The sequence below is a fragment of the Haliotis asinina genome, chromosome 16 (assembly GCF_037392515.1).
Source record: "Haliotis asinina isolate JCU_RB_2024 chromosome 16, JCU_Hal_asi_v2, whole genome shotgun sequence".
NCBI lineage: Eukaryota > Metazoa > Mollusca > Gastropoda > Lepetellida > Haliotidae > Haliotis > Haliotis asinina.
This window is the reverse complement of record NC_090295.1, coordinates 46,667,232-46,739,320: the sequence shown is the minus strand read 5'-3', so window position 1 is coordinate 46,739,320 and position 72,089 is coordinate 46,667,232. Positions and strand designations below refer to the sequence as shown.

Below are 72,089 nucleotides of genomic sequence, written 5' to 3'. Positions count from 1 at the left end.
ACTGATGACCCTGATGACATAAACCGGCAGGTTTCATAATGGAAGAAAGAAATCAAACGCAAAGTAAACAACAAAACGTATATATTTAATTTTGTATGCATAATCACTTTGTTATAAGACGAGCATAATCGATAATATGTTTGTTACAATACTTATCACACTTTTTTTCACTCCCAAGAAGAAGATTGTATTCATCCTTAAAATGCTCAAACGTAAAGGCAACTAACGCATTAAAGCGCATATCCAAATGACAACTTGTATGAAGAAACAAAACTGGCATGAATATATTCATTCAGTTATTTAATAATTTCCAATGGATATTCAACCATCAGGTATTGATGGAGGAAAACAAACACAGTTGTACACCAGCGACAATCTGGACCAGGACGGGCTGTCTATATAACAAGCGATCAAAGAACGTGCTGGGATGGATGGGACTCACGTGTCATCATCAACCATTCTTTGAATATGTTTTGTAATGACACCACGTGGAGGATGTGATCATGTGTAGAGCACGCGGCTATTGAGGCCAGATAAATGGCACCTTGAGTATAGCAGGTAAATTTGATGTTGAGAACGGGTGAGGTTATTCTGGCAAGTAGGTTATTATCATATTATCTTATATATATTTATATCTTAGTGGCATAGATCGTCTATGTTGACACACTAATGGAGCGGTGGGGTAGCCTTGTGGTACATGCATTCGCTCGTCTTTCTGTGCCAAGCCCTTTTCTAGTTGGTTTCCCCTGTGGTGATATTGCTGGAACATTGCTGAAAGCGGCGTAAAACCATACTCACTCACTGCTGCGGGGGCGAAGTAATCCGATTTGTACGTCATCTTGGTTTGACGCAATACAGCCTGACGTCTACAACCGAGATTCCCTGCGACTATCTTAACGCATTGTCCCAAACTGAGTCTACAAATGGCATGCTCACTGTGCTGATCCATGCTCTCATATTTATTAAACATTTAGATGCATAGTAGTGTCCTATTCCAATACAGGTGCGAACGCAAAGGAGATCACGAGATTGTTGATTCACGGTGCTCACGTCGGTCACCAGGACCATGTTTAAACTGCCTACATGCCACTGAGGTATGTATAAAGCAAAGTTAGAAACTTAGGATAATTACAACCCTCCACCCCCTTGAAATCTTACATTTCATTGGCGTTTAGTATATATTATAACATATGTGAGAGGAACGTATGCTGGGCAGGAGAACGTACATATTATGAATTGCATAGAATTTCAAATTACATATTTCTTACTTATTTCGTTTCTTAAGACCACTAAAAGAACATTTACCTAGGTTACATAATTATGTAGTATTTTGAACAGTAAGTACTTGTGCCGGTTTATAGACAGAAAGATGTTTTGCATATAGGATCATTCCGGCTGTGTCCGTAATCATGTTTCAAGATACTTGAGTGAATGGTAATATGCCTGTAACGAGATAATTAGATGAAGGTGTCTGTTTCTCTACGCATATTGATCGGAGATTCTCCGTTTGCCACGTTAAAACAAAATATTTTCGTCACAAAATTTAACTTAAGCTTCGTGTGCTCTATCAAATAACAAACTTCCTTGTACTGATTTATTACCTGCACAACCAGTGAGACCGCCTACCTTTCATGTTTAGATCTATGCATACACAGTGAGAGAGATAAATTACTTGACGGCGTTATGTTTCCTACTTCTTCAAATCGAGCGACATTTCTGCCATTTCAGCTGTTGGTGCACATTTCACAACTGTGATGTACCAATTTACAGATGTAGGTCTATGAAATTGAAGTCACTGAATCTTCTTGAAAGCTGCTTTGATTTGGGGATATTTGAACCAGACAAAACCTATCGCAGGAGCAACACAACCAAAGATGATTTGATAGATTCAAGAAATTTGCAAGAAACATGACATATGCGAGGAAAATGGCCAGCATTGTTCACTTTTGAAATCCAGACGCATATCATTTCCACTCAATGCGGTGAAAGTGAAAAAGTCAGAAAATGACCACTTTTCAGTTGTTTAGCAAAAACTTGCCACACCAAACTGCGTTATGTGGAGAGTTAAGGGTGTGCTTCGTTCTGGGACCTTGCAGCGCGCCGTTGATCGTCGATTCAACGTCCACTGAAACCCCGTTTGGCAAATTGTGGTTTTCAAAACAGAGACGCCAACAACGATGCCTCATCTGACGACGTTTACGCGTCTACGGTCAGTGGAACACAAAATACATTACTCGAGTTTTACAGCCGTATCTGAATCAAAACAATGATAAACCTTCCCCTGCCCTGCAAGATCCCCTGATTTGCCAATATTAGGCACGTCCGGGAAGACATGGGGAGACGTTTACGTCTTCATCCGAATCCTCCAACAATGTGGCATGATATGGAATGATCCTCATCAGGCCTTTCATATGTGAGATCCCCGGCCTGTATGTAAGTGCAAGGAGAACTGTCGCCACTGACAATGTGGACTTGGTTATGAACCATTGTGCAGGGACGTGTGTATTTCTGTGGGAATTACATGTTAATTGTTGGAATCAATAAAAAGAAATAAACACGGCTCCATTTTTTCCTCTTTGGTATAAGTGTCATTGTGGGGTAATTGAGTATGAGGTTCCCAAATTGTCTTCGACACCATTTCCAGGAAAAATATTTTCATAAACTTATCACAACATAGTCATATAGCATATCAAAAGTTAGTTTATGATGCATGATATAGAACTAACCATATATCCTTCTAATTTCAATTTGGTGACATGAAATATGATATAATCATAACAAATAATCAAATACTGTCATTCTTCACTGGACGCCAACATTGTAAGTATTGGCCTATATTAATGGAAACCATTCATTCAATAAATGTACCAGTTCTTTTGTTGTGGTTAATATCCATTTGTCATTCGTGCTGTTCTCAAGGACAGTGGCTGTTTACCATACTTGACCATTTATCATTCCATGTAACAATATTTCATTCGCGGTTGTAATGATATAACACTGATCCTGCTTTTTGTTTGTATGTCACATGATATAACTGAAAAGAGTTGATCTTGCTGCTTTGCCTGTCGTAAGTGTATGTTAAAGTAGGGTAATTACGATTATCTTAACCAAAGAAGGTCGTTTTGTGAACGCCAAGCAAAGTGTCAAGCATCCTCTGTTAACATAAAGAGGGGTGGGTAGCCTTGTGGTTACAGCGTTCGCTCGTCACGCCGGGTTCGACTGCTCACATGGGTACAATGTGTGCTGCCTATTTTTGGCCCCCACGCCGTGATATTGCTAGGAGAGGCGTAAAACTAAACTCACTCACTCACTCTTCTTGGTTTATAACTAGATTGAAGTCACATGTTTGGCAATTCCTGAAAAAAGGAACGAACATTAAACAAAGACCTTTCCGATGAAAAATGGTTAACTCTACAATTACTTGTAACAACAAATTAAATTATCTAAATTAAATTCTCTTTGGTGTCACCATCCAAAATGTCATTTCAAAGAAAGAGGAAAGTCTCATTTTTGTAATTGATTAACGCATTTATACATAAAAGAATGCAGCTACATTTGTCTGATATTTGATAGGGAGACATCAATACCTTGGATGATGTTCATGCGTCACCCGACTCTGTCTCCATAAATACAAAAATTAGGAACGAAGCTAGTATATAACGGAAACGAAATTATACACCCGTGTTAAATGGAGGGTAAAAGTTGAACGAACAATAAATTTGATAAGTCAGTGTATAAACGTTTTGATTGAGTTTTCAACTTTCTTTAGTCCAGATGTCAAGTGTATAGTTTCTTTTGCTAGGTAGTTCAGATTTAAACGACCATATTTGTAATGGTTTCCGCCCAGTTTTGACAGCTTACACCCACTGTTAAAAAGCAGGAATACTGCTGACGCTGGCCAATATTCCGTCAACATGAAGGAAGCATGTGACATTATCTCATAGTCAGTTGCATGATAAGTTTGAGGGCATACTAATGATATAGCGTAATGGCGTTTAATGCTACTTTGAATATTATTTCAGGCACGACGAGTCAAGCAGGTTGTATGGAGAAGCCATGGTGCAGTGGTGGTGTCGACGAGTTTGGTGGAACCAACCTGAGCGTATGTGGTATTGACATACAAATGTCATAATTAAGAATTGATTCCCGAAATCCTGGGTCTACTAAGAGACGCAACTCTGCAAAGGAAACTATCGCAATTTCGACAACTTTGTCACTCTTGCATCCCGAACAATGTTATTTTTGTAACATTAAAGGCAGATTGTTATCTTACACTTTTTAGAACAAACTATTTCTTTTAAAAATTATTGCCCCATGCTCCAGAAAATGAAATGGTTGGTCCCTTTAGGTTCATGAGTAAATGCTAATGTCTCGATTGAATATATTAGTAATTAACCAGTTAATATTAAATAATTAATTCTAACAGTGCATATACGCTTTGGAGAGGATTAAATAATCTCTTAAGATCACATGGAGTGGGTTCATGGAAGCAACTCATCGGATACCTTAAACTCTGAGTCCTACCACGTACATGCCGACCCATGATACAGTACCCAAACAACCAAAATAGGGTTTTACCTTTCTGTTTAAATATCTTCCAACAGGAATGGGTCCCATTTGTTCCCAGTCTCTATTCCAGTTGCTAAATCTCTTGGACTTCGTCAGTACACGGCAACCGCATGTCTGTTGTTGTTGTCTTCCAAAATCTTCCTGTAGTCTGTTAAGTAAGAGCAGACGACACCTTTACCAGACCCTTATTTGATTAGCATAGTTAATCGATGTATAGGGAAAGCTACTCTTGTCCTCGTTTCAAAAGCCGACAGCCCCCTCCAATATATTTACCCTTCATTGATTTGTATGGAATTTATTGCCGTTCTCTGGGCGACCAATCTTGGAAGAAGAACAGCTGGTTCTTTCGAGGAACTGTCCATGCCTAAATCATTGCACAGGTGTATGGCTACCTTGGGTGACACTGGCCTGTGCTGTTATTCATCGTCTATGTAAAGAAAGGAGACAGATATCACGGTCAATAAAAGCTGTATTAAAAGGAAATTGATTGTTAAATATAACAGAGGCTAGGAAATGTGATGTGCAAACCAATTATTGGTATTTGTAGTTTGTCGTTGAATTTGTGTGATTTCATTTACAGGAGGATCTCTTATCTCACAAATAACTGATTTCGAAATGAATTTTCTGAAAGATGATAATAAAGGTTCAGGGTTCCTTTCTTGAAATGAAATAAATCAGGACTATTAAGAAAATAGCTTTGTCACTCCCTGTGTTCATTACAACTCAACTGGACAATACTAAACTTGGATAAGTCAACACCATTGTTGGTAGGGGTGACTAGTGGGGGGAAAACGATAGTGCTGGTTTATTGCAACCAACTACTGCAATTTTTTTATTTCTCTCATGTGAAATCCCATTTCCCAAAATGAACGTGTAGTTTATATAAAATAAAAACAAGTTGAAGTAGTTTCAGTCTATTTTAACAACTTACATGAACCTTGAAACCCAGACTAAATAAACAACTAATGCATACACTCGGTGAAGCTGCAAGTCTGCACTCAGACAATAAAACATGTAAAACAACATTTAATAAAAATAAATTGCCGCCCAAATACCCATTTGGACTGAAAATTTAACAACGAAAGCCAATAACTATACTGTCGATAGTCACATATTTATCGATGCATAGATAGTTTTTCGTTTCTAACATCGACTGATTGCTAACAAAGACTCAACAGTTGGAATCCATCGAGGGAACGATACGTCGTTACATCCGTAGTGGCTATTTCTGTTAAAACGTACTGTAACAAGCAACAAGTACCTTATACTGACATCTACACAATAACAACACGATCAGTAACGCGCTAAGGCAAACTAGAGAGGCGCATTGATCAAAGATGGGTCAGAGATACTGAACAGAACATCGCTGGACTCCATGAATTACGGTAAACCTGGTCACAGGTACTACCCAACCGAGCCCCTTCATTATCCAGTCATTACCTGGATGGTCACAGGGTGTTCCTTCTCCGAAAAATCAAAACGTCGTAACATTCCGCGAAGGCGAAGCCGTTGTGCGTTGATCATGCACCTACAATTTAAAGAACTTGGAAAAGAAATCATTCTTTGATTCTTGAGGCAGTGTCCGAAATCTGTTCTGTCTGCAAGGCGCCCGTATTTGCCATTGATTTGTGATCTCCAACTTTAACCTCTAAATGTAAAACCATTAACAAAGTTTCACTTGTAGATCATTTGACCATAACCTGTTTGAGCGACATTTGTAAGCTAGTGTGATGCAGAACGGGGAATGTTCTATGGATTTACGACGTCTTTATCAATAATGTAAGCAAAGTTTCGGTGTAGATGCTCACTGATATATACACATGAAATAATTTTAGGCGTTTATTTCTTTAATACTTCATTAAAATAGGTAATTGTAACAGGTAGTAAAATAAATATGCTTATTCCAGCTAAACCTTTTAATTTGGTCCTGTAATCATCATCCAAAACATTCTATGGGTAACTAAAACAAACCTTTGCGTATCAACAAATTTAGAACATTACACCTTACGTCACAATCAACAATGGATGGTAACAGTGCAGCTCTGTTTAGCATTCAGCTCTGTATGTGCAGCACTGTTTAGACGGGAAGATGCATTTTCACGTGCGTTGCCATAGCGACTGTGCAAATGACAATCAAAACTATCGTGAAAATGGTAAACTTTCAACAAGTATACAGGCATAACGAGGCACTGAGAAAATTCCTAAATCAGTTATTTTGTACACGTGTATCTACACTCTTCAATAAAGGAAACGCAAAACCCAAATATAATGAAAATTTGGTGTTATTCAAGGACATGTAGATCAGCGGGAAAAAAAGATACATGAATGAAATTTTGTGGAGCAATGGATTGCTATCTTGTCCATATTTCCTGAGAATAACAGTCACCACAGTCACTACTGCTGTCCACCAGGTGGTGTTGAAGTCAGTACCTCCTATGACCACCTTGAGCTGCTACCCCTACCCGACACCTCCTGGGTACAGGTCGAATCAGTCATTGGATGTTTTGTCGTGGAATCCTTCTCCATTCCTCAATCTGGCTGATGAATCGATCGGTGGGCTACCCGGATGTACCGATCTTGAGCAGGTGTGGTGACTCTGGGTCCTCCTGATCTTTGACAGTCATTTGTCGAATTTGTTTGACGAAATCGATCCCACAATCGAGTTACTGTGCTGGGATGAACGTTGAAGATCCTTGCCACCTCACTCTTTGATTCGCCAGCTTCCAGTCGTTCAATCGTCTGATTTCGAGTGGCAACGTTGAGACGTCCCATTTTCGTGTACAGTACTTGTAAAGATCATGGATGGTTCTTCATAGTCACAAGCTGTACTCATGTTTTGCAGATGAGAAACAATCATTGTGCCTGACATTCGTGCTGCATGGCATCAACGCACATCCTGACAATCGTGACTGATAAAACCGTTCACAAATCATTTTTGGTCAAGCATGATCTTCTAAAACATTCCAGAAACAATGTGCAACCCTAAAAAGTGTCTGAGTTTACATATGTGTACAGAATTGTAAGTATCATTTTTGAATTTCATTTTGCGTTTCCTTGTTTGAAGAGTATAGTTATGTAGCGTATCAATAGGTATCTATACAACTAACCATATACCATACGACTCATTTGGTGACATAAATATGTGATGTATGCAAGCCAAAGGAGAGTACATCTCATTTGCATACTATACCTTGCATCAGAAACTAAGATTTTGACCTTGAGGCAAATGACACGATTTGCTCTCCCGTGAGCTCATCTTCTTCAGATACATTTACAAACAGTGTTGAAAAAATAAAAGTTGGGAAAATCGATAGTCATAGCATATTTAACAATCACACTTTAGTTGTGTTCAAAACTAGGAGTCCCTAGTATGGAAACCTACCTTCTGTTGTTGGCGATCTGTAGCCTGTTTTTATATTGCATTGTCTAAACAGTGACATCAGTTTTAACTTTCCATGCTAGTTTTAATTTCTAATTGTGATATTCTAGTTTATACTGTCCTTCGTTGACAGATTTTAACACACGCATATATTCCATTTGAATGTTACATGTTATCGTCACTCACTCACTCAAAACTAGAAAATGAGCGCCAATCTCTATTACCGTGAGTACTTTAACACAGTCATCAGTCCAGCACTTACTTCATAGCGGTGTTAGCATGTACGTGGGGATGTCAAAAAGTAGTGAGCTTCGCCATGACAATGATACAAAAGCAACTGTTTTTTTTTATTCTTCTGCATAATATATATCAACCTCAAGCAAATTGATTTGGTATGTACCAGCCTCACGATCCTCAATTTGTTTGACTTCATATCTTGACCGATATCTCGTGAACCACATCACCCACATATGTGAAACTTTGGATATGACTTTGTTAATGATCTCTTCACAATAAAATGGTAAGTTTGCAAATATTGACGAATATAGTTAGTCTTACTACTTTTTGACGTCCCTACGTACACAGAGACCTGACCCGTCGTTCACTTGGTTACACTCATTAACTCAAATCATGTTCAAACTCGATCGGAATCACGTTTCTTATTACATTAGTGTTAAATTTCCAAAGATGGAGTTGACTACATCGTCGTCGTCGTCATCATCATCATCATCATCATCATCGTCGACAGAATTCCCGCCTCCGCCCTCGGAAAGGATGCGTTGTTTTCTTTTTACCACAGATTTACTGAAATCACTTATCGGAAAAATATTACTTCTCTACCTTGTTCTCCTAGCAGTCTGGTCAAAACAATCCAGTGATCAACAGCATGAGCATCGATCTACGCAATTGAGGTACGATGACATGTCTCAAACATGACCCCTTTAGTCGCGTCTATTGATCACAAAGAAAGAAGAACACAGAAATGGGGACCGGATATTTATACATTGAGATCGGGTCGCTTTTGTGTCATTGTGACCACGTTAAATGTGTAGGGCTATTTGCCTTAACAGGGATGCTGGATGGTCCACTATGGTATGCCAAGCTATCACTTAAAGGACCACTAAACTCAATTTTTTGGTACTCTTTTTATCACTGCATGTGAAAGACTTCTGGTTAGTCATAAACGGAACACCATTTCTTTCTCTTTTTTTTTAAAAAAACAAACAAAAAACAAACAAACTTGTGGTTAATTAATAACAAGCGCTTAAAAGTTGCTAAAAAGCCGTCTGCTTCTCTCTCGCCCGCAAACGAAACCACAGACACGGTTACGTAACACTGTCGCCAGAGTAACGGACGTGACGTAATAGAAGGGACGATTTCCAATTAATTGTAGAGAAAAAGTGTAGGAAGCTCGTCATTTTGCTGATTTCACGACGTCACAAAAGACACTCCGAATTGTTATGTTGCCGTCAATGGCCCCTTGGGGTCGGGTGATGGTGTCACTATGCACAGATTTCCACCGGACCCCGTAGTTTGTGCTTAAATTGGTTGTTTGTGTGTGCGAAGCGAGCGTGTGGAAGCCTGTGATATATAATAAATCGGATGGTTCGCCCCCAACCACGTGCCAGGATAGAAAATGGAGTTCAAGTTTCATCGAGTTTACAAAATAAAGACTGCTTACTACACATTGCTGGCCAAAAGGATTTTGCATGAATATAACGCTTTCTTCCTCGGAAGCGAGGTTGTGGTCAAAGTGCCAATATTATCGTAAATAATATTATATTGGCCCCCGCCTCGATTCACTCGAAGAGTAAAATTGTTATGTTATAAGCAATGTCATGTTAAATCCTAATGTCCATCAATAAAATACATATTTTACTACCAGTGAAAAGTAATTTTGATTTCGTAAGTCTGTGAAAAGAAACTTCAATAGCATTTATCTTCAGATGGGGCGCCGCCATTTTTGAAAATGGCACTGGCTAAAAGTCGGTTAGAATTATTGAGATTATGGTTTGTTTTCATCAAGTTAGAAAATCCAAACTACTTTAGTAGTTAAATGTGTATTTGAATCATGGCCAAAAGGATTTTGCATGACACAACTTGTAACATAACGATTTCTTCCACGGAAGCAAGGTGGGGGTCGAAGTGACAGTATTGCTAATTATCTTGCCCTCCACCTCGCTTCCAAGAGTGAAATTGTTATGTTATAAGCAATGTCATGCAAACTCCTATTGTCAAACAATAAAATACATATTTTACTACCAGTAGAAAGTAATTTTGACTTTGTAAGTCTATGAAAACAAACTTAAATAGCATTCATTCTCAGACTGGGCGCCGCCATTTTTGAAAATCGTGAAGTCACGGACTAAAGTCCATTTGATATTATGGTTTGTTTTCATCAAGTGAGAAAATCGAAAATACTTTCTACGAATAGTTAAATATGTATTTGAATCATGGCCAAAAGGAGTTTGCATGACATAGCTTGTAACGTAACATAAGCGAGGTCGGGGTCGAAGTGAAAATACTGCGCGATTTCTACACTTGCTAAATTTACTTGGTTTGTAAACGTTCACTCACCAGTATGTAGACACTTGTCAATAAACGTCTTTGTATTTAGTCTCATGATCCTAATTACTTTACAATCATACTTTTATGGATTTTGAAACTTAACAGAAAGAAGCGATCTGCGAATGAATGTATAACAGGAATGTAATATGTAGACATTTTATAGTTTGCCTGTATGAATCATAATTCGGACGCATGCCCTAATGTATGTCGTCTGTATCATTACAACTTCACGACGAAAACAATGATTCTGTTGAAAGTTACGACAACTTAATAAAAAGAAAATGCAAATATTAAAATTAAAACAAATTAAAGTTATAGGAGCAATGTCAGGCTCTTAACTTGTTCGAGGAATAACGAGTGATATGTAAATCATCTGCAGATTTCCCAAGTTATGCGTCTTTCAACAATCGAATATACAAAAGGTATCGTTTCAAGTTTTTCATGTTGCTGTATAGTATCATTGGTCACCCGAGATAGCACACCTGGGCCCGCTTGCACAGAGCAATCTTAGTTACAATCAATCTTAGGCCCCTACAATCAACTTTACAATCACCATACAATTGCCCTAATCCACATGCACAAAGACGATCTTAAGACAGCACGGATTTAAGATCGCGATCTTAACTAAGATCGAACCCTTCAACGTTGGAGGTAGAAATTTCTTAAACTCGACTCCTGTCTACAGTTGACTTCAAGTGCGCATAGCATGCAGCGCAAATAAAACGTGGAACTGGTTACTGCACGCAAATGACACCCCTTCCTTAATCGCACCTTGTAGATTTTTCATGAAAACAAAACAAAACCCCCCCAAAACCCCAACCCACAAATCTTTGAAGGAAATGATAACGTTGAAGAAGGAAGCGACAACATGGAACGTAACCTGTATAATCACTCGTACCTCAGGGTTTAATCTCTAATTTTTCTACATTCTAATTTTTTATGAACTAGACATGATACTGCAACCACAGAAATATCATGTTTTATGCAAGTATTGAAATACAAACAAATGCGTTAACAAATTGGGTCTCGAGTTATTGACCTAATAATCATGAAATAAAAGATAGCACATAAATAAAATTTCCTTATGACATAACGCCTAAATGTACCATGATTTGTCAGTGGCTGTCAGTTGAACATAGTTTGGCATCTTGTAGGTGTTATTTGGAGTAAAATCCCAAATATATCCCACAAGCATTAGATTTGTAAAGATATGAAAGTGTGACATGACTTTGGGAGTGATGTGGAAAATTCATAGCAGGGAAATATGAAAACGTAACTTATTTCGTGTGTGTTGTATGTGTTGTTGAATGCTCATCCACAGTATATTAATTACTTTATGATATTTTGTTGATAATTATTTTTTCGTTTTGTTAAAAAAACGTTTTATGCAAATTTCACATACCCCAGCAAGTGTATTTTTCCCGTTTGAAGAATACTTATTTAAAGTGCATAGTTTACAACTCTTGTCTCGTCAGATTCAATTTTTACAACTAGAAAAAACATAATTCTGCACGTTATCCAACTGTAGATTATTTCAATGATAAACTAAGACAAAATCATTAACCGAAAAGAAACACGTGGAGATCTGTTCTGTCACAACAGATCATGCATTGTATTTAGGCATGGCAGATTTTACGGCAACGGCATAATCTGCAAAGGGAAACCACTCCCATCTTGCGTAAAAACTAAAATTAGCTGCCCTTGACTCATTGAAAAGGTCATGGCCACTGCTAATCGCATGCAGACACCTTTCGTTACTATCCTTTCCTTGTTTATCAAAAAGGTATGGTGTTCATACTTTTTCCAACACTGAATCGGGTGAGAATTGTACTCAATGATATCAACTCGATAACGATATTGTTCACTACCGCAAATAACGATATTTCAAACGTTAAATCGATGTTGCATTCTCCGTGTTGTTGAAGTGTCGAGGCGAATCATACAGTTTTATGCAATATAAAAGCAATCCCCAAACGCAAAGCTAATTATTTGCGTGAAAATGACAACAACTTGAACGCCATTTTGTTACTGACTACAATGATCTTAGCTCCTTACAATTGGTTCCGACCAATTGTAAGTTTTGATTGTAACTTACAATGATCTTAGCCTGCAGTCGCTTTGTGCAAGTGGATGGCGATTGTAGCCGAAGCCTAAGATCGCGATCTTAAGGATTTACAATAATTGTAGCTCTAAGATCGTTTTGTGCAAGTGGGCCCTGGCAACTAACTGCATAATGTGTGTCATTCTTATAAAAAAAACTAATTAGTTAGCCAATAGTCAATCAATGTATTGGCGGTTAATCCTTTGAAAGAAGGGTGTTGTTTTTACACAGACACAGATACGACAGAGCGTATTCAGTATAGATTAGTAAATGTACATACATAAACACTACCTTTTGACAAATCCCCCATTTAAATCTGCATAAAACTAATTAATCAGTCAGCGTGTTATCGGTTAATCCTTTGATCGATCCAGACACAAGAAATGCCAAATGGGGGCCTTTGTCGGGTAATCTAAGTGGCGTTACCACTAATTGTGCCTGTTATAAATTCATTACCTGAGCATCAAGTGAATGATGACAAATAACGTGTAGGTTTATACCACCTAACACGGATTACAACCTAGCGACACCAAGTGATTTTGACAGAATCGTCTATGAAAACAAGGGTTGTAACTCGAAAACTAGGCCAAGCAGGAGACAAAACTAAGTCATAGTAGATTGTGAGAACATATAGCTTTCATTTTTCACAACGGCTTTCGCGATTTCAGGTTTGTACCAACCTGTAAACGAAGTAATTTACCCCCTGAAATGTAGATGAATTCTGCACAGACCCTCATTTCTATACTTACTTTTACGTCACGGAGACGCGCCGCTCTGATTGGTTGCAATTTCGTTTGCGGCTGAGAATTGTGCACTGTTGACAAAAAGGTCGATTTATGGTAATTAAAGATCGAAATGAGCAGTTTTAATGACGGGGTTTCATTTATAACGATGTCAGCAAGTGATTTTGCATTTGTACCCTATTAGAGTGACCTTTAAATATTCGCCGAAGCGTTATAGACTACCGCATAAAACAGCATTAGCTCACTCACTCAATCACCTTGTAACGATAGTCCGTTGTCACTCACAGTATATCGCTTGGCAGCTAAGATATATATTATGGGGGCATACGAACGTTGCTATATTTCCAGCATGCATTGTGATTTTCACTGGTAACATTTTTACCGAAACATAAGGCTCATTAACCTATTAAGACAATGACCTACGTCTCAGTCCATCAGAATTTTCTCGCGTGAGAGTGAAAATAGACACAACAAATAACTCTGGTTAAACTTAATTCCAATCCCCTGTTTCATAAGAAAATGGTCTTTACAAATGAATTTTAATTTTAAACTTTAATAGCACCGTATTTCTATATTTTATGTAGAGGTTCAGGCAGCATACCTTAACTTGGAAATCACAGACTGCCCCTGTTTGATGAGGTCGTAAAATGATTCACAATGCACCTGGCTCTCTGGTAGTTGCAACGCACAATAAGGTTGAAGCAATACCAGTTCCGTACCAGGGCCCCCTTTCACGAAACTCCCGTAAGCCTAAGGTCTCGTAAGTTTTCTCGTATCATTCCTGCTTCCTATGTTACAGTATAGGAGGTACGAATGCTACGATTTCCATGTTACCGTTTGTCAGATGCTTGCTGTACGATAGAGCACGCTCTACGACGCGTTTGCAAGGATTAGTAGGAGCGTAGTGTTGCAATCATACCTATTAATATTTATGTATACAGTTATCTAAAACGTCTGGACTGGTTATCGCATTAAGTTGCGCAATGGGACGGAATCCAGTAAACAGGAAACGAGACTGTTCTGTAATTAATATTTTGACATGATGGAACGTAGTATTTACGATTCAAACTACCAGCCCCTTGATTCTTACAGTGGGCACATCCATAAACATCAATGAAGAATAAACTAAGACACACATAAATGCATTGATTGATACAGCGGCGTTCCTGGCTCTATACAAGATTTCGAGGAAACCTAATTTTTAAAGTTTGTATGATTTAGGACGGGTCGTGAAACAATATCTTTGTTTGCGAAAGAAATAGGCAAACCGTGCAGGAACAAAAAATGACGACAGGCCTGTGATGACAGTATATATTTTGTGCTTTGACGAGGCATTCAGTCATCTCATCAACAGCCTGGTTTAGTTTATCAACAACATATGCATCAACAAGCGCAGACACTAAAGCACGGGGAATTAAAGCTAAAATTTGTCCCCAAAACCCGATGGTTGGGGTTTGGGTGGTGGTGGTCGAGCTGGCTAAATCGCCTGGCTAGTGATCCACTGAGGTTGATGTGTTGGGATCGAGCTCACCTGTGATCGGGTGTAAAAACCCTTGGCGTCAACATTGTGTGCAGACTGTTTCCGTGTTGTCACAACCCCTAGTGTACAGTACACAAACCTGAGCACCTAATACGTAACCACGAGTACGTTCACCTTCGCAAATGACCATACGGTGGCCACACGAATACGTACAGCAACGTGACTACCTGTCCCAGTCCATCCATCTGTGAATGGGTCTTCGTTAGGATAAGAAAGCCACAATAAAGATTTGTATACTTCCAAAAGAGTTGAGATTGATATTACGATATACGATATGAGATTAATCTCAGATGATCGAGGGATAAAATATCCAGCGCCTTGAGCAAGTTCTAGTTGCGTGTATATACAAATATCCTATGACTAAGTGACTTAGTGAATGCTTAAAGACCATTCCCCACTCACACACAAAAAAACCCAACAACAAACAAACAAACAAACAAAATAAATAAATAAATAAACAAAAAAACCCAACAAAACGACCAAAACAAAAACAAACAAACAAACAAAAATAAAATAAAGAATAAAAACAACCAAACAAACATTAATGGTTAAATAGCTGAGAAAATTATGGACCACTGATACCTAGTGATCACACAATGTGTTAATGCAAAAGGGAAAGCAGCAAAAAGTGGTGTAAAATCCTCAAGTTTAATACCAGTTTAGATCTAGTGCCAGGTCTAAATAGCAGATAATTGTCAGCTCGGCAAGATAACCACCTATAGGAGCAATGTGACGTATGTACCTAATTTGGGTGCTTTGAGACTCAGACATCATCAAAGAGCACGGCGACAATTGCAAATGTAGAAAACCCGAGCAAACCATGAGGAAATTTAAAATACGTCTGTAATCGTGTCATCATCATCATCATCATCATCATCATCATCATCATCATCATCATCATCATCATCATCATCATTATTTCCTGCTTGGATAGGAGATTAGATGTTGATTACATCAGGTGACAGTGGGAGTATGTACAAGGGAGGTAAGAAGTGTTAATTTACTGAAAGTTTGATAGTGGTAAGCCAGCATGTATGCTGACTCGGAGTGGCTTGAGTGTCAGATGCTGGTTACTCTTTGTATGGTGATAAGTCGCTGGTACGCGGACATTGCAGACATGAGGAAACTAGCTGACAGTTTGTGGAAGTGGAGGAGCACCTCTGCATCAGTGCACGCACTTTGTGGACGACCCATGAGCAACTGCAGGAATGTCTCGTCGGCACAGTTGTGGAGATGTACATGTAGCTTGAAGGGGAGAACATCCAGCGTGTTGTTCCAGAATTGGTCATAGATGGCATATAGTGCTTGAAATTCGCTAGAGACATGAGGGACGAGGTCCGTGTACAGGAGCTTGCACACTATACAGATCGTTTTACTGGACTGAGGGATTGCAATCCACATCTGAGCTAGAAAGTGGAAGACCTTGACGTGCTGTCTCTTCCCGTGTTGTCTCTTCCCGTGTTGTCTCTTCCCTGGCTGTGTCGTCCTCTTGCCGTGCTGTCTCTTCCCGTGCTGTCTCTTCCCGTGCCGTCTCTTTGCCAGTCTTTGTCGTCAGTAGATATATTCCTGACGTTCCATTAAACAGACTAACCTATTACAAGAGCAATACATATCTGATGTCTGATGTCCTCTGATGAACAGAACATCTTTCTCTGTTTATTCTCAGATCAATTTAATAATTTATTAATCACACTTTCACAATACATAAATGTGAACGCAAAGTTAATTTACTATTACACACGTATGTATATTTATACATGTACACATTTACTTACATGAATAAGTTTTGTGCATGTGAATGGTACTACATGTTTGCAACAAGTGAAAACAGCGCCAGCGTCAAAGAAGTCATTTGATGATCATAGAAATAGGCACACTATTAGATTTTCTTTAAATTATGTTAACTCACAACATCATTGGTTATCAGCGGGAGGCTATGGACGCGATGCCCGACGTTAGAATCAACTAGCCAGGAAAATGCAGGTGGTCGAAAGCGTTCGGCGACGTGTTCTTCTGACACAACGATTGTGCCAGACTGTGACCGTATCACATAAATCATATACGCGATACTGAGATTTCGTTGTCGTTGTTTATTGGAATTCTGTTGCACATGGCAAAGGACGTTTGTTCATTATATATTAATAGTGCCTTTTCAGCTATTTGTGACACGGCAAGAATTGCCCTTTAAGTGGTAATCCTTAGCAAACTTTGGGTAGTATATGATAAACAGTCACGTTTTTTATGTTTCTTTTCCACATTACATGTGTATGTGTCTGCCTGTGTATGTGACACGTCTTATATTGTCACTAAAATTATGTGTATAAAAGCCCAAATCTTAAGAGCTCCCGCGGTTTCCTCGGGTGATAAGACGATGGTGTGGCCCAGTGGTTAAGACGTTCGCTCGTGACGTCAAAGACTCGCGGTCAGTTCCCCACACGGATTCCCTGTGCTGGAACATTGCAAGAAGCACCGTCAAACCATACTCACTCACTCGCTCTAGATGCGATAACCAGCCTTTACGGTACCACTGTTAAGTCAGTAATGAGTTGGATGTCACCAAAAGTACAGTACGAATGATGATAAGAGAGGATGTGTAATCTGAGAACCTGATAGTTCTCAAAATACGGTCGGTAGCAGATGCTAAGACGCATCAGTGTACATTTACCCCTTTGATATTTAAAACCATAGTGTTTGATGAGGAAATGCCATATTTCCTACAACACAATAGGTACACAGATGAACGAATCATTTCCTTGCCTTGTATTTCTATCAGATGATCCCACGTGTTTTCAGGTGAACCAAGGACATGCAGGTACAGATATCAGTGACAGGTGCCACACGTGGTCGGGATGCTGTCACGTTTTAAACATTAACGCTTACTTTAATGAGATCTCAGTTTTTCGAACTTGCGTTTCTTTTGCTGTTCAGTATAAACGATGTTGTAAGTATAGTACAGCTGACGTCGTCCTTAGCAGACACTTCATTTCATTCTGAAAAGGTTTTGTCGTTTTTGACTGAATACATGTACCGGTTATATGTTCGGAAATAACGCAATTTCATGTATGGGTTAACCCTCTGCTCGACGGTCAAGCCAGTTGTTGAACATTCTGGTAACAGCTGATTGTGAGGTGACACTTTACTCATCTTAGACGCTTACTTCTTGAAACTAACCAGTATGGGTATGTTCTTAACTCAGCCAGACATAAACCAATTAACCAGGAGTCGAACTCACAACCACACAGCGCTGCACATCCACGCCTTTTACGGCTGGACCACCCGTGTTCTTCTTAAGAAGATCCGTGTTTTAACAGCCATAAACTGAGCTGGATTACAAACCAATTGTGGCCTGCGGATCTGGAGTGTTTTGTCATGAGATATGCAGGGATGAGATTACCAAAAGTTCGAATCCCAGTTTCGGGACCGTTAAGGTCCTAGGGCTGCCACCACCACACCATACATGCATATTTCGGACATTGTGAAATGCTGGGATATTTGGGGCTTACTTTCAGCAAACTTGGATTCTTGCTCTGTTGAAGGACGCAATTTTACCGCGCACATTGACCACCCAGCAACACCGAGGGGTTTTGAAGATAGTGCTCCTGCGGAGATCAGGCTGTGGGGTATCCCAATGGTTAAAGCGTTCGCTCGTCACACCGAAGACTCCCACCTGGGCCACGTTCCTCAAAGAGATCGTAGCGCTACGACAGTCGTATGTATATGTTAGAGTACGTAGAGTAGAGTAAGTGGGGCCCGGGTTCGATTCCCTAAATGGGTGCAATATGTGAAGCCCATTTCTGATGTCCCCAACCATGATATTGCTGGAATTGGTCTAAAAGCAGCGTAAGACTAAACTCGCGCAATCATTCCTATGGGGATTAGCCATTTCGTTTGATCAACCAACACCGATTAATCATACAAAACGAACCAGATCGATACTCACATAGTGAAAGTGATAGTGATCATAGTGTATGTTAATCTGAGCCCCCACTGTTGGCAACAAGCAACAATGCCCTGATCAAAAACTTCAGGGACACCGATGTGAACGTGTACAGGTGGTTTCAATGATGATTCCAGTCATTGATGGATGTCACCAGCATCGATAGTAGCTATTGTTTCCAATACGTTCGAGGGAATATCGATATGTGATGTAGTTTCCATTCTTTCATAATGGAATGCAAGTCGATATGCTGGATCCAATTACAGGTCAAGGAACAGTGACAAGCAGAATGCGGATTGATGTCTCATCCGTACCACCAGCTGCTAAACGTTACTCGAATGACACATGGATAGATCAACGCTGGTAACTGATATCATCTGAGACCAGCAGCTCACTACTATGCGTGTGTATGTGTGTGTGTGTGTGTGTGTGTGTGTGTGTGAGAGAGAGAGAGAGAGAGAGAGAAAGAGAGAGAGCGAGAGATGGTAGTGTGCGGTGTGTATTTGTGTGACGGTGGTAGTGGTATATGTGTGTGTGATTGTGTACGAGATGGTGGGAGTGTGCGGTGTGTATTTGTGTGACGGTGGTAGCGATATGTGTGTGTATTTGTGTGACGGTGGTAGTGATATGTATGTGTGTGATGGTGGTAGTGGTATACGTGCGTGTGCCTATGTATGTGATGGTGGTAGAATGTGGTTTGTATGTGTGTGACGGTGGCAAGTATACTACGTTACGAGTTTGTTAAGTATTCCCAAGTAAACGATTCTGAACCAGACAATCCACATTTTGACATTATGAACATCGATCTAGGCATCGGGATTACGATCATATGAATCAACCAGATCAGCGAGCCTGACGACCTCGTCTGGTTTGTCGTAACAAGCCTGATATGCAACCTTTACTTCGGTTAACCTTCACGCCCATTCTTTAACTTTACAGTACCTTAGTGACTTGACCATCACCTTACTGACTTTACCATCACCTTAGTGACTTTACCATTACCTTAGTGACTTTACCATCACCTTAGTGACTTTACCATCACCTTAGTGACTTTACCATCACCCTAGTGACATTAAATTTACCACCACCTTAGTGACTTTACCATTACCTTAGTGACTTTACCATCACCTTAGTGACTTTACCATCACCCTAGTGCTTTGTGAAATGAGACCCTGGAAGAGTCCGCGTATGTCGTTTGTGTGATTACTTACGGAGGCCAGACTGTAAAGTCTGTGTGCATTGAAAACGTACCGATGGATTTCACTTTAGACAAAAAGATAAATCGCATAAAATGACATTAAGATTGCGAATCTCCAGAATTCTATGTTTGTATTACAAGCGAATATGCACATAAAATGAAACACGGAGAACAGGTATGGTTGGACTGAGTTAACGTTGGTCAGGTACTGCACGTGCTTTTGTTTTACTGTTCCAACTTCGGCGCTTACCCCTTGTAATACATATCAATAATATCAATTTGAATCTATGTTTTCTCTGCAAACAATGCATTGCTAATAATGAAGAATTAAAAGACTCCCATTAATCATCTGTTTCTATGTGGGATAATCTGTCCCGAATGAACCTTGGCGAGTTGTTAGTATGCTATTCTTTATATCACCAAACTCTGTATTGTGCAAACAAGTATATAACACGTGGAGAATGCCCAAGCAGACTATTGCTGCGATGACGTCACAAGTAATCACTGGGACGTTATCTCCAATTATTTGCAGCAATGACTTCAGCTGAAATCACACTGATATGGCATGCCTCGCAACCAGTGAAAACAATAGAACCGTCGGAAAGAACCAACCAATCAAAATGCTCCTATGGGTGCCCGTTACGTGCGGCCTGGTGCGAACATAATGGCTTTAAGTGTGTTGCAGAATACAGGAATACCTGCCATGCGGGGACACACGTTCTGCGCGTTACCAGAAGCGCAACTAAACAAGAGTCATCAATTAGGCGTATCAAGATGCATTTAAACCAGGGCTGCACTTTGTTTTCCACAACTGATAAGGGAACGATACAACACATTGACAGTTAATATGTTATGCAATTTGTCTAACATTCGTTTAACAGAATTTGTTGAAAAGACCTGGTTCAGACACTGTTATCAAAGGTGTATTTGTTCCAGTTGCCTGTCCATGAATTACCCTACACCGAGGAATCCATTCATGTCACCTGCTAAGGTGAAAGAGTCGCTTGTAGTGAGCAGGAAAACTTAATTTGAAATGATATTAATAATATATATGATATAACCATTTTCATATCAGTGGTTGAAATAGGAGTTCATCGAAATAAAAGTAACATATATATAACAACAACCAATTTTACCCCATTCGTACCCTGTGCCGAGTTGTCTCCCTTAGGTGTGTCAGAAGCCGACGATCCTGGGTTCGCTCATGAGTTTCAGCAACATGGAAACGGACAGAGCTGACTGCGTCCATGTGACATGTGGTCATACACGTGTATACTGCCCATAATGACTTTAACTGCAGGGTACTCGCCACTCACAACAGGAATTCCACACGTGATGCGCCTATTATTTTTTCGAAGGAATTCATTGGGCGTGTGGCCGTCAGATATTTGAGTGGGGACGTTATTCCACTCAACAGGAATTTTCACTGACGCAGCTCGTCCCCAGTGACTTACCTCCGTAGCTTTCTGTTAGTATTAGAAGGCCACTTTCGTGTAACGTCGATATGAATACGTGAGGATGTTATATATGTGTGTAGATGATGTTGTGCCGGAAGCTGGCTGTGGTAGTGGAGGCCAAGAACGATTTGATACGCCTCGAGTGGCGCTTAAAATGTTGAATTATATTATATTGTATTAAATATGGGGTTGGAAATCTGAGAGAACAACCCTGTAAGAAAATTGATGTTTACCTTTAATGGATGAGATATTTTATTTTTATATCAAAAACGTTTTGGAACCGAAATCAGGCAAGTACGGTGCCAACATTTGCTCGGGTATCGTAAGACAGGTGATTTTCCTACTTCAACAATAATTGGACAACACTTCCTACTGATCTCTTCGCGTGTTGTTAAGAATTTCTTGTGCACCCTCATATGGTGGGTTATGTCATAGTTTGCTGTTTAAACGCCACGCGGACAGCACTCCAACAGGTCGAGGGGAGATAACTCTTGGTCTAGTTTCTTTTTGCTTTGTTAAATCGTTCAGGTCGAATGTCACCATTACAATCCAGGGTATTCGTGTTTGTGTTGGCACTGGCACAGATTGGAAGGCATTACATATGCACGTCGCTCGATAATACATTTAACATATTTGGTAAGGCAAAGACGACACCAGATAACTTAGAGAATTAATACTTAGCTATGTGTCAGCTTCGCGTTTTTTCTGTAACTGCTCAATACATGTTGTCTTCGATCTTGTAATCAAAACGCTACCAATCCCTTGTACGAGGGATTATAAACGCCTATATACACACCGTGATACCGGGTCACGGGTTGTGTCAGGTGTTCTAGCCCTTGGGCTTAACTCGATGAATCGACATGTTTTTGTCAGATCTGTTGTATCGTGAATCTACAGATGGAGAGGAAAGCATTCACGCAGCGTAATGTGGCGCATCAACGCCATTCGGCGTCACTCGGCGCCTCCTGGTGTCTACAAGATACTACAAGATTGTTTGCCCTGAGAGAGGAAGATCGGTGTAATTATCCCTGTCTGTAGCCAACCCTAGCCTGCATATAGTCTCTGAAATGAACATACTTAACAAAGAGAGACAGTTCCTAAATTGTTCTCATTAAGTATAATGAAATGGACCGCAGAGATTTTCTTCTGAAAGGACGCCTCTCAGTGCGGACCAAGACGACCTTCAGTCGCGACCCGTGGAGATCCGGGTATAAATGTCTTCAGTAACCCACGCTTGTCGTAAGAAGAGACGAACAGGATCAGGCGGACGGGCTCGCTTCCTTTTGGTTGACACATGTCATTGTATCTTAGTTACGTAGGTCGATGCTCATGCTTTTGGTCACTTGACAGGCTGGTCAAGACTTTATTATGTACTGACCGCCACCATATAGCTGGAATATTGCTGCGTAAAGCCAAATTCACTTACTTCAGTGGCGCGCTGCTGCAGTGCAAATACCCTGTGGCCGATAACATGAAGCGTACGTAAAAGGAACGTAGCAACACACAACACAGCCCACTTACAATCAGCAAAAGCAGTCAGAGTCACAAGATCTTGACATTTGTAACTGTCGAGCAAATATATAACTGGAATATTGCTCATTGCGGTGTCAATCAATCAATCAATCAATCAATCAATCAATCAATCGCGTTGAGTATCTATAGCTGCGGCCTGGAAATTATGCATCAACAACTGATGTCGTAAGACAGGTTTAGGCTAATATAGACCTATTCTAACCCAGTATACCCTCAATGCACGCCACATGCAGCCTGATGACAAGAATCAGATAAACGCAACTCACACATAACAAGTGCATCATACGATGACCTTTTATTCAGACTCATAACGTATTCTCATTTAACATTGTTTTGAGCATAGCGAATTTGGTAGGTGTAAGAATGAAAATAATTCTAGACAGTTAGTTGCAAACAACTCAGAACAAGGCCATGTGTTCGGCCTGAGTGAGTGAGTGAGTTTAGTTTTACGCCGCATTAATCCAGCTATATCTCTACATAATCGAGTCTGGATCAGACAATCCAGTGATCAACAGCATGGGCATCGATCTCAGCAGTTGCTAACCGATGACATGTCGTCATCCAAGTCTGACAACCCAATCCCTTTACTCGCCTCTTACGATAAGCGTAGTAATAAGACATATTTTACCCCGGATCTTGTTCGTCCCGAGAATTACTGAATAATCTTCCCCAAGCGATTACATACAACACGAGTTCAGAGGCGACTGCCCTTGAAAGGATGGATATGCACAGTCTCCGTTGTTTCGTGAACCGCACTGACCTTGTGAGCTGGTCCGAGTACCGAGTACATATGTATTTACTCTGCTTTTAGCGATATTCCAGCAATATCACAGCGGGTCACACCAGAAATGGGCTTCACACTTTATACCTGTATGGGAAATCGAACCCTGGTCTTCCTTCCAACGAGCAACCGTCTACTATAAACACATCAAGCAACAGTCTTTTCCTCAGCTAACTACCTCATCGTGAGCCCCCTGACACAGGGAATGAACTTCACACATTGCACCTATGTGGTGAATCGAACCCGGGTCTTCGGCGTGACGAGCGAACGCTTTAACCATCCAATCAGTAATGAGTGACATTTTAACAGATGGTGAACTGTGATGGCTGTTACCTACCGCTGGCTACGACCAAGCTGGTGATAACTACAAACCTCTTCACTTTAAAACATATTATTATACATTTAATTTCAAAATCGACAACCAACACTGATTAATAGAGAAATCATTTATTTACATGTTAGCATTTGCCTCCAAGGTCGTCAAATCACATACTTTGGAGTTAGAAGTTTGAAACCTCTGGTCAGCCAATCAGAATCGAGCGTTGTTTTCAAACGAATAATACATATCCAACACAGATCTCAGGGAATTAAACAGATGTGTATCTGACCAACGTCTGCCATTGTTATTGGCTGAAGCGTATATCCAGTGTTAGTTGACGTATTAACTGCACCTACAAGAGTTGGATCAATTCCAGCATAGTAGATGATTCCTCTGTAAAGCAACATGTTGATGGGCCTGGCGTCCATTGTGGTCACCTCAGTGCGTATTTCATCGCTAACGGACATCTTCATCAATGTCGTGTCGCTGTTATAATACAACACACCAGCTGACTGATCCAGAAATACAGCATGCAGGAAACCTCCAGTATCTAATGTTCTCAAACCATGTCCATCATACGTAACCGTGACCACTGCATAATAAACACATGCATATATCTGCCTTCGCCTTGTGTCCAGAGTTATCTGCCTTGGAGATTTTCTGTACATGTCTAACTCAGTGATAACGCTGAGGTCTTTGCCCTGTGTAGACATACGGCTGATTGAGTGTGTGGGAGTTAGTCTCGATATGAAAACAGTGTCCCGATCTTCGTCTACTGCCATACCTAATGTCCGTATATTTCTTCTCAGTACTGTCACCTGACTTGTATCCACGGTAGAGGCAAATATAGCGTAAGGGTTATTTGACCCAATTAGAAGTGTGTTCCTCTTTGCTATGTAGGCGAGACAATTAACAGATCTCATAGCAAAATAATGATAAGTATGAAGATTGTTACTCTGGATATCGAGTTGACGGAAATAGTTTGTGTAACCTGTCCAGATTGGAGCAATCAAGATCCTACTCCTCTCCTCCTCTGACCTGAGTGTCGTCAAAGACGTCGACGGGGCGGCAGAAGTGGAGGGGGAGGTAGCATTTACAACGGCTGGGACACACGAAGGCACACTGAGAGTTTTTTTCAATTCTGATATTTGGGACTGATACGTTTCATTCAATGCCATGAACTGCTTGAGGTTTGTCTGGAGATCGGCAGTTTGAGCAGTGCACTTCTTTAGATCCGTTTCCAGTTTGTGTTTTTCTCTAAGGCACGTGTCACTCGAGTTGTCTGAACTCTTCCCCTGTGTTGCCCCCTGAACCGATTCGTGGAATCCATTCGTCTGGTTTGCGATGTCTTTTTGGAGTGATTTGGAAACCTGATGTAACTGCCTCTTCATGTGATGGTATTCATGTTTCAGGTGGTGCACTTCAGAAACAACCTCACTCTTTACCATGTCTGGCAGAGACTCACCTTTTAAGATCTCGGTCATGGCATTTTTCACTAGGTCCAGTAAGCTCGCCTTTAATTCAGCTCTCAACGACGACTTTGCAACATCTATCATATTGATCACCTTTTGTTCCACACGGAGAATATCTACCTTGTTATCAAGCAGCACCTCCTCAAACTTGTCAAGTCTGTCCATTACCGTGACGACCTTGTCCTGACAGGTACAGAAACAAAAGAGGGAGATGCATACCGGCAGCAAAGAGAGATATTTAAACTCTGTCATTTTTAGATGTGAACAATTCCCATCGAGGAACCTTGTATTGTGAGTGATGGTGGCGTGAACGGCGTTCTTGTACTGATTGGATAGCGTATTGCACAAGTATACAGTTACCGGTGTTTTGGCTGGACCGAGGTCGTTATCTCCTGGGTGTAAAGGACACTGTGGTATCACTTGATGTAGTTACTTGATGTAGTTTGGAACGTTGTCGCTGGTAATGATATTGCCACATACAAATTGAGAGCAATCGAAGTTCTTTCTGTACATACAGCTCAGGGAACAACTCAGTTGAAGTTAGGCAGCTTTGAGTGCGTACAGTGACTGGATGGGTGACAGTGTTTAGCAGTTTAACTCACGAGGGTTGCTGGGACTTTGGTCCTGCCCCACAGCAAAGCATATGTGACACATGTGACATCACCTTAGGCAAGTGAATTCAGATTGCCTCTGTTCAGCTAGGAGAATATGAAACAGATCGCGAGATTAATTAATAATTTGGTTAAACCATCTAGCACCTCACAGGCAGCTTGGGTCATCCTAAGTAATAATGTGTTCGCGCCATGATCATGCACGAGTATGTGGAAAAGGCCATTAGTATACATAGTCATTATTATTATTAGTTTTTACAGATTAAAATGAAAATGCAGCAGAGAGGGTTCGGGTGATCCTGGCACAGTCAGGCTGGTCAAGCTCATCATCAGCTCAGGGCCCTCGCCCCCTCTACACGCAGCCCAGACAGCGAATGGGACTTCTCCCAGGAAACACTGCCGAGTCGTACCCACCAAGAACTTTTCGGAGAATATGAAGGCTCCCCAACACTGCAGCCTTCTGCATTACCCAGATTGTCAGAAGGGCTGTGCTCCCGGTGGAGAACCCGGGCACTCTCCTCATCTGCGCCAAGAGATCAGGAGGTACCAAACCAAGGGCACCGAGAACAATGGGGAGCCTGACGACAGTGTACTTGGGATGCAAGCGAGACATTTCAAAGGCGAGGTCCGCATATTTATCATGCTTTTCCTGAATCTTGCCAATCACATTGCTGTCAAAAGGGACAGAAAATTCTATGATATAAATAATTTCATTGGCTTTATCAAAAAGGACAAGATCAGGTTTGTTGGCTGGAATTCGTCTCAGGCTGTATATTGGCCTATTCCAGAGAAGTTTGAAAGCATCATTTTCCAGGACGCCCTGGACATGTTCAGGGTCGTACCATGGATGGACCTCAGAGTCAAAGCCACAGGCATGGCGGAGACGATAATAAAAGCAGTGAGCCATGCCATCATGTCTTTTAAGATATGCTGTTTGTGCCAAGGAATGGCATCCACTAACAAGGTGTTGGACAGTCTCTGTAAATTGATTGCAAAGACGACATTTCATATTGATATTTTCTTTAAGAATCACATTCTGGCGATTGCGAGTGGGAAGTGACTGGTCCTGAGCAGCAAAAAGGAAGCCCTCAGTTTCACATTTAAGACCAGCCGACTTCATCCAGGCGAAGGAGTCGGTTGGATTGCTGTTCTGTTCCACACACTGCATATACACACGATGCAATGGCTTCTCAGACAGCTTCTCCAGAAAGGGCCGACTCTGGGCAGACTTGGTGAAGGACTTCACCTGGTTTACTCCCATCACTGTACCGTCCAGCAGTACATCACCATCAACAAAATCAACTTCGAATTTCAGATTCTGTCCAACAACCTTGGCACGCTTAAAATAGCTGTGGAATTCCTTGCTTTCATCATTAGTCTTGACGTGCATCACCAGAGGATCATCCGATAAATAAATATGTGCAAAAGTGCACAACAGAATTCTATCATGAAGAGCTTCCACATTAATCAAACCCCGTCCTCCCGAATAGATTGGCATGTATAAACGATTAAGAGAGGAACGAGGCTGGTGTGCTCTGTTATCAGACATGATCCTTCTGGTCAGGAGGTCAAGACCCTGGATGTCTTGTTTTGTCCAATCAACTACTCCAAAGGAATAGGAGAGGACTGGCACAGCAAAAGTATTGGTGGCTTTGACCTTGTTTCGAGCATTTAGCTCTGAACTCCAGATTTTCTTTAAACGAGATTTATACTCGGCCCGAAGTTTATCTTGAATCTGGGCATTCTGGAGCTTGTCTCGAACTTGCATTCCAAGATAGGTATAGGCCTGATCTTCCACAAGATGCTCAATAACTCCTCCCCCTTGTAACTTGACCGATCCATCATTAGTTACCTTGCCACGTTTCAAATGAAGAGTATTACATTTGTCGAGTCCAAATGTCGTGCCTATATCATTAGAGACGGACTCGACAAGGAGAACCTGTTCTTTCAAATTGGCCTCTCCCTTGGCAAGGAGCTCGATGTCATCCATGTAGAGGAGATGAGTAAGAGGTGTTGGGGATCTGTGCTGAGGAGGTCCGGGATGATAACCCTCCTCCCTATTGAGCAGAAAACTCAAAGGATTCAGAGACAGACAAAAAAGCAAAGGACTAAAGGAGTCCCCCTGGAAAATTCCCCTTCTAATTGGAATAGATTCCGAAGTCTGCTCCTGCCCTTGTGAGTACATCTCAAGTTGAGTCGACCAGCAACTCATTAAAGACTTGAGTAAATCAAGTAATCGCTCAGGGAGGTCAATACACTGAAGAGACTTCAGAATCCATTCGTGAGGGACAGAGTCGTATGCCTTTTTGTAGTCTATCCAGCACATGGAGAGGTTGCGGTGATAGGTTTTAGCCTCTTCCAAAATCATTTTCTGTACAAGAAGTTGATCCTTGCACCCCCAACACCCCTTTCTCGCCCCCTTCTGCTCCCTGTAAATTATCTCATTGGAAGAGCAGTAAGATGACACGAGGTTTGTTAAACACCCTGTGAATAATTTATATTGAGTATTTAGACATGTGATAGGGCGGAAGTTTTTGGGATCAGTCAAGTCTCCTTTTTTGGGAAGGAATATTGTGCGACCTTTGCAGAACCATGGAGGAACATCACCTGTATCCACAAGAGAATTGAAACAGTGAAGGAGTGGTGCTTGGACACAGGGAAATAGTTTCCAGTACCGGTTTTGAATGCCATCAGGCCCTGGAGCTGTATCAGATTTGGACTTTTTAATGACACTTGTAAGGCAATCTGGTGTGATGTAACACACAAACGACCTAGTTACTTTCTCATGCATTGCATGGTCATAATCACTGACCCATGGTGCCTCCAGGTTACAGTTGCCGGGTACAGACCACAACTGTTTCCAGAACCTTTCATTGGCAGCCATGGGAGGCCGTTTATCATGCTCATTATTTTGTAACCTACATTTGCACACATTGTACCAGAACGCCTACCAACAATATTGGGATTGATGTATTGTCACACAGAACTTGAAAGTACTACCAATCTCCATTGTGTAACCTACATTTGCACACATTGTACCAGAACGCCTACCAACATTATTGGGATTGAGCTATTGTCACACATAACTTGAAAGTTCTAGCAATCTCCATTTTGTAACCTACATTTGGACTCAAGCTGCCCATGTCATCAAACATTGTTTGTTTTTAGCATAGAAGTCGTGTTCCATTGATTCAGTTGTCCCGACGGAGGAATAATTCATGGCCACATAATTATTGCAGTAATCCTGCAGTCTGTGAGTACTTTCTCACTCTCACTTAGTGTGAACACCGTTAATATTGGTCCGCGGAAGAAACACCGTTCACGGTAATAATAGATTGAATTTTTGTGTTTCCGGATTGACTGCATGTCGTCGGGAATTAAACACTTTGGTCGATACCCAAAATATCGATCACATGTTAAATAAGACTCGAATGAATGGATGGATGAATGTATGAATGAATGAGTGAAAGAATGAATGAATGAAACAGAACTCTGACCATCCTCAAGACACACCCAAGTCAACAAATATACAATGACACAAATTCATAAATGATATGACAGTGTGCGTCAGACTCAAGTACGTACGGACACAAGAGTACGTCAGTGATGTACTATGAAAGCTTGATCACTAGTCTCACGTTATCTCCTCTACGACAACCACCTGAAGAAAACACCGTGCAGGCAATTCGTGGACAGACGGGGAGAGGTCGTGTATTTCCGGCAACTTCCGTCACGAGAGTGGTCGGATGTTAGGCGAAATGTCCTGTAAATGGTCAAGTAGTCACAGATAAGATTAGCTTCTCCAAATGAAAAATAGCATGATAGTGAACACGTTTTTATTTCTATTTAAGTGTTTAGAATCATGCGGTGTACTTTGATTTAAACATGATAAGTTAAATTATAATCATGACATAATTTCCTGAGAATCAGCTGATACCGGCTGGGTTCTTCTCATGGCAGAATGGCATTTATATGACACCGTACGCGTTACAAATATATGTACGTGCATGTCTGTAACAATATAAATATATACTCAGCACAAAAACTCAAGGACCACCCCAATATTTAATCTAATTGTTCATGTAATGATCCATGCTATACTTACATACTGAATATTGAGGTTTAGTATGTGTTACGCGAAATACGACACTATATATATAGATTATTGTAACATTTATATCCCCACTACCTTAACACCATGCATGTTGTAACTACATCTATATACAATTGTAACATTTATATCCCCATTACATTAACACCATGCATGTTATAACTACATGTATATACAATTGTAACATTTATATTCCCATTACCTTAACACCATTCATGTTATAACTATATGTATATACAATTGTAATATTTATATTCCCATTACCTTAACACCATGTATGTTATAACTATATGTATATGTAATTGCAACATTTATATCCCCATTACCTTAACACCATGCATGTTATAATTACATGTATAAGCAATTGTAACATTTACATCCCCATTACATTAACATCATGCATGTTATAACTATATGTATATACAATTGTAACATTTATATTTCCACTACCTTAACACCATGCATGTTATAACTATATGTATATACAATTGTAACATTTATATTCCCATTACATTAACACCATGCATGTTATAACTACATGTATATGCAATTGTAACATCTATATTCCCATTACCTTAACACCATGCATGTTATAACTATATGTATATACAATTGTAATATTTATATTCCCATTACCGTAACACCATGCATGTTATAACTATATGTATATGTAATTGTAACATTTATATCCCCATTACCTTAACACCATGCATGTTGTAATTACATGTATATGCAATTGCAACATTTATATCCCCATTACATTAACACCATGCATGTTATAACTATATGTATATACAATTGTAACATTTATATTCCCATTACCTTAACACCACGCATGTTATAACTACATGTATATGCAATTGTAACATTTATATTCCCATTACCTTAACACCATGCATGTTATAACTATATGTATATACAATTGTAACATTTATATTCCCATTACCTTAACACCATGCATGTTATAACTATATGTATAAACAATTGTAACATTTATATTGCCATTACCTTAACACCATGCATGTTATAACTATATGTATATATAATTGTAACATTTATATTCCCATTACCTTAACACCATTCATGTTATAACTATATGTATATACAATTGTAATATTTATATTCCCATTACCGTAACACCATGCATGTTATAACTATATGTATATACAATTGTAATATTTATATTCCCATTACATTAACACCATGCATGTTATAACTATATGTATATACAATTGTAACATTTATATTCCCATTACCTTAACACCATGCATGTTATAACTATATGTATATACAATTGTAATATTTATATTCCCATTACCTTAACACCATGCATGTTATAACTATATGTATATACAATTGTAGTATTTATATCCCCATTACATTAACACCATGCATGTTATAACTATATGTATATACAATTGTAGTATTTATATCCCCATTACATTAACACCATGCATGTTATAACTATATGTATATGTAATTGTAACATTTATATCCCCATTACCTTAACACCATGCATGTTGTAATTACATGTATATGCAATTGCAACATTTATATTCCCATTACATTAACACCATGCATGTTATAACTATATGTATATACAATTGTAGTATTTATATTCCCATTACCTTAACACCATGCATGTTATAACTATATGTATATGTAATTGTAACATTTATATCCCCATTACCTTAACACCATGCATGTTGTAATTACATGTATATGCAATTGCAACATTTATATTCCCATTACATTAACACCATGCATGTTATAACTATATGTATATACAATTGTAGTATTTATATCCCCATTACATTAACACCATGCATGTTATAACTATATGTATATGTAATTGTAACATTTATATCCCCATTACCGTAACACCATGCATGTTGTAATTACATGTATATGCAATTGCAACATTTATATTCCCATTACATTAACACCATGCATGTTATAACTATATGTATATACAATTGTAACATCTATATTCCCATTACCTTAACACCATGCATGTTATAAGTATATGTATATACAATTGTGACATATAGATACGGGAACACTATGAACACACCTTACTGTAACATTATAAGCGCTATACATTACCGGAACATACATGCAATACAATATACATGTGCAATATCTGTTATATCGTGATACATTATGCATAATAACTATATATTCTATATCGTTATAGAATATTTTGGAGCATTACTGGAATATATACAACACGCATTACCGTACCGTTACTTGCTATGTTCATTACCGTAACATGTCACGGGACGGTATGTCAATGCTATGCGGTGCAGGAGTGTGATTGTGGAGGTTTGATAAATATGGTACATGCCGTTCCATTAAGATCTTTACAAGAAGCAATACGATACTGGGTACATTATAGCATATGGTTGCTGCTAGCCTTCAAGCGATATCTCGGGTTGTACGCTCCTTGGGGAATACGGAAAATGTACACGATGATCCAGTAATGAGTTAGTGAGTGAATTCAGTAAGGTCGTGTCAGCAAATTTTGCAACAATTCGCATCGAACAAGCTCATGCATTTCGCGGGATAATAAGAATGTTCAGGGGTGACAATGTGCGTGTGGTTTGCTTGTTTTGTTTTTGTTCAACGCCGCACCCATCAGTATTACGGCTATATAGCAGCGGTCTGAAGATAACCGAACCTGGGCCACTCGATTCAGTGATCAAGAGCATGAGCATCGGCCTACACAGTTGCGATACAATGGCAGTTTTAGACGGATCTTCACAGGTACAGTGCCTGTAATGTTATGTGCTTATGAAGCAGAATACAACCGCTGCTGCTGCTGATATTACTGGTAACAGAACTAAAATCACTTCACCTGGTGTCACCGGAAAACTGGTGACACCACCCCCGCACAACTCGGTAAGTATAATCACTAACAACGTTGTATAATAATAACCTGACCTATTTCGAACACCTAATCTGATAAGGATGTATGTCTGATAACATCATAAATAGGTTGGGTACAAAGGATGAGCACAAAGCAATCACCAAATCGACACAAAAAGTGTATAACTGACAACAATATTTTTCGAACGTGAACGCCCGTGTGCATTCGTCAACTCTGTGTATGAACTTACGGTTGTGAGTTCCCAAACCTTCATGCCTAGGTGGAGGAAAAAGGGGTTTCACGTCGTGTTCAAGGTCATTCGGGGGCATGCGTGTTTGAGGGTGATACTGGTCTCATTATTTGGGACCTGATTTGACTTCGATGAGATTCCATACTGCAGTTTGGCACGAATGCCAGAAACAATATACCGCATTTATGACGACTAACGGGACCAGGCGGTCAGGCTCACTTACATGGTTGACACATGTCATTGTATTCTAGACAGATGCTCAGATGTCAACCACTGGATGGTCTGGCCCAGGATCGATTATTTACAGACACTGCTGTCATTGGTCCATATTATTGCTGAGTACACCCTTAAGCAGCATAGAAAGAGACAAACAAAAAAAAACCAAAGAAAAAAGAAAGAAAAACCCATAAACTTTTCAACAACAACATACAACCCCCAAAAACAAACAAACAAAAAGAAACCCCCCCCCAAAAAACAAAACAAAAACAAAAACAAAAAAACCCAACAACAAACAAACAAAAAAACCCCCCAAACAAACAAACAAAAAAACTGCTCGTACGGCCGGGATCGAACAACGACGTCCGCTCTCTGTGAGAATAATGCAGACATGTCAGACGGTGTATGGCAATAATTTGTTTATTTTTCACGTTCTGTCCCTGATCACTCAGCAGTAAATGGGTATCTGGTAGGATAAGCAGACTGTACGTCTTTCAGCGAATCACAAGAAGGCAGTGGTGTATAGCTGAGGTTGATCGCTACTTTATTAACACTTTACACGTTCTGTAAGATACACAAACTCCGTGGCCTGGACTACCGACATGCATTTTGTGGAATTCGAGGTGGCTGAGCGGGTAAGGCGGATGGCAATTAGATGCCGAGCTCTGAGGGTGTGGTTCGAATTACTGATGGGACTCAACCCAACACAAGTGCTAGAGTCTGTACTTTACTGAGAGAGCGTAATCCCAAATATATGGTAATTCCATTGTGAAGCGTCTTACCACGTGATGGGGAATGGAGCCCACGCACTATACATACTCACGGTTGTCTTGCTGGTGGTTGACAGACGTGTCTTGCTGATGGTTGACAGACGTGTCTTGCTGGTGGTTGACAGACGTGTCTTGCTGGTGGTTGACAGACTTGTCTTGCTGGTGGTTGACAGACTTGTCTTGCTGGTGGTTGACAGACTTGTCTTGCTGGTGGTTGACAGGCTTGTCTTGCTGGTGGTTGACAGACTTGTCTTGCTGGTGGTTGACAGGCTTGTTTTGCTGCTGGTTGACAGGCTTGTCTTGCTGGTGGTTGACAGACGTGTCTTGCTGGTGGTTGACAGACTTGTCTTGCTGCTGGTTGACAGGCTTGTCTTGCTGGTGATTGACAGACTTGTCTTGCTGGTGGTTGACAGGCTTGTTTGCTGCTGGTTGACAGGCTTGTCTTGCTGGTGGTTGACAGACGTTTCTTGCTGGTGGTTGACAGACTTGTCTTGCTGCTGGTTGACAGACTTGTCTTGCTGCTGGTTGACAGACTTGGCTAGTTGCTGGTTAATATGCGTTTCTTTCGCTGTTTAGTATTTATAGTTTTAAGAATTTGTAGAAGTTTATTATCGCGTTTCACAGATTTCAGTTTCATAACTGTAATCTTGACATTTTGAATATTTCGGGATATCCGCTTTCTTACTGCCTCTGCCTCTTATGAAGCACATGCATTCTGACTTTCTTTTCAAAAGTATCTTGGAGATGATACTCTTCGTGTTTTATTTACTGATGTTATGTCAACTGCATGTAAATAATATAAAATCATAAAATCAACTACATCGTCAGTAAGCTTTGCACGATACGATACTCCATTCATGTGATTTTCATATCGATCCGGTTTGTTCACAAATATCGATCGCTATTTTGAGCCTTAACACATTTGTCTCTTGTATTTTTACACAAAACAGCAAACGTGGCTTGTTGAAACTGAATGATGGGTACTTGCACGATACGATACACAATTCATATGATTCTATATCGATCCGGTGTTTTTACTCATAGTGATCGCTATTTTGAGCTTTTACACATTCGTCTCTTGTATTTGTACACAAACAGCAAACATGGCTTGTTTAGGGTGATGGGTACTTGGTTGGTGGGTAGTTTTCCTTTATCTAGTAATCTCTACTCATAACAGAAATGACCTCGTTTAGTTGTTCAGAGTTCTTCAGTGAACTATGATTTCAACATCAGACATTAAGGCAATGGTAACTTGCTGTGTACAAAATGTTATAAAATGGCGTATATGATGACATCAGTGTCGAGATACTTTGTGGTTGGTCAGCCACCTGTATCGTGACCTCCCTCGCAAATATCTACATGTTCTCATGGCAGCAGAATATTGTTAATTCTAATATGATATAGGCAGTGAGAGTGACATCTACTGTCATGTTTGCGCCACAAGGGCCACATTTGTATTTCCTTGATTCTCGTGTATCACTCCCGCACTCACTCACTTGATCACTCACCCACTCACTCAAAATGTGCATGTTATCTAAGGACTAACATCATGTTACATTCTGTCCATGAAAAACAAATACCTTGAAATGAAGGTGTCAGTCATAGAAAGTAACCATTCTGAAACAAATCAATACACTTAAGCCTAATGCATCAGGGCAATTGATTTGGTATTATTTTAGTTTGTTTAACAATCATATTAAGCCCTAATGTTCCACTTGTTATGATGTTGGACAAGTGCCTTCCCACAGAGGCCCATTGCTGTTATCTGTACGTTGTGGCTAGCACTGCAAACGTCGCGAGAGTGTTGCCACCTGTCACTTTCCGAGTCTGATAAGTTTGTTCTGACACGGACAAAACTGTTGAAAGCAATGGCCGTCGGTCATGATATTCACCTGTCAGCTCGTCTATAAGTTTGGGACATATTGTTATGACATCATGTTTCTGTTAGTCTTCTTGCTGTTTGTTACAGCAGCGGTTCCAGTTGACAGACCGGAAATTCTCGAAAGTTATGGGGATCATCGTTTTATAGAATCTAACAAGGATGGAGAAACGATGGATGAAATTTCCTTCGTTGATCAAAGAACCTTTAGAAAGGACCTTACACGATCTTGGGATGGATCTGTCATGATTGCACCCGGACTTGACAAATTACACAAAAGGCTTTACGGAAATGGGAAAGAAGAGTTCAGTGATGTGAATATAAATATTGATGTGAGGTCTTCAAGAATAGATCCAGCAGAGGCTCCATCCACGTTCATCGCATCTGACTATAAGCAGCGGATGAAAAGGAAAGCCCATTTAGCGCTTGGAAGGAATGTCAACACCCCCACTGTGGAAGAGATGGATGTGACTACTCTGGAGAAATCTCATAAAAAAGGTAATACACCCTTACCCTCAGAACCCTTTCATGAAGTGAATGTTGCCCCCACAGACACACAGGCTACGTTATATGACTATGAACATACAAAGCTGAAGGAAGTTCAAAACCTTGAATTTGATCCTTGGGTTTTTGAAGAGGAAATTGGAATGGATCCTTATAACTGTTTCACACGTCTGTCCTTTTCTAAAACGGCTATTCAGGAATATACTGTCCAAATAAGCGACGACACACGTCTCTCGAACATAGATATAAACATCATGAACTACTCTATACCAACTGGCAGTGCAGATTCTGTAGCTGAGCTTTATGTAGAGAGACAGTTTATGGAGGATGATGACGAGGATGACGTCTCTGAGGATTCCAGTTTCCTTGCCAGAGAAGTCGAGTATGCTCCTGCAATGTTAGCTCCTCCTTCAGTTGACTGCCACTTGCTAATGCCTTACAACAGACAGTGGATAAAACTTGTATCGGCATGTCCTTATTCCTGGCATAATAAAACTATAGAACGTCTTTGTGTGCCTCAGTATGAAACTGCGAATGATAATACCATAGACATGTTAAACCTTCCAGTTCAAGACCAGTATGGTGTAGTGTACAGAAACATATTCTGTGCCAAGTGCAATCAGGCACTGAACACACAGGCTTGGGATGTGGTTGTTCTATGTGATGGAGTGTCATCGTTTTTCTTCATCGATGGTAATGTTCTGATGACTCTTATGCCCACCTTGGCAGCTGCAAGACACTGTAGACAAACACTGTGGCCACAACAACCAGAGAAAGTGGAAACATGTTTAACGACAAGGCATCAAACTCGAAAGAGGAGGGCAAACCACGGGAATAGAAACAGTGATGAAACGGTTACCTACCCAGTGTCATTTTCGGTTCTTATGAATTTCGGGTTTGATGGTAAGACTCATATTTTGTTTAGCACAACTCATGAAGAAGTGAGCAATGGCAATATGAATAGATGTCCTGAACCAAATCAAGTTTACGATTCTAGGTACAATCAGTGTCGAGAAGTGGTATGTCCGGCTTACTACAAGCTGGTGGATGACAAATGTCTCAGGGATGTGAATGCAGGACCTGCGTTAGTGGATAAGAGTTTGCCCAATGTCCAGACTCTCACTCATCTCCCTGATATTGCTGTGATTACCCTGATGGTAAACGTCACTTACAGCAACCTTCTGGCATTGATTTCTCCTGACTTCAAATCCATAATGGTAGAAGGTATGGCCGCCTTGCTGAATATTAGTTCAGAAAGAATTCAGAATATAACGATAGACATGGCAAACGCGTCCATCTCCGAGCCCGATGTTGCTGTTCAGACTCTTGATGATAAACCTGTCCTCGAGCCTAAGGAGCCAGAAACAAGCAAAAAGCTGGTTTTTGATAACACGTCTTTCGAGGAAGCGAATGAAACATCCCAGACAAAGCTGGGTGCTTCTGAACCAAGTCCTGGTTCACCAGAAGTTGCTAATGCTAAGACTGAGCCAGATCTACCTGAACCGATTGCTGCTAGTGCTGATGATAATGGTGATGGCAGTGTCAGAAACTTTAAAAAAGAAAAAACTAAAGAGGAAACTGGAGAAGAAGCAAAGACGGAACCATCACTTCACGCCAAGAGACACACAACTCCTACTACACAACCAAAAGGTGGCTTTGACATTGAGAAGACTATAACTCTGAAAATTGAATTCCTGCTTCTTCCACCAAGATCCTCAAGACTACAAGAAGGGACAGTGTCAAGTGTAAAAGAGAAAATGAACAGTCTTTTTAATCAGAAGAAGTTTACGCTTTCCCTGAATGGAACTGAAGTGACTGTTGTAAACATGGTTCATTCGGATCATCCTAACCTTAAGAGTACATTCTGCAGCAGGGGGCGAATGCAGTTTTTCTTCGCAGATCAGATTGATATCATCAATGCTGTGGACCGATCAGGCAATAACACAATCACTCACGTCTTTGTCAAATCTACCAACAGTATATATGGTCCAGGAAAGTTTGATCTGACTTTGTGGGTGGCAGGCAACGTTGGATCTGATGCTAATCTCACAGACGCTATGGGTTATGCATTTGTATGCGTCATGCCAAGGATATCAAACAGAGGGTGTGGCAGGTTTAAAATTTCTGAGGACAAGTACATTTTATTGCGTAACAAGTCAATTATACTCGGAGAAAGATTGTACAATATGACCGAATATGAATATCTTGATGAGTCAAGTGGAATCATTGAGACGTGTGTGCCAAAGTCAATACTACAATCACAGTCAAATAACGACTCCTATCTTTTTGTCCAAGGCTGTGACATGGGTTTTGAAAGATTCATCGAAGCAGAAGCTTACATGACAGCAGTGTTGGGAAGGATTTCTATCGTAGCTTTGGCTATAGTCCTATTGACTTATGGTCTGTTTCCGAAACTCCGGAATCTCCCAGGCGTCAATACTATGAACCTTACTCTTGCACTGCTGATAGCCGAGAGTATATTCATTACCGGGGAAGGAAGAGCAGCGTTGCCTCTGGTGTGCAGTGTTGTTGCGATTCTTCTTCATTATTTCTTCCTCGCCTCATTCTTCTGGATGAACGTGATGTCCTATGATGTATTCCGCACATTTGCTAACAAAATCTACGTTCTTCCCCAGATACGAGAAAAGAGGAAATATCTTGGTAAATATATGCTGTATTCGTGGGGTTCTCCGGCGATTATTGTCACCATCTGTGTGATTTTACACTTCTCTAAAATCATACCAGGTGTGGAAATTGGATATGGAAGTCATGTCTATGAACCCGAACCTGAAGATTTTAGCGTAAACATTACTTCAGAAGATTCGAACTCAACAGAGGATGATGTAGATAACGTTGAGTCCCTTGGCTGCTGGATACAGAATCCAATTGCCTCCCTGACAGCATTTGGGGCCCCTATTGTAATCATATTTCTGTTAAATAGTTGCCTCTTCGTGAAGACTATTCTTTGTATCAGGAAAACTGCTAAATTCACAAATGATCACACAAGAAGATCCTCGGTGAACCGACGTAATGGCCGCAATGACGTCATGTTGTATGTACGCATGTCTACAGTCATGGGATTCACATGGATCTTTGGACTGGCTTCCTCTATTGTCAGCGCCTTCTTCACTCCACCCACAGTCGTTGTTTGTTACACAGAACACATTCTTGGTCTCCTCTTCGTAACTTTCAACTGTTCCCAAGGTCTCTTCATTTTCTTTGCCTTTGTCACCAAGAGACGTGTATTCCACCTGTATAAGGGACTCTGGGTCCGCCTTAAGCATAGGATCAAGTTATGGAAGAATATTAGACGGAAAGGAAGCACTTCAGGGTCTCAATCTTCATCATCGACCACATCATCAACAACTACTGTTTCAGCTATCAGCTAGATGTGTGTACAACTTCATGACATGACTTAGTTAGTGACTTCATCACACCTTGTCTTGGAAGGAGAATGCGAGATGTGACTTTTGAGACGATATGTTCATGGTTAATGAATAGGATACATCTGAGGACATGATGCATGATATGTGACTTCGACATCAGGGAACCTTCAAGAATGAGTCTTCAGAGGATTCAAATTCGCGGAAGACGTCAGCTCGAAAACGATGCTTCATACAAGAAGAAGAAGAAGAAGAAAAAGAAGAAGACATAATGAATGTCAACCAGTGAATGTGAAACATTTTTATCCATACTTGCCAGAACTGCTACTACCAAATATGCGGCAAGAAAACTCTTGTGCTCTGTGCATACAATACAATACTGAAGAATGGCATGCTCCGCTTATATGGCCAATACAAGACTATTGGACAGCAGAGGCCGATTAACAAGCGAATTTGTACATTTCCTGTGTAATGACAATACATCTGGTTCAAGATGGCGACCTTGCTCGTCTGAATATACACTTATATTACCAAGCAGTTAATACTAACGTGTGTAATACATCCCTTCAGAAATATTGCTGGGCTCATGTTAGCCGACCGTTACTTACGCAGATCAAAGGGATTTGTTCTGAATGGCATGGTTTTAAGTATAGTTGTGATAACTAGTAATGTCTTATGTTATTACGAAGTCTTTTGATTTGGTTTGGAAACTATAAAAAAATGTTCAAAATCACCCCAAAGATAACCAGCACATTACATGATTTCTTTGATGAAATGTGTGACTTTCATTTCTGTGTTTGATGTTGAAATGGTATTAGATTAGATATCAAATATATTAAATCCAGTTAGTGTTGTGGTGTAAAACGCGTGCGTCTTCAGAACATAGTTTGACTAACACTGTTCTTACATGAGGGACATAGTTTAACAATCATTACAAAACACAGTCTAAGACCAAGATGTAATCTTAAATCCAACATGTTACTTAACAGTTTTACCAAAATGCAAAATGTATTTTTGATTTTCAAGTTTAAAAGTAGCAGTGATGTACATTTTTGTCTTAGAGGCCGATGTGTAAAAGTTGTGGTAATTGTAATTTTTAGCGTATATTATTTTTTTCTAATACTCAGGAAAGCGTACGGGACATATTACCTTATTGCACTTGCAAACGCATTTATAGTTATCATAGGGTTATCATCTTTGAGCAGTTTTAAAAAACAAATCCAACACGATATGCAGTTCTGTTGTTATGTCCATGAACACGTTATATTTAAGAAAGCTGAGTCAATTCCAGGCATCCGACAGTATTGTCAACAAGTGAAAGCATGCGAGTCACTTTCAGACATCAGCTGTTCTTGAAAAGATGATCGTATCTCGCCCGGTTGGTCACCTGACTTTTATAGGAGATAAGAATTTACTTTGTAAGGTCACAGATAAACGTGAAACTATCTTAGAAAAATATTCTGAAATGTTAGATTCTAAATGAGATGCTTCCTCCATTTGTGAGCTGAATTGCGAAAGGCATTCATTCGTGTGTCCATTGATTGACTGTGATTCAAACGATTTTCGGGGATCCTGAACTGTAGTGTGAGTCAGGATCTATTTTGTAGAATTATTTTTATTTCCTGCTGCAGGATCAGAACGTGATGCCCTTGTCCCGCCCTCACACAAATATGTTTGGAGCTGAAGTGTATTTAATCTTTTCTAATGTACTTAAATATGCGATGTGTCGTTTGGAATAATAATGACTGATAGTGATAAACTTTTCATTCATATGACAGAAATATATTATATATGAAAAGCTTTATGGATAACAACTAATTTATTTCATCGCACTAACAAAGTAAATACGTTTTCATCCATAAAGTAATATAGAAAATACTCCATGGAGCTGTTACAAAATTTGTAAGTATATCAATAGTGATAAACGTCTGTAAGAACTGTATTTCATGGGCATCTTATGCAGGATACACTGAACAGGGCAAAGATGACTTTGTTCCAGGTGTATGCACTGAGTTTCACCGAGTTTTCGGGCTGATTTTATTTCGTATCGGTGAACCAGGATGTGTGGGAGACATCGAGGCACATGTTCGTTTCTCAAGTAAATAATTATTTGCATATGATAGGTATTTCGTTCCTCTGAAGGATCTGGAAGATGTTATTTTTATATCTCAGGATGCAGAGTCAAGCTATATAATCCTTGGTTTGAGAGTTTGACAACTCTTTGCGTCTTTTTTAAAACAATTATATGAAGTAGGACAGGTTGCGGGTATGCATAACGTTATTCTGAAAACATGGAAGGTAGTTTTTTGAATAATGAAAAACAGTTTGGGGGTCTTACAGTGACTCACATTGAAACTGCATGTGACATTATTGGATTTATGAAACAGTCATTTTGATAATTTGCTATCTAGGTCATGATGTGGGGGATATACAGATGTCAGGATGACCTAGTTCCGTGACCTGTATATTGAGTTTAGTATACTTTCTTGTCTTGATATGACCTGATTACATTTATCTATGTCAAGGAGTCAGTTATTTTGGTGCCTTGTTTTTATTGCTTAAAGTGGCTGACATATATTTTTGTGTTGATATAAAGGACGTCTTTTTTCATTTGTGTAAATCCGTTCACAAGTCAGGATGCTTTGAATGACATTGTACAGTGCAAAAGAATGTTTCATAGATCGGAGTTACGATTTAAATAGATATTCTGAGATTCTAACAAATTTATGGACAACTAGTTCTTGCAATTTGTAAAGGTAACGATAAAGCAATCTATTCCGAAACGTTAATTTCGAAATATAAGTTATTATTCATACATTTGTCAATATTGTTCTATCCAACTTTTATAACGCCACGCACACAATATATTCTGAAAACATTTTTATGTCCTACAGATTCTGAAACATTATTACTATTATTATTATTATGCTTTGTTCTTCCTAATCCTAAAGGTGATTGTGTTATGTATTATTGTATGAGATGAAGCTGCCTTGTGTCTGATCATTGTGTTGACGTGTTTTCAGTGCTTTGTGTTATTTTATATATCGCACAAATATTTTGTTACAATTTTTTACATGGGTAGTTTATGTGCTGAATGTTTTATTAAACGTTTGACACGAATGACGTATTTGTTCCTTCTTCACAATATGTACTAGTATACTTCTTTTATTTGTCACTTATCCATCCAAGTCAAACAGTAGGTAACAATAACGTCTAATATTTAAAGTGGCACATTTGGGGCGGTTGAGTAACCTCGTGGTTAAAGCGTTCGCTCGTCACGCCTAAGGCCCGGGTTCGATTCCCAACACTGGTTCAATTTGTGAAACAATTTCTGGTGTCTCTCTGCCATGATATTGCAGCACTGTTGCTAAAAGCGACTAAGACCATGCTCACTCACCCTACTGCGCATTTAGGACACAACATCGGTTTACCGTTGAGTGAGTGAATGGGTCTAGTTTTACGCCGCTTTTAGCAACTTTTCCAACAATGTCACGACAAGGAACACCAGACATTTAATGTACACACTGCCCTAATGTGCTTATCTCTTCTAGAAATGATATGTTTTCGCCAAATCGAAATATATCCACTCCAAAAAGTATCGCTTGAGGCACACGATCTGGAGGGTGTGTAAGGATAGCAAATGGGTGAGTAGGTTGGGCTCAGCGTCTGAAACAAGATAGGTATCTGGGAAAATCTGGGATTCGAACCCCGAAATATTTAATCGAGGATTTCAGGGAATGTTATTTTATTATTTTTGTGCTTTTCCGTGATGGATAACACCCTAAACCCTTAGGAGCCAACCTGACGAACACAGCCACTCACCCACCCGCCCACGCTCCGCGTCGCAACATTTGTGACCTATATGTGTACTGCACATCCTGTACCATGGAATCAAAGTGTTAGGTACAATACGGTCGCCTGGTCACTGACACATGTCACAGTCTATGCTTATCTCATGACCTGTGTGTTGGTATGTTCTGTGGAAAGTTTTCTGGCTCAAACAAAGACGCACATACGTTCTGTACAGAACGATAATCACCGCATTGCATGATGAGTACTGCAGTGTCACCTTCTCGATATGCGTAGGTGTGCCGTGGACAGTGTTATTATTGAAAGTGAGTGAGTGAGTGAGTGAGTGAGTGAGGTTGGTTTTACGACGCTGTTAGCAATATTCCATCAACATCACGGCGGGGACACCAGAAATGGGCTTCACACATTGTACCACGTGAGGAATCTATAACATCGAATCGTTGTACAGAAGTAACCAGTACAAGAACTTAGGCTCACTGTTTATAATAGTTATAATAATAATGGTATGCTTGTTATAAGTATGCTTGTGGACAATATGTGGACTTATAAGCAGGAACAAACAATTGCTGAACATACAGATGCAATGTTTCCAAAAGGATGATGAGAAACTCACCACTTTACCATCTATATAGGTAGTGTCTAACTGCGAGTGTCGCGAAACAGTAGGTCTTATATGAGTGATGATGTTTTACTTTTAAACAAGAGTGAGTGAGTCAGTGTGTTTAGTTTGACGCCGCACAGCAATATTCCAGCTACATGGCGGACGTCTGTATATAATCAAGACCGGACCTGACAATCAAGTGACCACCAGTATCACCATCGATCTCCGCAGCTGGGATGCGTTGACATGTGGCAACCGAGTCAGCCAGTCTGACCACCCGTATACGATAAGCATAGGTTACCGAAGATCAATTCTAACCCGGATCTTCACGGGTCCTGTCAAACAAAAAATATCAATGTTGTCGAGGGATTATATACTGACAAGCATGAACCATGTGTTAATGTTTTCAATGTTGTGTTAATTTAAAGTTGAACATTTTATAACATTTAGAACCTGGTGTCATAACAGATTTTAGATGAGATCCATTTACATGATATGCAGGTCTCATCTGTCTGTTTCCTGTTTTATCTGACACTCTCATCGCGCCTGGCCATTCAGTGGCGTTGTTGTATTGTGATGTCAGTGAATAGTATTACAATTAACATGCTTTGGAGGTCAGTGTAAATAATCAGTGCGAAGTAATATTTTATAGACAGAGTTCAGTTGTATTGTTTGATGTGTTGGAGTTTAAAGTAATTTATTTTAGCGTTTTTCAATACTTAGTATAACCTACATCTGGCAAACCAGCTCGGTAGTGTAATCAGAAAAGCTTAAAAATCAAACGGCAAGAAATTTTAAATCAAACGTAGTGCGTGCGTGCGTGAGTGAGTGAGTGAGTTCTGATAGACAAAAGATAATTGCTAACGGCATTCGAACTGGAATGGCGTTTTGTCCTTTTATGGGACGACTCTCAGCACTTATCGTATTGAATAATTGTGGAGCAGTTTCAGCTCCACACATGTAAATGAATTGCGCAACCACGGAATGTGCAATATTCTACATTGATGAAGGCTACATAGTTATTATGGAATGCTGTTAATCATTTTATTTTTAGAGGCTTCAGAGCTTTCGCTGGTTGGAGAACAGACAAAAATTCTGGCGTAACCACGATGTGTTTTGCCATCACAGGAAGGAGCGAGTAGAGTATGATAACAGTCACATTACGCCGATCACTCACCTGGACGCCGAGCTCGGAAACTCAGGACGTCCTCTCCTTCCTCGGTTTTCGTGATCATTTAATTACATCACTTGCTGTATGTGGTATTGTTTCAGTTTTTAGGTTTTAAAATCACCCCGTGCATTTGTGTTAAAAATAAGAAAATAAATAAATCAATACTGCTATGTAACCCTGGTTGTAACAGCCGTTGTTTCCGTTCATTATTATCAAGTCACCTTGTGCTACATTCTCATATATTATCAAATCACTGGTTGTTATATTGCTATCAAGTCAACTCGTTTAAAGTACCATATGCCATAAAAAACAACCAATCTACAGACAGTGCCATATGCTACTAAGACAACCCGCCATGATATTGCTGGGATATTGCTGGGATATTGCTGGAATATTGCTAAAAGCGACGTGAAACTAAACTCACTCACTCCAATGCCATGTGGTATTATGACAACCCGTTTCCTGTGCCATGCGCAATCAAGTCAACCAGTGTAGAGTGCCATATGTATCAGACAGGCATATTTAGAAAGCCACGCGCTATCATGTCAACCAGTGTAGAGTGCCATATGTATCAGGCAGGCATATTTAGAGAGCCAGGTGCTATCAAGTCAACCAGTGTAGAGTGCCATATGTATCAGACAGGCATATTTAGAGAGCCACGCGCTATCATGTCATCCCTTGTTATACTTAAATATGATCAAGTTATGGTTAAGTGCCATCTTTTGTAAAGCCTGTCCCACGTCGTACTGCTCACGTAGTCAGGGACAAGATGGAACTCTGGCTGTAGACCTGTAAGTACATTATAGAGAAATCAGCTTGTGGTATTGTAACGAGGAAGTGACTCTGTGATTTATTAAAGGCTATTTCGTAGCTGGAATTGAGACCATAACTTATGCCACATGAATGTCACATAATGAATACTGACATTATTAACGATTGTATTACAACGAAATGAGGATTCGAGTTTGTAGTATCGTTAAAAATTTATTGTGCACTGTTCATTCGCACACAGTACATCATTTGGTTGTTGAGTGGTGTAAACCACTTTTCTTTACTAACGACTGAGAAAATGGGAGATATATCGGAGTCAGTCAATGTTGATATGGTGATAATGAATGTTTGGAGAGTGTTTCACCACTTGCACTTCCTTACAACCATTGTTATTTGTGCAGTTATTTCTCTTGAAAGATGATTGGTGGCATTTGTTCGTGTACGACTTTCATTGTCAAAACAAAAACCCGTCCAGAAACAAGCACTAACGACTGTGATGCAACATGACTGTGATGCAACATGACTGTGATGCAACATGACTGTCAACATTAATGGTAGGCATGTGATACCTGGGTTACTTTAAAGACAGCATTGATCAACATATTTGAAGTAATGTCTGTAAAACAACGAAGGCCACAGATAACTGGTATACAGTACAACATGCATGTACATACACAAGATCAATGACTGTAAAGAATATTATTTTTATTTTTCATGAACGAGCAAAACGTAACTAAAAGAATGCAATGTACGTAAACATATCGTTGGATAATGAAAAGACTTGAGTTTCTATTGTCATGAGTTCAACAAATGCTGAAAAATGGCGAATTCTTAATTTTTACACCAAAACGCAGCAGTTCACAAGTAATATACTGGCATATGTTTTTCAGCGGTTTAATTTGATGCATGATCCTTGTGCTATTCAACTTCATAAGGTTTACATTTGGTATGGCCAAGTCAGCGGGGAAGTACATCTTCCTAACTTTTGCTGGGTACTATAGAAAGCGACCAAACCATTTCCACATTAATAATAAATCTCTGCTAAAACTAGAGTCGATTGTACAACTGTGTCTATATCATGAGCAGATATTTGTTTCAACAGTATCACAGCTGTGTGATGCTGTTTGTTTGGTCTGAACCACACAATCCAGTGATGATATATTCTAGAACATATACACATACAAAAGTATACATACAGTGTACATATTCCATCACGTCACCATGGAAGAAAAATCTCTCATAACAAGTTTTCCAGTGATACAGTGACGAGTGTGAAACGGCATTCTGTTCCATTATTCAAACAATGATAATGTCGAAATGTGTATCTGAAGAAAATTTAATTTGACATTAGATATTACATATTTGTATGAGTGAGTGACTGAGCGGCAAGGGACACCATGAACGAAGGTTTAAACCACTGTGCTCCCCGGCTGCCCTGAAAACGAATATAGTGTTTCATCCAGTGCAAATACTGAGTTCAACATAAAGTATCCATATTGTTCTCGTTATATCGACTTTCCATCAGGGATGTAACAAAATATAAACAGAGGTACAAGTGAATAAATATATTTTTCGATATATAAAAGTGGCCGAACTATCCATGTCGATGATGCAACCTTCAAGGGACATATATCTAGAAATATCCACCAGGTTTGTCAGGTTGCATGAGAAGCGTATGTCCATTTTGTCTGTTCATTAGGCTGCATAACAAAATGAATGTTTCTCGGGCACATCTGTTTTCAAAAATGACGAGGGCGGTAGGACCTTTTTTCGTTTTGATGGAAAAAATGACGAGGGCGTAATTTATATTTTATTTTCTCTCATAAATATGGCTTGGGAAGTTTAGCAAGTGTTAATGAGCTGTACATTCAGTCACATTCGGTCTTACAGACACTCATTCTTACTAATGGATGATCGGGACGCGGCGAGGTCAACATTATTTTTTTAAAATGGTAATAAAATGTTGTTCCGCACAAATAAAAGTGACACACCGATGCCCGAGAAACATTTCACTCTTGTTACTTAGTCTGACGCATATACTGCATGATCACTTAGATATTGGGTTTCCCACTTTTTCCCACAGTCCACAAAGGATGAATGAACGTGTATTGTTCGGTCCAGCTGGTTAAACACACAGAGTCGGACCCTATATCTTGCGAGGAGAACGTGATGGCTGTATTAACTTCATCTTGTGAATGTTCAGCGCTGAAATAACAATACATTACTGTTGTAGAAACCTATGTTTTTGTGTATTTACTATGTAGAATGTTTGTGATATTACATGTAAAATGTATCATGTGTTTTGTGAAGTGCGTTGTCAATTATGTGTTAGGTGGAGTGCAGAGTCTGTTATGTGCTACACGCAGTGTGTATTGTGTCATGTGTGATGTGTTGAGTGTGATGTGTCATGTGTTGAGTGTGTGTGTCGTATTGTGTCATGTGTGATGGGTCGTGTGTTGACAGTGTATGCCCAGGAATGCCAACAGCTTGATACAAAACCCCAGTTAGGGTAAGAATGAGTGAGTGAGTTTAGTTGTACGCCGCACTCAGCAATATTCCAGCTATATGGCGGCGATCTACAAATAATCGAGTCTGGACCAGACAATCCAGTGATCAGCAGCAGGAGCATCGATCTGCGCAATTGGGAACTTGAGTGAGTGAGTGAGTGCGTATGGTTTTACACCACATTTAGCAACATTCCGGCAATATCACGACAGGGACACCGTATATGGGTTTCATGCATTGCACCCATGTGAAGAATAGTCCATAGTCTTGGGAGTGACGAGCGAACGCTTTAACCGCTATGCTAGCCCACCGCCCCATTAGGATAGGAAGTGTCGGAACCCTTCATGTCACCGCTATATTATCTGGGAACATTTGTGTAGCAGGAATTCCAAACACTCCAAAGATAAATAACGATATCTCGTCTGTGATTAACACATGTCAGTCGAAAAAATACATTCAAGAAAACACTCAGACGATAACTCTGGTAACTGGAAATGGTAGCAAAAACGGAATCATGAATTTCTTGGAAATTTAACAATCGTTTAGTAATATATATTTATTTTAGGCACAAAACATTCAAATGAAGCATGATCATCACCTGGAATAAATGACATTAGATAAATATTTGCCAACTAAGAGGACGGCACCATTGCTTGTCCTGTGTGTTTGGATGTATGTTATTTATTGTATATTTTTCCCCTGCCATTTTGTTTGTTTGTTTGTTGCTTACTGACAGAATTATTCAAACTAAATAACGCCTCTCTGTAAATGATAAAGAAATCTGATCACTTTGGATTTTAACAGGTAGGGCAAGGCAGTAGTAGAAATAATACGGCTCTGGGTCAGAGAACCAGACTATCAAGTCAGAAAGCCTGGCTACTCGATCCAGTTATAGTCGCCCCTTACAAGAACAATGTATGCAGGAGGTCTGTTCTTACTCGTATCGCTCCGGTTTCAGTTTGCCATCTCTTGTGGAAGAATTGTAAAGGTCGTCCTGCATTTGAGAAGCACATCCTGTGTTTTGCCGTTGTAGTTTAAATAAATAATGTCAAGAAACAACAAAATATCGGGCCTCAGTGAAATCAGTAATCCCTCGTAACATTATCAGTGTGTCACGCCATCGACTGTGGGAGGCGTTATTTTATATCTTTCTCATCAGTGCCATGTTAGGTGTGTTTGAGAATCGCGAAACTATAGATATGTACATGTCAACAGTCAAGACATTAGACCTTGTAATTGTGATAGGTAACATGCATCAGGGACCTTCACACTTCCTTCCTCTTTCCATTTCTGGGTTTCCTTCTTCTCTGGCACACCAGCTTGCCTCTCCTGCATTTGCTGAAACCGTGAATAAAGGAAATGTTTTCATTGACGTTTTGTAAGGTTGTATTCTGGACAAAATTCCTGGTTACAGTATTTCATATCCCAGTTAATATCCGCGTTCCGTTGTACAAGACCGCACAACGTGTATCGTAAGTATATTGTGATATATGGGTGTTACGATCACCTAAGTGCTACGTCAGTCGTAGGTAGGCATATTTTATCAGGTTTGATGGCTGAAAGTTAGAATACGGCCTAGGAAAAATAAGAGCGAACAAATTAGTAAGGGGAGCAGGAACTGATTCAGGGATAGAGAGAGTGATGGAGCATAGGGTTAGTGATGGAAGATAGAAGGAGTGATGGGGGATAGAGGGAGTGATGGGGATGGAGGGAGTGATGGGGGATAGAGGGAGTGATGGATGATAGGAGGGGTGATGGGGGATAGAGGGAGTGATGGGGATGAAGGGAGTGATGGGGATGAAGGGAGTGATGGAAAATAGAGGGAATAATGGGGATAGAGGGAGTGATGGGGATAGAGGGAGTGATGGGGGATAGAGTTAGTGATGGATGATAGAGGAAGTGATGGGGGATAGAGGGAGTGATGGGGGATAGAGGGAGTGATGGGGGATAGAGGGAGTGATGGGGGATAGAAGGGGTGATGGGGGATAGAGGAAGTGATGGGGATAGAGGGAGTGATGGGGGATAGAGGGAGTGATGGATGATAGGAGGGGTGATGGGGGATAGAGGGAGTGATGGGGATGAAGGGAGTGATGGAAGATAGAGGGAATGATGGGGGATAGAAGGGGTGATGGGGGATAGAGGGATAGAGGGAGTGATGGGGATAGAGGGAGTGATGGGGGATAGAGGAAGTGATGGATGATAGAAGGAGTGATGGGGGATAGAGGAAGTGATGGGGGATAGAGGAAGTGATGGGGATAGAGGGAGTGATGGGGGATAGAGGGAGTGATGGGGGATAGAGGAAGTGATGGGGATAGAGGGAGTGATGGGGATAGAGGGAGTGATGGGGATAGAAGGAGTGATGGGGGATAGAGGAAGTGATGGGGATAGAGGGAGTGATGGGGGATAGAGGGAGTGATGGGGGATAGAGGGAGTGATGGGATAGAGGGAGTGATGGGGGATAGAAGGAGTGATGGGGATAGAGTGAGTGATGGGGGATAGAGGGAGTGATGGGGGATAGAGGGAGTGATGGGGATAGAGGGAGTGATGGGGGATAGAGGGAGTGATGGGGATAGAAGGAGTGATGGGGGATAGAGGAAGTGATGGGGATAGAGGGAGTGATGGGGGATAGAGGGAGTGATGGGGGATAGAGGGAGTGATGGGGATAGAGGGAGTGATGGGGGATAGAGGGAGTGATGGGGATAGAGGGAGTGATGGGGATAGAGGGAGTGATGGGGGATAGAGGGAGTGATGGGGATAGAGAGAGTGATGGGGATAGAGGGAGTGATGGGGATAGAGGAAGTGATGGGGATAGAGGGAGTGATGGATGATAGAGGGAGTGATGGGGATAGAGGGAGTGATGGGGATAGAGGGAGTGATGGGGGATAGAGGGAGTGATGGGATAGAGGGAGTGATGGGGGATAGAAGGAGTGATGGGGATAGAGTGAGTGATGGGGGATAGAGGGAGTGATGGGGGATAGAGGGAGTGATGGGGATAGAGGGAGTGATGGGGGATAGAGGGAGTGATGGGGATAGAAGGAGTGATGGGGGATAGAGGAAGTGATGGGGATAGAGGGAGTGATGGGGGATAGAGGGAGTGATGGGGGATAGAGGGAGTGATGGGGATAGAGGGAGTGATGGGGGATAGAGGGAGTGATGGGGATAGAGGGAGTGATGGGGATAGAGGGAGTGATGGGGGATAGAGGGAGTGATGGGGATAGAGAGAGTGATGGGGATAGAGGGAGTGATGGGGATAGAGGAAGTGATGGGGATAGAGGGAGTGATGGATGATAGAGGGAGTGATGGGGATAGAGGGAGTGATGGGGATAGAGGGAGTGATGGGGGATAGAGGGAGTGATGGGGATAGAGGGAGTGATGGGGATAGAGGGAGTGATGGGGATAGAGGAAGTGATGGGGATAGAGGAAGTGATGGATGATAGAAGGAGTGATGGGGGATAGAAGGGGTGATGGATGATAGAAGGAGTGATGGATGATAGAAGGAGTGATGGGGATAGAGGGAGTGATGGGGGATAGAGGATGTGATGGGGGATAGAAGGAGTGATGGGGGATAGAGGAAGTGATGGATGATAGAAGGAGTGATGGATGATAGAAGGAGTGATGGGGATAGAGGAAGTGATGGGGGATAGAGGGAGTGATGGATGATAGAAGGAGTGATGGGGGATAGAGGAAGTGATGGATGATAGAAGGAGTGATGGGGATAGAGGGAGTGATGGGGGATAGAGGGAGTGATGGATGATAGAGGGAGTGATGGGGATAGAGGAAGTGATGGGGGATAGAGGAAGTGATGGGGATAGAGGGAGTGATGGATGATAGAAGGAGTGATGGATGATAGAAGGAGTGATGGGGATAGAGGGAGTGATGGATGATAGAAGGAGTGATGGATGATAGAAGGAGTGATGGGGGATAGAGGGAGTGATGGATGATAGAGGGAGTGATGGGGATAGAGGAAGTGATGGGGATAGAGGGAGTGATGGATGATAGGAGTGATGGATGATAGAAGGAGTGATGGGGATAGAGGGAGTGATGGATGATAGAAGGAGTGATGGATGATAGAAGGAGTGATGGGGGATAGAGGGAGTGATGGGGATAGAGGGAGTGATGGGGATAGAGGGAGTGATGGATGATAGAAGGATTAATGGGGATAGAGGGAGTGATGGATGATAGAAGGAGTGATGGATGATAGAAGGAGTGATGGGGGGCAGAGTGTGTGATGGAGGGACGGTAAAGAGGTACTTTACGTACCATCGTCTCCCCTTTCTATGCACGGTGGCGCCCTCTAGGATGAGGAATCCGTTCTCCTCCTCACACACTCTCTCCTTCCGCATCTGACGCTGTATCTTCTCCGGAAGTACTGGGGGCCGAGCTGTTGACATGTCCTCTGTATACAGGAAACATAGGACTTTTGATATCACATTGATAAAGCAATATGCCAGTAGGGTTCAGCAGCATCAACCATGGCCAGCGAATAATGAGTAAGATCAGTCCACACACACCACGCACGCACGCATGAGTGAATGAGTGAGTGAATGAGTGAATATGTTTTTACGCCGCTTGTAGCAATATTCCAGCAATATCACGGCTTGGGACACCGGAAATGGGATTCACACATTGAACCCATGTGGGGGATAGAACCCGGGTCATCGGTCTGACGGGTGAACGCTTTTACAACTAGACTTCCCCTCGCCCCCATGCAAGCATGACATTAAATGGCCAGGCTACATGGTGTAAGCATGTCTCCAGTTAAGTCAATTTAGTGTTGATAAAATCAAACAAATAAATCTAACTGCGGCGATGAACGTGAATTAGTTAAGGATTCCCTCGAAGATTCGTTGAGAACTTTGGGATCGTATCCGGAAACGAACCGTGTATACCTGCGGTGTCCTCGTTTTCATTATTCTTTATGACACAGCGCCCCCTGTTGGGAATTCCCTTTCTGGAATCCCCCTGTTCTTCAATGCTGCACACATAACCATGGGGACACAACAGAGGGTCCTCGTCATCCTCGACTGGAGTTGTACTGCAAGGCTCAGCTGGCGAGAAGAAGAACAACACTGTTAAGTATACTGTCAAGTAAGTTTATCGTTGTAGTGATAGCAACAAGCACGAATGTCCGTGTTGTATAAAGGGATAGATAGGGTTATTCTTGGATTCGAACTCATAGTCGTTGAGCTTGGCACAGCTCTGGAGAGATGCAAATAAGAAAATGCCACGAAGGTTATAAACCAATGGTTATGGTAATTGGCAATGAAAAGTCTTTCAGTTCTTTAATGATCTGATGATCACTGTTAATTGTCGCTTTCATATGACGACTCACATATTAAACTAATGTGAGATTATTCTTCATATAATAGATTTTCACTTTAGCAATTCCAAAACAGAACCGATTGTCTTGTACTTAGCTTTACAATCAAACAATATTTCCTTATCAGGTCCACCTTATCGACTGAAGAACGTTGGTCTCGACGAATTCTGCAATGAATCACCTACATGACTGATGCCTATTCGACAAATACAAAACAGACCTTGTCCGTCGTTTACCTTCACTGACTGTATCCGGACTGTCCACAAGCCAGGAGCGACCTGAAAGTGTCAAAAGGTTTCCATAGATACAACGGAGTTTCCACTTATGAAAGGCATCGTCTCAAATAAAGGGGTTTCACAATTTACCAAAGTAATGTGTTCAGACACTAAAGTGACTTAAGAACTGTCTTGATCACGAGTTCTAAAAATATGTCAAGGACCAGTTCATAAGAGTAAATATTTATTCAGTCTCCCAGACTTTGGTCGAAATAACACACATTCCAAGCACTACAACTAACAACATCTATCTTATCCTGAATATCCTGAAAATGTTCATTACTCATGCCGTGATCATGACTCACCCGAACTTAATCGTCTGCGTGGTTCTTTTGACCAATCAAAAACTGCAACGAAAACGACCGTGTTGTCAAATGTAGTTGTGCTTAATACAGGCACCAGATTTGTTTCTTATTGAAAAGAGTGTTTTCCTGGTGGTGAGGGTCATGTATGTAGAAGCAAGAATCTGAACATACCTTTCGTAAGATCCAAATATGCTAAACACCCCCAATCCCTCCCACATTGTTATCTGTATGTGCCACGCAATCCGATAATATCCGGTACATATGCACTTATTATCTCTGTGCAAAATACTAAATAGATATTTCATATATTTTACAGATACTAAATAAACTGACCCAGTATACTCACGCACTCTTGAATAGTATATCAGTTACAAGTTGAATAGTTTTGTCATAACCAAGATATATGACTACTGTTAATTGCAATGCCGATTTTCACATTTTGTTCTTTAATATTTGGAATTTCCATTTCATATCAAGGATTGACAAGAAGTGAATATCTGGTTTGAAACAGGTCTTCAGTAACCCATGCTTGTCGTAAAAGGCGACTAACGGGGTTGGGTGCCAGGTTCGCAGACTTGGTGACATCGGTTCTCAAATGCGTTGGCCGATGTGCTGTTGATCAGTGGATTGTCTGGTCCAGACTCGTTTATAGCTGGAATATAGCTGGAATATTGCTTAGTGCGGCGTAAACCTAAACTCACTCACTCACTCTACCCCCAACAACAAAGCCAAACCAACCATAATCAGGATACTTAACTATTGTTGTCGATTTTCACATCTGTCCTTTAGTATTTGAAATTTCGGTTTTATATCAAGGATTGACTGGACCCAGCTGTCTTCAACTTTAGAAAGAGAAGAAAACAAATCAATCACGCCCTGTATCCGCGGGTCTGCCGTCGATGATCACAGCAGGCGAGTTTCAGTTTCTTCAAAAATACAATTCAAGACGAAGTTTACCTGTCTTTTAACCACAAGGCCAGTGCACACAGATGAGCCTCAATGACTTACACGTGTACTCATTTACGCGATCCCTATCTTAAAAGGAGTATAAAACATACCTAATCAAAAGCTCGCAACTTAATTATGTCATGCGGAAGTACTTTTGTTATAGTCTGTTGTCTTTCAAGTCAAGTGGCTACAAGTTGTTGGAGGCTCTCGTACAATATCGAATGCGAAAGTGGCTTTGGCAGGTAGTAATTAGTTTGTCTCGCAGTCCCTGAAAAATATTTATTTTCCAGCAATGCCCGACCCTCCTTGCTCCGCTAATCTGAGCACAGGCAAACTGTAGCGAAAATGGGTTGCGCAGCATTAGAGAATATGACCAGTCTTCTTACATGCGAGAGAAGCGAGCAAAGGTTGGAAACGTACTTTTCTCGCTTCAGTTCGAAAATATTTTTGATGTCAAAATGAAATATCGCCACCATCCAAAGGATACACATATTTCTTCACCTGGTTGTGCTCTCACATTTCCAACCCCATATTGAACAATTACACACGTGAAAAACCTTTTATTCAACATTTTAAACTCGTGGTAAATCAATGCGTTCCATTCCCCCTTGCAGCTTGCAGGAGTGAAGGAACAGGATGGTATTATTCCACACGAAATACTTACAGTTACCTCCCCTGCTTCATTCGCCCATTACGTCAGAAGCGTTTTTATGTAGAATAAATGTTACGTAAATTCTAACAATAGCGACGACAGATGAAAGAACAGATTCATAATAAAATTAGGCAATATGGTAATTCTTTTCAATTTCTGCTTATTCTTGTTCCGTCACTCCGTTCAACCGGAAGCTGGCAGGGGTAATATAGGCGAAGAACGATCTGAATACCACGAGTGGCGCTTAAAATGTTGAATAAAACATATTTCACGTAAGCAATTATTAAACATGAGGTAGGAAATGTGAGAGCACAACCAAGTGAGGAAATGGGAGTGTACCTTTGATGGTGGCGATATTTTATTTTGAGATGAAAAATATTTTTCGATCCGAAGCGGGGAAAGTACGTTGCAAACCTTTGCTCGCATTTATGGAGACTCGTCATATTCTCTATGCTGCGCAACCTCATTTGCGCTACAGTTTGCCTGTGATCTGAGTGAGTGAGACAGTTTATTCTTACGCCGCACGCATCAATGTCAGTGCAGGCATGTAAGCCTCAAAAGCTTGCGCCTTGTCATGTGGAAGTACAAACGTTATAGTCGGTAGTCATTCATTTCAAGATTTTTCACTTTGATTGACGCGCTCGTACAATATCGTATTTGCCTTGTCAGTAAATTTTTAAACTTGTGTATTACAGGCCCTGAACCACACTGTTTGCCCCAATGCTGGGCCCTCCCTGAAATTTCGTTTGTCTCACAGTACCTGAACCACGTTTTTTACCCTACTGCCTTGCCTTCCCTTCAGTGCTAATATCCTAAATGCAAGTCTAGATTTCATCAGAATCTCATCTCCTTGGGGCTCCTTTTCAGTTTAAATATGTTTTATTTGCTACAATAAAAATATATATATTCAGTGACTAAGCGTTAGTCTAAATTGGAATTAGCTTCCTAAGTTAAACTAGGACTGTTCAAGATAACTGTTTCGACGGGACGTCTTCGTGATTGGCTATGCTTGTTTATACAATTGTACTTATTGCTGTTGTCACATGTTTTGGCGCATTCAGTTGCTGTCGCATAATTACTAAGTCTATTGGATTTTATCACTGTAAACTCGATTATACGTGTGTGTAATTGTAATTTCTAAATTACGCTGCTCTTAGGGGCGGTGGGGGTAACCTAGTGGTTATAGCGTGTGCTCGTCAAGCTGAAGACCTGGGTTCAATTCACAACATGGGTAAAATGAGTGAAACACATTTCTGATGACCCCGCCGTGATATTGACGGAATATTGCTAAAGTGGTGTAACTCTAAACTCACTCACTCAGTGCTCCTGTGGTGTAAATTACTGATTCAGCAATTTAGTCATTCGCACCGCTCTCCTGATTAAATGTTGCACGTAAATTTAAACACGTAACAGTCTTAAGAAATTTAACAGACTTAAGAAAGATTATATATTATATATTATATATTATATTCTCCATCTACTCACATCCTGGAATACCAACTTGATAAAGACATGTGTAGATACAGCCATTGTAGCAACACTTCCCGTTTATGTCTGCGCATGTGCGGTCTGAGTTGCAGGGAGTTTGCGCACAGGAACCGGAAGGAAGTACTGATGGAACTGGAGGGCAAAAGTCACTTCCTGCATCCGGGGCATCCCCAAGGTAGTCATAATCTATCTGAAATTCATTCAGAATTGAAAGTTTCATTTCACTTGAACATTATTACTTTCCACTTTAGTAAAAACAAATTAATATCATTAATTAGAGAACCATAATCAATCGACACGACGAATATTCGAGTCAAGGAGTTCTGAGCACTGGTAATAAGTGTGGAACGAGTAGGATCACGCTGGCAGTTATTTGGTTAATGTCTGCGAGCGCACAAACGCACTTACGCACGTACGTCGTAAGCTCGTGTTATCGCGTAGTTTTACGAGACAAGATTGTCCGGGCCGGGCAGTTACCTGAGTAGTGACTGCGAAAACGTCAGGATATTTCCTGGATGAGGCCAATATGGCCCTGAAACCTCAACGGCAGAATAAGAATATTGTCACTTACGCACGTAAGTGCATACACGCCAGAAGTTCCCTGAAGATGAAGGGAAATTCGAGTTGATGCAGTGAGATTCTGGACGAGTAGTTGCATCGTAAAAGCTTGTGATTTAAGTTCTCTTTTGGTGCCAGATTGGTCTAACTGTCTCAGTCGTCAATTCTGAATGAAATGTTCGAATCCTAGATTTGTCCAGATCCTCGAACTTTGAGCACCAGGACCCTATATCCCTTAAAGATTCGTGGCACAATAATGTGGTGTGAGAGATTTGAAATACCCTTTAAATCCCTTACACCCTTTCAGGTATTCTGGTACCAAGACTGTATCCATGTAATTTGACAATGTAGATGGTCCAGTGAGCTCTGTGTGTGCAAGTAAAGAATATCCGACAAACACGTAAACAGCCATGTCTGAGTCAAACAAACTAGTGGTCGATAGCATGAACACATCAACACCACTTCAGTTCATCAAGCCATTGAGATCGCAGGAATCGCAATAGTTACTGGCAACATTTCTTAAGCCTTGTGGCTAATCGTTTGCTCGTGATTCTGGGTCACATTTTCTCAATCCATTTACGGGGCAGTACTGTAGCCTAGTGGTTAAAGTGTTCCTTCGTCACGCCGAAGACATGGGTTCGATTCCCCAATGGGTACAATGTGTGAAGCTCATTACTGGTGTCCCCGACCGAGATATTGCTTGAACAGTGCTTGAATAATAAGGAAAACCTTACTCACTTCTGAGATTAGAATCTTAATTGTTTGTGTGGGTGATAAGAAAATACCGTAGGCAGAGGGCACATGTATTAACTGTGAAGTCTTTAACATACAAAACAGACATTTAATTTATCATAATGACCCTATTTGAAACACATCCTAGAACAAGAATGTCAAAAATTCCATCACAAAATGAAACTGATTAATAGCAGGAACCTGTTCTGTCTATTGTATATATGACTCTTGTGATGAAAAACTGCTCTTCATTAATCAACATGTCAAACACAACACCAATTTAACATTTATTTTTGCAGTTGTTCACAGCACAATTCGTCTACAGGATCATATTGTTTTTCAAGATTTCCCCATGTGCTGTACATTTGGAGGAGGGATGCAGACTGCCCTCGTCACATTCCTGGCCGGTAAGCGAGTTCAGACGATGTAGTGCAAGCTAGCACTGCTTGGCGTGTGTAACACGGCCACGTCGCTTGTCTATAGATTACGTTTCGTTGAGCGGCAGCGTGCATGTCTCGTGGTAAGCTCGTGTTATCGCGTTGTTTTACGAGACGAGATTGTCCGGGTCTGGCAGTTAACCCGAGTAGTGACTGCGAGTGACCAGGATAGTTCCTGGATGAGGCCAATATAGCCCTGAAACCTCAACGGGAGAATGAGAATATTGTCCTTATATCTTCTTTGATTGACATTCTAGAAGTTGGGTATATGAAGAATGAGAACTATTTTTATGGATATACAACTTTACTATTCTGTACAGACCCCGTTGCGACATAGATGCTGGCTTACTTGACAAGGACATTAGAATCTACGTTGAAAAATAGTTGTGTATCCACAGAATTAGTCCTCATTCTTCATTGCCATTCGTAGCCGAATCAGTGTGTGTGGGTGAAAGACTAGCTAGGTCAGTTACCTCTAGGACACCGAGTTGCAGGCATTTACCCACAGAGGTCACTGTAACGATCGCCAACCTGTCTCTGTCTGAGAATGCCCTTTATAAAAGTTGATTTTCTTACACTTAACCTTATTTACATCGTTTTCCTCAGTTGAAGATTCAATCGTACAAGTGTTTGGGGGAAGGTATGAGGACATCCTTTAAATCAGAACATGAGTTTAAAAGGAGCACTTAATTACTTATGCCGGTGTCGTTGTTTTAGCTACTTCCAGTTGCTGTATACAGGGTTTAACCCTAACTTTAACTCTAACCCTGCTAACCCTAATCTTAACTCTAACCCTGCTAATCCTAACCTTACCTCTAGCCCTGCTAACCCTAATCTTAACTCTAACCCTGCTAATCCTAACCTTACCTCTAACCCTGCTAACCCTAATCTTAACTCTAACCCTGCTAATCCTAACCTTACCTCTAGCCCTGCTAACCCTAATCTTAACTCTAACCCTGCTAATCCTAACCTTACCTCTAGCCCTGCTAACCCTAACTTTAACTCTAACCCTGCTAATCCTAACCTTACCTCTAGCCCTGCTAACCCTAATCTTAACTCTAACCCTGCTAATCCTAACCTTACCTCTAGCCCTGCTAACCCTAACTTTAACTCTAACCCTGCTAATCCTAACCTTACCTCTAGCCCTGCTAACCCTAATCTTAACTCTAATCCTGCTAATCCTAACCTTACCTCTAGCCCTGCTAACCCTAACTTTAACTCTAACCCTGCTAATCCTAACCTTACCTCTAGCCCTGCTAACCCTAATCTTAACTCTAATCCTGCTAATCCTAACCTTACCTCTAGCCCTGCTAACCCTAACTTTAACTCTAACTCTGCTAATCCTAACCTTACCTCTAGCCCTGCTAACCTTAATCTTAACTCTAATCCTGCTAATCCTAATCTTACCTCTAGCCCTGCTAACCCTAACTTTAACTCTAACCCTGCTAATCCTAACCTTACCTCTAGCCCTGCTAACCCTAATCTTAACTCTAATCCTGCTAATCCTAACCTTACCTCTAGCCCTGCTAACCCTAACTTTAACTCTAACCCTGCTAATCCTAACCTTACCTCTAGCCCTGCTAATCCTAATCTTAACTCTAATCCTGCTAATCCTAACCTTACCTCTAGCCCTGCTAACCCTAACCTTAACTTTAACCCGGCTAACCCTAACCTTAACCCTAACCCGGCTAATCCTAACGTTAGCTCTAACCCTGCTAACCCTAACCTTAACTCTAACCCTGCTAACCCTAGCCTTAACCCTGACCTAACACGGCTAATCCTAACCCTAATCTTCAGCTTCTTTCCGACCATAAACAGAAAATACGTTTAGTGTTGCCGGTATAAGTAAATCTATCCGTTCAATATTTTTCAGGATCTGATATATGATATATGATATATGATGCAATGGATATCATGTGCCCACAAAGGCAAAAGTTTGTCGTTCAAAGATACACTTGATGGATGGCGAACTTTATTTATACACAAGCTTCGCTAAAAGCCTTTGGAAAATAACAATGAGATCTTCGGGATAACGTTCTTCCAAATTCACAATTATGTAGAGTCATATATTGGCATAAAGGGCTATTTTACACTGAAATACACAACATGCACATGTTTAAAGTGTGAAATGTATTACTAAAATCTATATTAATTTGATAACAACTGAACACCTGACCAGGATAAAACTGGCCGCTCAATTGACGGTCTACCGCTCTACAGGGCGATAGGTTGACGCTGTTCACTTGCAAATTCAAGGGTGGGCTTTGCTCGTCTTACGGAGTGAGGCTCCTCCAAACCAAATTAATTCAATATACTATGTTAAACATTGACGTCATTGTCGAGAGTTAGGGTGGTGGAGTAGCCTAGTGGTTCAAATGCCCACATGGGCGCAATGTGTGAAGCTAATTTCTGCTGTCCCCTGCCGTGATATTGCTGGATTGTTGCTGAAAGCGACGAAAAAACGAAGTGGTTTGAAGTAGAAGTTGCTTTAGGGTGAGTTACAGCAGCCTTGAATACAATTTCATGGACCCAAAACCTAACATGACACCGGAGCATTACACTGGAATTATTACAAGTGACGATTTTAGGCGATAGTTATCGTAGCAATAATTTCTAAATAAGTTGATGTATTGATAGCCTTAGAATTCTTCCACTCGGCTAAATAAAAGCAACACCAGGCTGTACATATCCCGTGTGAGACAAGGAGCGCAAAAAGTCACTGCTTTTCTGTGAAGGTGAAGGTCATCCTGTAGGCCCATGACCGGCCTGATTCACGCTCATACAACCTAATCTTCTTCCACTCTTTCAAAACTTCGACATGTCATATTGGATGTTTTGTGCACGTACTTCCTAAGATACACTCTGGCCTCGGAGCCATTCATCTAGACTAAACAATTCTGTCGTCTGCACGGTTTGAATGACGGTAAGTTGGTGGTATGATCTTATAAACAATGAACCCAATAAGGTATTGATTTCTAGTCACTTCCCGCTCACTGATTAAGGTAATAAGCCGTTGTTGTCAAACACTAACCAATGTCTGGAGGCAGTCAAGGGGAAGTAACTCTAGACAACCACCACGCATCATGTGACCTCACATGTGAGCTATCGACATCTCAACCTTTACAGAGATGTCTCAGAAACAGAAGATCGGTGCACATGTGGGTCATGCCTAATCCATTCAAATCCCGGTTGTACACTGATCAAATCACAGGTGAATGGAGCGAGGCGTACAGGTCTTTGATGTGCCGCAAATTACAGGTATCGATTTACCTGGCTGGTTTGTACAGAGTTTAGGATAAGGATTAGAACACACATGGGGAGGGGAGGTGTTACCTACACTCCAGACTCGGGTCTGCATGAAAAGACAGGGGTGTCTCACTGAAAGGAAAGGGAGAACCAGCTGATATCTGATTTATTATAATATCTCGGTCCAATCTGTTCTTTAGTAGTTAAATAGCATATCACTAAATGTGCACCATGCATAGGTTGAGTGAAAAAGCTTCTATGTATGAAACACGCAAATATTTGTGCATTTAAAAGTCATATGAGGGATTTTAGAACATTTGTGATTGTGAAAACGGACCGTAATTATTGTACAGTTACGATATTTTCAATGGTTTGTATACCTGACACGTCCCTTTCTTAATTAAGCAGATACTGCATTTGTTCCACAAAATACTGTTGCTGAGAGTGGCAATAATTGAATTTCAATAATAACTGACAAGGTATTTCCATACCTGACTGGCACCGTCAGCGGAGCAAACTAAACGAGCTGAGCTACATGTGTGTGTTATTCGCACCAAACCGAGCCTACTGTAACAACATTATGTTATTTCATCGCCATGGTGAATATTTTTAAGAAAATCGAATTAATATTTTGAAGACCTGGAAGACTTAGGTATCATTACACCCCGCCAAGACAGCCGTAAAGGATCTGTGCTGTTGACTGTACATACACACCCCCTTCTGTACCACGTGTTTGTACAGTGTGTTCTTGCACCACATAGTATTCATGTATGATGATATAGCAAACAATCCCTGTGGTTTTTGAAATGGAATCTGTGTCCACATTACCTGGCTCGTCGTCTCGCTTTTATTCCCCAAACTTTACTTTGGGATACCTTTTGTTTGTAGATCTGCTTGATCTGTGATCGGGTATCAGGTGGTTGTAACTTGGCGCTGTTTATACTCAATTGTTCAGGTAAGAATGGGTGAGTGGTCAAGGGTAGGAAAACATGGCCGAGTGCAACACCAAACATCCTAGCAAATTAAAATGGGTATCAATAATTTGAAATTAAATTATTTATAACTGTAAAGAAATTAAATTTAAGATTACGAGAGGAATCTTGATAACTGTCAGCGTGTTTTACAACAGTTGAGAGCAAATACAGCGGTAACCTCACAATAAAACATACCAATCTACTAGTATGGTCTTCTGTAGACCGTGAAGATCCGGTTTAGAACTGATCTTCAATAACTCATGCTTGTCGTACGAGGCGACTAACGGGATCGGGTGGTCAGGCTCGCTGACTCTTTGGACACCTCATCGGTTCCTATTTGCGCAGATCGATGCCCTTGCTGTTGACCATCGGATTGTCTGGTCCAGACACGATTATTTACAGACCATACAGCTGGAATATTGTTGAGTGCTGCGTACGACTTAACTCACTCACTTGTATAATCATACAGTGTTGGTTCAAAATAGCTAATGGTGGCGTTTATATTTTTCAGGGTAAAATCCAATTTTGCCAGTCGGTTAATATATTCAAGCGGTATACACCAATGTAAAGTCAGTGAACAAGGTGATTCGTGTAATCACTTCATATACATTTCCTGTGATCACATAACCAGTGACTTAGCTTCTGTAGTTATGGAAGCCCAGGTGGGCCAACCACCAAAGTATCCCTTTGTCTTAACCAGCTGCAGAGGCCACAGTTAATTAGGTTCCGTTAAGAAGAAAGCCTTTGAGAAGCCGGTCATGAGAGGAGACCACAGATATGTGTTTCCGCTTGACCTTCTGGGCATTCCGCTAATTAACAGGGTGTAAATACCAACTGTAGATAAGGAACCCCTACCGTTTTCAGTCTCGGGCCTGTACGTGTTTCTCCGGTATTTATACAAGCACATGTTTCTTTGACACTTGGATTCAAATCATGTACGTATACAGTGTAACATGTTCTTTAATTCGGTGAGACCCGTGAAGGTCCCGGGGTAGAATAGACCTTCAGCAACACATGCTTGCCATAAAAGGCGACTATACTTGTCGTAAGAGGCGACTAACGGGATCGGGTGGTTAGGCTCGCTGACTTGGTTGACAAGTAGCGATATTCATGCTGTTGATTACTGGATTGTCTAGTCCCGACTCGATTATTTACCGACCGCCGCCATATAGCTGGAATATTGCTGAATGCGGCGTAAAACTAATCCTTTTTCACTTACACGTAACGACAAATACAAGGACAATGCCTTACTTTGATGTAACTAAAGTTTGGAGTTTGCTTTATCGTCAGTGACTTACACTTGTTTAACACGGTCTGTGTGGTGAACTACAGCAGTTAACGTACGTTATCAGTCTCTTGGTCCAGTGAATGGCATGGACCATCAGGAGGTGTGTGCACAAGCGTCTGCAGCTGTTTCCGGCGGCTACTGTAACGCGATGATAACAGAACTATTTTGTAACTGCGCATGCTCAAACAAAAAATACACTCAACGTGTTTCCGGTTTCAATCTGTATGCGTGCATCTGTCGTAAAGTTATTTATTAAATAATAAAAAATGGACGAATAAATTTCTTTAAATGCTGAGATGCTTTCCCTTGATACTAGTCGTTTTTCAGTAAGCTAGCATTAGTCTATACAGCTCAGTAAACGTATCATGTTGTACAATTTCTGACTGAGTTCGAATCCACATCACAAATCCAGTACAGTCTGCTCTGCCTCTCATACTTCATCAAACATTTGAACTTTTTCTAAATAAGCATAGACGTTAATGGGATATGGCAAAACGTAAGTAGCTAACTTCTGAATGCAAAAGCCAGTGCTGCTGCAGGAGACATACATCGCCTTGCATCTGCTGCGAGTTAAATTGTCTGAAGCAATATCATCATGGACGCCTGTTAAACAGTTCGTAAACATGTTTCCTTAACTAAGTTTTGTATAAAACCCCTGCGATATGCGATGTGTGTTCACCCCCTGCACCTCATGCTAAACTCTCGCGGATGATGATAACCTGTATTCAACAACATGTTCACCTCTGATGTACACGGAAAGAAACACCGTTTTGACATGCGTATCAGCTGTCGAGAATGTTTGGACTGTTGCATGGTCGTAGGGGCGACCCAATGATTAAATGCGCTGGGAATCACTTGGTAAGGTTACAGTTTACGTCGCGCAAGTGAGTGAGTGTAGTGTTACGCCGCTTTTCATAGCGTGTGTGTTGAAAACCTGGTCTGCAGCCATCACGGTGGTATATCTAAGTCAGTGCTATAATAGATTGTATGGTCTCTGGTCAGTGACAGTCCAAAGAGACGCCAATAATATCCGTTTACTTGTATCACTTCTTTAATAACAGCAGTGGGCAAGGGTAACTTGTGATTTTGAAAAAAAAAACCCAAAGCAGTAGATGCTGACTTGAATAAGTGGCGCGAGTCTGCACGTACAAACCCATAGTCACAAGTGCCCCTTCTGGCCCGGGCCAAGCATCAGTGGTTAGTATTCCTTCAGTAAATACGTAGAGACGGAAAGCTGACCTACACCAGAACTACACGCACTAATCACGCGAATGTAGTATTATTTATCTGTCTGCCACAGCACACCGCTGAGTGCCTCACGTAGCTGTTGGCCACGGATACTTTGAAATATGTGGCTCGAGGTAGATAATTAGCACTATGACGGAAAACAAATCAACGGCAGTCCAGTTCAGATGACCCCGGTTGTCTACCGTCTTCAACACTTATCCCGCTCTTAAATCTACCTCTACCCACTCCTACGTTCATACAGCCTCTTCGGGCTTCAAAGAAGAGGCCATTAGCTTTGTAGCATTCGCCGCTGTTTAACAGATTTAAACCAAATGCTGTTTGTTTCTTCTTGTGGCTAGAGCTGAGCATTAAAGACGCGATATCCCGGAGACCAGCTATTATTATTTGGACGCAGAACAGCTGCCGTAAAGTACCTGACAGTGTAAACGAGTTTTCGGATGCGTGCAGTAACACCGAGATTTCGTTTCCTTGTGAAAAAAGGACAATCTCGACACCGTGCCTTCGGTATGCTTCACGGTGTACGGAGCAGATTTACAACAGGATTTCACTGATAAGAAGTGCTGACACAAACGTAATAAAAATGTCTGATAAACCATAAAAAAGGCTTTATCTCTTGAGAATTCTTTAAAAATGTCATACGACTTGCTGATAGGTTGATCTGGGTTACAATATTAAAGGTCTAAGTAAAACTTTAAAACGTTTTTTGTGGACAAATTTTGTAATTTGGCGCATCCGAGTCAAATATGACGTCTAATACATTTCTCTCTAGTGATGATGTGTTTCAGTGTTCTTTTAAACGATGAAGAATTGACTTGACATTGCATGTGTTTGAGACGTGTGCTACTGAAGGCACAGAGTTACGTTTTCGCTTTTTCTGTCTCTATTTAGTTGAGATTCATGACCCCAGGTTTGTCTGAATCCTAGAATAGACTCTTATTTTCTATGATTATGGGAAAAGTCTTGTGAGCCAATGTTCGTGTATTTAAAATGTATGCAAAGCAGCACAGCATATGAATATTCACTGCTGACAAATTTGCTCTTTGGTGAAACGCATGAACTAGATAAGGGTAAAAAGGGGTTATAACTGCGATCAAACAAACGATAAGCGGACAGGCACTACCAATGAATCCCGTGACAAGGGGCAGGCCAGCAGATGAACTGGACTACGGTGGACCAACAGAACTATCAAAGAATCCCGTGATGACCAGAGGACCAGGAGAAATACCATAACAAATAACGTGACGACCAACAGACCAGGAAAGCTACCAACAAATCCTATGACGACCAACGGACCAATCGAATTACCGCCTTATCCGTGACGTCCAGAGGTCCTACAGAACTACCAACGAATCCGTGACGATCAGAGGTCCTACAGAACTACCAAAGAATCCGTGACGATCAGAGGTCCTACAGAACTACCAACGAATCCGTGACGACCTGAGAACCAGCAGAACTACCACCATGTTCTTGACGAACTGAGGACCAGGGCACCTACCAACATATCCCTGACGAACTGAGGACCATCAGAACTACTAACATATGCCTGACGCCCTGAGGACCAGCAGAATCCGTGACGATCAGAGGTCCTACAGAACTACCAACGTATCCGTGATGATCAGAAGTCCAACAGAACTGCCAACATACGCCATCAGTGGACCAGCAGTACCAAAAAACACGCCGTGTCGACTGGCGGTCCCAACAATACACAACAACCCCTTGGCGCCTACATATCAAACACATGTGTCCCAGTTCTACAAATCTGAGACAATACATTAGCTGTTAACACTATTCGGCTCCGCTCTTTTGTATAAGCCGTTCAAATACAAACAGCAATATATAATTATAAAATATTAATATAGCTTGTCTAGACAATAATTACATAATTGTTGCCGTCTTGAATGACGTTGACATAAAGATGATTACATTTGTTTCGAAAGAGACTCGTTCACGCCGTAGTAAAAGTTAAATGATTTATAAACGCGTTGTTCTTGGACTAAAAAGTACACGTATTATTTTTTCCGATCAAAGATAAAAATTATCACATGTCATTGGAGACAACAGACACGTTTTAAACTCCCTCCTCCCCAACCTCGCTATAATCCCTCAAAATCAATAATATATAATGAGAATATCACTTACCAGATCTGACAACCAAACGTCATCGTCGGACGCTTTATTCTTCTTCCGGGTTATGGCGCCCTCTACCGTCATAAATACCAACAATAATACAGATGTCAGCACGTGGATGACGTCGCGTAGTGAGACCATTATTGCGTAACACAGATCACAAAGTTGATGACGTAGTTCACAAAATGAAAAGATGACCTCCACTTTTAGAGCACTGAGAATGATGCGGATGGTCTGTATATGTGTAACACCCCATTGAATTACCCTGAACGTAACCAGGTGCCAGGTAGCGCTCTTGTTCGACGATCTCTTGGTAATATTCCACAGCTGAGATATGTGAAGGTTTCTGATTCAAGACGCTCTATAAATCTTCTTCAAACGCTTGTCCTCGCATCGAGATCATTAACCGCGATGTATGCGGCACAACTTCCACAACGCTCACTGAATTAATCCAGAAATGCGTCCACAGTTCAAGGGTCGTGTTGATAGACGTAAAAAGTCTCCGTTACTAGTTTTAACGCTGGAACGCTATCCGCGCCAGAAGACGTTTTTACGTTGAAGATTTGCTGCTTCAGTTGACATTTATATTCTCCAAAGGGAACATTATTGCAGGGAATCTACTATCTGTTATCATCGCACACAGAGATGTTGGGGGATTTGTTCCAGGGCTTTCTGGCTGGACCGACAGTGTTCACAGCGGTGTAGGCAATCAGCGCCAAAACCTGCATTTCATAAAACACTGATTGCAACCCCGGCTGTCGTATAACGGAGAATAATGTGGAAGTGGGACAAGGGGATTAGAAATGTACGTGGGGTTGTGGAGAGGGGAGCGGGGAGGGGAAGGTGATGATTGTACCGCAGACGGGTAGGGGGGGAGAGAGAGAGAGAGAGAGAGAGAGAGAGAGAGAGAGAGAGAGAGAGAGAGAGAGAGAGAGAGAGAGAGAGAGAGAGAGAGAGAGAGAGAGAGAGAGAGAGAGAGAGAGAGAGAGAGAGAGATGAGAGAGAGTGTGTGTGATCACAGAGAGAGTCTGATCAGAGAGAGTGATCAGAGAGAGAGAGAGTCTGGTCAGAAAGAGTTTGATCAGAGAGAGAATGTTGGTTAGAGAGAAGAGAGGAGTAGAGAGACCTTGGAGAGAAAGAGAGAGGAGATGTACATGTATGCAGGTCACTAGTTCGAAAATATAAGAAGGAAACCAGTTATACACTTACCTCAAAAAATTGTTAAACACCATATTATTTTTTTCTTCTTTCGACAAGAGCACTAAGCCACATCTCTGATACCTCCTTTCCTCGAGGGACTCATTCCCCACAAGACATAATCGAGTCTGTGTTTACTTAAATAGGCGACTTTGAATGAAGGAAACACAGCCGTGAATTGGGTGATAAAATAAAGTACCCTCACAAACGCAATCAAAAGTACCAGAAAAGCTTGTTTCCACAAGCAAGCTGCATAACGGATGTGTAAATCTGTGTATTTACGAGTAGGGTTTAATGGTTTAGGGGGAAAGAGTGCCAATCTCATCCATCGACATGCAGATGAACACACAGATTTAGCCATCTATCTCTCTGTTATCAAGTATGTTATCTGTCTGTTATCTGCCCCCCTCATTCACCGAGCGTTCAGACTAAGCACAGACGGGTCTCGTCTTTCTACCTGGTTTTCCACCTGTTGCGTGTATCGGGCAACACATTAAACCCTGTCAGAACAATTATGCACCCAACGCTAGGTTCGCTTTTTTCACCCTTAACCTTATAAGCGTTGAGTAGGTTAGGTTTGTATAGATCTTAGACGGGACATGTAGCACTGGGGAACGCGACTTGAATTCCAATCGAGAAATAACACTGATAACCTGCTTTTCTTTGCTTCCCTGTGAATATTATACTGTGCGTCAGACAACTGTTCAACATTCTAACCCCATCCCTCCACTACCTTCCCCCTCCCCTCCCTAAAAACCTAAACCCAGTACATGGGTACTAGAAATATTGGCAAATCGACATTCGCACAAACTGATAAATAGGCTAACAAAATATAAGCATTATCAAGTTGGTTTTCTTCAGTAATGCTGTTAAAAATACTGGCGAAATATTCACAAAACCCCTTATATTTATATGCATGCCATGAGACACCAAACAAGGACGCGACCTTGACTTCAGTATGGACTTTGGAAATTCAGGTACAGCGTTCTAAAAGTATTCCGCACAGGGACAAATTTGTAAGGGGTTGAATTTTACTCAACATCCTTCCAACCTCTGTTCCGGCGAGATGTTGACCTCACGAGGAAAGGAGGGACGATTTATGGAGAACATTACCACTTTCCCCTACCTTGTCTTTGTCCACACAATAATATCCTTTATATATATATATATATATATATATATATATACACACACACACACACACACACACACATAATTAATATTACGTGAGGTTTTAGTTGTATTAAGTGTAACATTAAATAATATGTTGATGAAATAATAACGTATATATGAACACCGGTGTACAGTGTAGTATGAAGACTTACAGTGACAGGACTACTCCAGCTGTATGCATACCCTCAACAGAGACTGCAGATGTACTCACCTGGAGGTGCTTGCCCGGGCATTGCGTCCCGGCGTGTCATGTCGGTCTTGTGAGTGTCAACACATGGTCTCAACCCTACACAATGGCACCAGATATACATCCGCCACACGTGGCTCCCGGACGCTCACTCCGCCGACTGGGAGACACGCCTCCTTATTGAATAACGCCACTGTTGAGATTCCGAGACGGGGTTAAACAGGTTGAGCCAGTCAGAGGAATCGGGTTGCGGGAATGTACCGTTAAACGGTTGGGAACGTTTCTAATTGCTAGAGGCTACTCGCATGCTGAGAATGTGGGCTGGCGTGTCGTAGTGTCCGTTGGGTGTTGGTGCAGTTGACGTTCATGTCGCTGTGTGGTTGCAGATTGTTTCTAACCATTAAGTAGTTTTACTTACAAGTGATTATTCACATAGTTTATGAATAGTTTTCTTTGGCATATATCTTCACTCCGTTGGGTATTTTCATACGACTGAAAAGCTGTTCCAGGTGGCTTCTAGTCTATTTTCATTTGCGTCCTGCCCAAAGTGTTGCACAAGCTCACAACAAGGATATACATGCCCGATTAACAACAGATGAGACATGACACCTTCTTTATGCAGAATTCACAACAGGGGAGTTGAATCATATGTGTGAGATGGCTGCTGCATTCAACCACGTGATAATCTCAAGTAAACACATGCATGCACACTGTCTGTAAAAGATGATTAATTAATCAAAGCGTTGGCAAACGTTTTTTTGGTTTATTTTCATGCGTTTTGTACTCAAGCAACTATGAATTAGCAACTGTGGGTTACTTTAGACATTTTACGCAACTTCGTAGTTTCTCTGGTAAGCATATAAGTCAATGTCAGTGAAATCCTGCT

The 72,089-nt window shown here is 40.9% G+C and overlaps 4 protein-coding genes across 6 annotated transcripts; 1 reads left to right on the top strand and 3 right to left on the bottom strand.

The window, feature by feature from the left end:
- Positions 1 to 24,237: 24,237 nt before the first annotated feature.
- Positions 24,238 to 25,917, bottom strand: LOC137268662 (uncharacterized). Its single transcript, XM_067803249.1, has one exon. It carries the CDS (start codon positions 25,847 to 25,849, stop codon positions 24,386 to 24,388), a length of 1,464 nt encoding a protein of 487 aa, XP_067659350.1. The 5' UTR covers positions 25,850 to 25,917; the 3' UTR covers positions 24,238 to 24,385.
- Positions 25,918 to 34,463: 8,546 nt separating this feature from the next.
- LOC137267824 (A-kinase anchor protein 5-like) lies at positions 34,464 to 35,466 on the bottom strand. The gene is made up of 2 exons (XM_067802257.1): positions 35,463 to 35,466; positions 34,464 to 34,870 (listed from the first exon to the last, which is right to left on the bottom strand). The coding sequence occupies exons 1-2, from the start codon at positions 35,464 to 35,466 to the stop codon at positions 34,464 to 34,466; spliced, it is 411 nt and encodes a 136-aa protein (XP_067658358.1).
- Positions 35,467 to 36,280: 814 nt separating this feature from the next.
- Positions 36,281 to 40,196, top strand: LOC137268605 (uncharacterized). The gene has a single exon (XM_067803177.1). The coding sequence runs from the start codon at positions 36,306 to 36,308 to the stop codon at positions 40,194 to 40,196; it is 3,891 nt and encodes a 1,296-aa protein (XP_067659278.1). The 5' UTR covers positions 36,281 to 36,305.
- Positions 40,197 to 47,227: 7,031 nt separating this feature from the next.
- On the bottom strand, positions 47,228 to 71,420 carry LOC137268075 (WAP four-disulfide core domain protein 1-like). Of its 3 annotated transcripts, none has more exons than XM_067802580.1 (9): positions 71,228 to 71,420; positions 68,659 to 69,368; positions 58,034 to 58,226; positions 54,949 to 54,990; positions 54,605 to 54,646; positions 53,938 to 54,096; positions 53,309 to 53,444; positions 50,278 to 50,386; positions 47,228 to 48,748 (listed from the first exon to the last, which is right to left on the bottom strand). In XM_067802580.1, the coding sequence occupies exons 2-8, from the start codon at positions 68,785 to 68,787 to the stop codon at positions 50,314 to 50,316; spliced, it is 774 nt and encodes a 257-aa protein (XP_067658681.1). In that variant the 5' UTR covers positions 68,788 to 69,368; positions 71,228 to 71,420; the 3' UTR covers positions 47,228 to 48,748; positions 50,278 to 50,313. The 3 variants fall into 3 exon arrangements, with proteins under 3 accessions (XP_067658681.1, XP_067658683.1, XP_067658682.1); XM_067802582.1 differs by having other exon boundaries at positions 50,312 to 50,386; XM_067802581.1 differs by lacking the exons at positions 47,228 to 48,748; positions 71,228 to 71,420 and adding an exon at positions 69,856 to 69,955 and having other exon boundaries at positions 49,590 to 50,386.
- Positions 71,421 to 72,089: the final 669 nt, after the last annotated feature.

What these genes read in the sequence shown, in the direction of transcription:
- LOC137268662 (XM_067803249.1), bottom strand. Translation starts at nt 25,849, where the DNA reads ATGACAGAGTTTAAATATCTCTCTTTGCTGCCGGTATGCATCTCCCTC.
- LOC137268605 (XM_067803177.1), top strand. Translation starts at nt 36,306, where the DNA reads ATGATATTCACCTGTCAGCTCGTCTATAAGTTTGGGACATATTGTTAT.
- LOC137268075 (XM_067802580.1), bottom strand. Translation starts at nt 68,787, where the DNA reads ATGGTCTCACTACGCGACGTCATCCACGTGCTGACATCTGTATTATTG. An exon ending in ACGCAGACGATTAAGTTCGG is followed by an intron (nt 54,647 to 54,948) that starts GTGAGTCATGAT and finishes TGACACTTTCAG; the next exon opens with GTCGCTCCTGGCTTGTGGAC. An exon ending in TCCGGATACAGTCAGTGAAG is followed by an intron (nt 54,097 to 54,604) that starts GTAAACGACGGA and finishes TCTTCTCGCCAG; the next exon opens with CTGAGCCTTGCAGTACAACT.